Source organism: Mustela putorius, unplaced genomic scaffold (assembly GCF_011764305.1).
Source record: "Mustela putorius furo isolate JIRA1106 unplaced genomic scaffold, ASM1176430v1.1 tig00000596_pilon_pilon_pilon, whole genome shotgun sequence".
NCBI lineage: Eukaryota > Metazoa > Chordata > Mammalia > Carnivora > Mustelidae > Mustela > Mustela putorius.
This window is the reverse complement of record NW_025421428.1, coordinates 8,024,588-8,088,759: the sequence shown is the minus strand read 5'-3', so window position 1 is coordinate 8,088,759 and position 64,172 is coordinate 8,024,588. Positions and strand designations below refer to the sequence as shown.

Below are 64,172 nucleotides of genomic sequence, written 5' to 3'. Positions count from 1 at the left end.
TATTAAGATTCTCGACTGAATAGTTTATAAAAAATAAAAAATTTAAAAACAGATTCTCCATTGAAAAATATTGGCCACTTTTCTCATACTATTTCAAATTTTTAATAAACTTTCATAATTCAGTGGTTAGGGAGATTGACAAGAGATTTTCCATATTTCTGTATTGTCTGAGTAATAGTGAGCACATATTTTTGAAATAAATACAAATAATTCTTTTTAATAAAAGTAGTATATGTTTGAAGCTGATTGGTGGTTTCATGATATTTCATTACATTATCCATCCTGCTAGTCTGTCGTAAAAATGTATTTGAAAACATGAAAAAGGGCTAGTCCACATGCAGTGAAAATTTCTTCCAGACAATGCACAAAACTATAGAGAAGGAAATAAATGGCATCTAAAATTCCACTAATCAGTGATAACCACTTCCACTGTTAATTTTTGGGTCTACTTGGTTTCAGACTACTTTCCTAATTTTTTGTATATACATAAAACCATATACAAACATGAACACACATATAGGCATACGTGATTTTTATAATTATGTATATGTATATGCACCTATGATGTGTGCAAATATCCAAGATATGTATGTATATGCTCCTATGATGTGTGTATGTATCTAATACACACATATGCACACGCCTAAATGGGCTTCTATGCTCATAATTTCTAATAATGGCTTTTTTACATGATACATCATGAACATCTTTCCATTTCCAAACATACACATTATCATCATTGCTAGAACATGCTCATATTACTTTAGATGGATGCATACTATTTTCCTTAAATCCATTTTGGTTTTTCAAAAATACCGTTACTGTTAGACTTGGAGATGTAGATTTTCCATTTTCTACCATTGTAAATACCACTATGAACTTTTGCTTTCTTGTCCTTCAGCATCTGTAGGTAAATTCTCAGAAGTAATTTCTAGGATTCCCTACCTGTTCTCGAGAAACTCTACCAATAGGACAGTGGAATGGGAGAAGTGGCCAGGGGCGCTGGAAGTCTGATTAGGAAAGGTACCTTTTCTCGAATACTTAATATATCCCAGGAAGTTTATATTCATTATTTCACTTAGTCCTTATAACAGAACTTTGAGTTTGATACTACGACGAGACCCATTTCACAAAGAAAGAAATGGAGGACCAGAGAAATCAAGACATTTGCCCAAGGTCATTTCTTAGGATTATACTCAATGTTGTGCTGCCATAAATGGTCCAGTAGAACCCTTGCCTGGAGTTATGAACACAAAGTCAAGAGAGCTATTCAGGATCTCATCCAAGTGCATGAGTAACTAAGATTGAGGTACTCTGGAATCTTCCAACCCAGAGGCCCCAAAACATAGCTGGGTCCCTGCATGGGCCCCAGAGCACCCTTTCTCAGAGCTGTCCCAGGTCGGTCTGGGGCTCCTGTCCCTTGCTGCCCCCCTACACGTGCTCATTGGCATTTGCAGAACCGCTGGCCCTACCATGGGGTCCAGAAATGGGCCAAAGACAGACCTGCACCTGAGGAGCTCCCAGTCTGGTAAACTAACACTAGTCACAATTCACTGGTCTCTCTCTGGGGCCAGTGATTTGGCATGAATTGGCCAAAGAACCTGAAGTCCCTTTCAAAGTCCTGTGGGATGGCAGTGTCTGCCCCTTCCCCAGCCCCAGCCCCACGGAGTCTTGGGCAGCCATTCCTAGGAGACTCAGTGTCTGCAAGTTTTCTTCCAGGAAAGGGGACTCTGGGGGAGGGGCTGCTCAGTGATGAACCCCAACTCCTTCCCTAGTCTTCCAACCTTCTCCTGCTGCCACACCACCCAGTCCCAGGGAGGCAGCGGTCCTTTTAGTCCCTGAAGTTCTCTGCCCTATGACTGCTCCTCAGCCCCCTGGCACACAATTTTCCCTTAGTCTTGGTTGAGCCCCTCAGATAACCACAGGGAGGTGAGGAAGGCCTGGCCTTGAGTCCCCCTAGAGGGCCCTCCCCTCTGGGTGTCATCCTAGTGTTCCCTCCCTACCGTCCATACTTCCTCCAAGAACTGGCAACATCGCAGAGCTCCCATGTTCGTTTCCTAATGTTGCTATGACCAATGACAAGTTTGGTGGCTTAAACAACACAAACTTCCTATCTCACAGTTAGGGACGTAAGAGTCTGGAATGGATTTCACTGGGCAAAAATCAGAATGTGGATAGGACTGCATTCTTCCTGGAAGCTCACAGGGAGAAGTCTTTCCTTGCCTTTTCCAGCATCTACAAGTTGTCTGCATGTCTTGGCTCGAGGCTCCTTCCATCTTCAAAGCCAGCCTCACATCACTGCCCTCTGCTTCTGTCGTCCTATCTCCTTCTTGACTCTCCCGGTTCCCTGTTTCCCTACGATGATCACGGTCACAGGGGCCCCACTCTGTTCGCCTCAAGATCTCTAGCCGATCACGTGGGCAATGGTCCTTTGGCATTACCAGAAAGTAACATACCCTTGGGTTTCAGGGATTGGGACCCGCACATCTCAGAGAGACCACTATTCTGACTACCATAGCCCACAATTCCTGGCTTGTTTGCTCAGGGTAGGACTGCTTTGGTGACACTGTGACAGATCACATTTCTGGGGGCACAGCCATAGCCCATAATCTCAGGATCACAGCTCAGTTCCAGTTTCTGGGCTGAAACTAGATGGATGCCTCTTCCCCAGGGGACAGGCACCAGTTCAAGAACAGAACACTCCTGTGGGGCCCCACCGGCTGTCAGTAGAACATGTGACTCTCGATCTCGGGGATGTGAGTATGAGCCCCATGTTGGGTGTGGAGATTATTTAAAAAAAAAAAAAAAAAAAGGAACAGGACACTCCCTTAGGACAGAACAGCTCAGTGGCCGGAGCAGCAGAGAATGGGCCCACACCCAGATACTAGCACATGCAGACAGGTGGACAGTGTACATGCAGTTGGGTGTGTGCACACCCACACGTGAGTGTGTTTATTTGAATGTCAAGGTGAGGGTGCATGTCTGCAAAGAGTGTATGTGCGTAAGAGCTTTTTTAAAGAATGAACAGAAGGCAGCCAGTTTGCCGCCGTAGAGGACAAATGTAATTCATCTCAAGGGAGATGGTTCTTTGTTTCGAAAAGTACATTGCTGGCCCTCATGAGTGTTGTAAGTGGCCTGGCAAGGCCTAGAAGGCAAAGGATGGAACAAAGGGAGAGCTGGATTTCTCAGCAGAATTTCTGAGAACAGCCCAGGAGGCAGGGGATGAGGAGCACAGAAACAGGACAAAAGGAGGTGGGAGGAAAAGCCAGTGAGCAGCAAGAGGACCCAACGGGGGACAAGGCAGGGATTCCATGGAAAGTCACGGCCAAGGCAATACACTTCTAGGAATGGTGATGTCTGACACTGAGTTTTAACCTGCTTCCTGCTGTGTTCTGTCACTGTCCCCCACAGCTTCAAGTCTTTAGGAGAGTCTGTTCACACGGTCGAAGATGGAGGTCAGAGCCACAGGCAGGGGCTGGGAATAGTGGTGAGGGCGGCTACAGATCATGGCGACCTGGGAGTCTATATGGGTACCCGGACAGTGGGGGACACCTTCCACGGCACTTGGGATGTGAGCTTAAATAATCTATAATGTAAAGTACGGGGTAATCTGTCGGCGTCTGGGTTATAAAGTGCTTGTAAGGACACTGTGACTGTGTGAATGGGTTCACATCTGTGCCACCTGCAACCATGTGAGACTTCGCGTCAATCTTACCGCATCGGGTATTTCCCTCTCTTGTTCACTCAATCCCTCCGGGGCACCTGGATTGGACTGTCTTCCGTGGGGATCTCATCTGTTAGCAACGTTAGTCACTATCTGTCCCTGGATATTTGATCTGAGTTCAGAGATGTGTTTACAACTGTCTACCTAGCGTGTCTTCAGTGTCCCCAAAGCACCTCGATTCAGCATGTGTCCGACTGAAGTCTACTTTCTCCTCATGACCTAGTTCTTAGCCAGGATTCTCAATAGATGCCTCCACTGTCCATTCAAAACACACAAGCAAGACACAAGGTCTCCGTCTTTCTCAGCATCCCTATACCCCGTCCACTGCAGGTCCCACGCTTGTGTCCTCCTAAGCAAGCGTGTGTCCATCCTCTCTCCATCTCTGCTGCCACCAGCCTAGTCCGACAAACTTGTTTCTTGCCTGCCCTGCTGCAGCTTGCTCCTAACCCGTCTCCCTGTGGCCTTGACCTCCTCCAATCAGGTTTCCACTCTGCAGCCAGAGTGAAATCACAATTTAAAAAATTACATCCAAGTATTAAATGCAGTCGTGAAGGACAACAGATCTCCGCCCCGTATCAACCCCAGTCCCCTTAGCCCTCACCCCAGAGACAACTTCCAGCCCCTTTAGCTTCCATTTACAGGATCTCTGATACTTTCTGATAACACGCTTCCACTTCTGTCTCTGGACATACAGATCTTAAACGTTATTCATTGCTGGGATAGGTAAGGGCTTAGCTCACAGAAAACACTATTTAAATACTGTTCACTGAAGAGCCAAGTAGTGTATTAGGGTTCTATCTTCTTCTTGAATATCACATTCCCCTGCCCCTTTGCCCTGTGCTACTTGCCATTTTCCTATTTGTATGGTCCCCAGCCACCACCAATCCCCCTTTGTGTTCTGTATTCTGTGACACTGTCCCTTCCCAGGAGACACCGCCTCCAATGTGGACTGTTCCTCCTTCGATCTACTGCATTGTCTCCTTCCTAGAGTTTCTCTGCTGCTCTTCTGGTCCATTGTTTCTGGGACATCACATATTCCTTTCCCTTGGTTTATTCTGTTATTTTGCAGGAGCGCAGTTGTAAGCAATTTCTTTTAAAACAGATGCACTGGAGGTAAATTTTCAGAGATGATCTTTCTTCTTACATCGATCAAGTTGGGTCGGGCATATAAACTCTCACTGAAAATCATCTTCAAAATTTTGAGGACAATGAAAACATTGCATCTGCTCTTGTCAGAAGACATTTGATGCCATTTTGGCACGCAATCCTTCCCAGGTAACATGTATTTCTCTTCCTCGAATATTTTAACAGCTTCTGTTTCTGGGGTTCTGACATTTCATGTCAACGTGACTACATATGGGTTCTTAGGCATTCAATTTCTCGAGCATTCAGTGGATCTACTCTGGAGACACATGTCCTTCCACTCTGGGAAAATTTCTTGCATTATTTCTTTGTTAATTCTTCCTCCCATACCTCCCCCCTTTAAATTAGTATTTTCTGGAATGACCATGAGTCAGGTATTGAAATCCTTAAATAAATCCTTTATTCCTATTTTCTTCGTGTATTTCCTGCCTCTTTTACCTGGCTCTTATGTTCTGGGAGATCTTAAATTCATCTTTGCATTCTATTAAACTTTTTTCATTTGAGCAATTCATTGTTTAATTTCTCAGAGTTCCTTCCTTTTTTTTTTTTTTTTTTTTAAAGATTTTATTTATTTGACAGACAGAGATCACAGGTAGGCAGAGATGCAGGCAGAGAGAGAGAGGAGAAAGCAGGCTCCCCGCGGAGCAGGAAGCCCAATGCGGGGCTCGATCCCAGGACCCCAGGACCACAACCCAAGCCGAAGGCAGAGGCCTTAACCCACTGAGCCACCCGGGCACCCCTCAGAGTCCCTTCTTATTATTTGATTGTTCTTTGCAGTCTGTGTGTAGGCGTAGTGTGGGAGGGACAGAAGTCAGTGGCTTTCCTGCCAGCTTGGTTTAGGCCCCACCGGTCCCTCCCACTTTCTTTGCAAACGGTGGCATCTCTGAGATGAAGGCTCTCGTGGGTTCTGTGGGAGCGAACCGTTTCGTCAAGAGAGCCCTCAGACTGCGCGGAAGCCGAGAGTCCCTTGAGTGGCTCCATCAACACCTCTCTCCCATCCACTTTTTAGCTTCCAGAAATTCGCTGAAAGGTCTAGCCATGATATCTCCCCTCCTGGTTCTTTTCATCACTATAAGTGTATATCCTTTTTATTTTTTTTCACGGCTTTTTGGAAGCTTGAGGAGAAAAAGGAGATAAACACACACAGATCAGTCAGTCAGTCATCCATACACAAAGGTCTGGGCTGATCTGTATGAAATGCAGAACAGATCACATCACCCCCACTTCCCGCCCCCCACTCCCACCCCAACTTTCATTTAAAACCCTTTAATGGTTTCACTGTTCCATGACAGGGCCTGTGGGCACTGCTTGGTTTCCCCCCACTTACCTCTTCAGGCTCCCCCGCTGCAGCCACACTGGCCTCTTGCTTCTTCTGCCTTCATACTTGTTACTGAAGCGTAACACACACAGAGAAAAACACATGTGTCCGAGGTATACAGCTGCAAGAACTTGAACAGGTCACCCATGCGACCAGTCCCAAGAGCACAAAACAGAGAACCACAAACTCTAGAAACCAACTTTGTGTCCTGTTTCAGCCTCTCCTTCCCCAGGGAGAACCATTCTCTGACTTCCAACACCATGGGCTAGTTTTGCCTGTTTTTGTACTTGATATAGATGGAAATGGTGTCTATGCTTTTACTCTGTCTGCTTTCACTCATAAATGGATCTATGAGATTCATGCGGGATGTAACAAGCATCATTTATTTGCATTTCTGGGTAGCATCCGAATGTATGAACATACGGCAATTGCTCGATTTTGATAAATTCATCCATGTTACTAACAAGCACGTAGGCAGTTTTGAGTTCTTGGCCATTATAGGTGGTAAACGAGGAGCATTTTAGTTCATGTCTTTGGTACACATTTAAAATACGTTTAGGGGTAGGTCACTGGCTATCCGTATTTTCAGCTTTAGCAGGCAAGGACAAACAGTGCGCCAAAAAGGTCCCAAGGTACATTCCCACCTGTAGTTTGCAAGGGTCCCCACTCTTCCGATCCTCTTCAGTGTTTGATATTTTATCTTCTTAATTTTAGCTACTCTGATAGGGGGCAGTGGTGGTATCTCATTGTAATTTTCGTTTGCATGACTCTGATGACTCATAAAGTCTAGCATCTCATTATATGTTTACCGGCCTTTGGAAAAATCTTCTTTTGTAAGGTGCCTTTTTTAGAAAAAAATTGAATTGTCCATTTTTTTCCCCCTACTGATTTGTAGCCATTTAAAAAATCATATTCTGAGTCCAAGTTCTTTGTAAAATATTTGAGTCGTGAACATCTTCTCCCACTCCATTAGTTAAGATCTTCACTCTCTTGCTGGTATTTTTTAGGAACAGAATTTCTTAATTCTAGTACATTCAATTGACGAATTTTTTCCTCATTTAAAATGTTAGCCTTTTTGTGTCCTGTTAATGCAGATTTGCCTTACACCCAGGTCACACGACTGGTCTCCTATGTTTTCCTCTAAAAGCTTTACTGTTTTCCCTTTCACATTTAGCTCTACAAATTGTCTGGAATTGATTTTTGTGTCTAATGGGAGGCAGGAGTTTACAGACACTTTTTTTCACGTGGATATCCAATTACCCCAGCACCATTTATTGAAAAAGCCACCTCTTTCCCACTGGACTATGGTGTCACCTTTGTCATAAATGTGGTAATCATCTATGTGTGGGTCTTTTTCCAGATTCTCTCCTCTGTTCCACTGGTCAGTTTGTTTATTCTTGTGCCAATGGCACAATGTCTGAACAACTATAGCTTTATTAGAAATCTTGGGGGTGCCTGGGTGGCTCAGTGGGTTAGAGCCTCTGCCTTTGGCTCAGGTCATGATCTCAGGGTCCTGGGATGGAGCCCCACATCGGGCTCTCTGCTCAGCAGGGAGTCTGCTTCCCTCTTTCTCTCTCTGCCTGCCTCTCTGCCTACTTGTGATCTCTGTCTGTCAAATAAATAAATAAATAATCTAAGAACTCTTGGCCTCAGTTTTGTTTCTTTTCAATACAGTACCCTAGGCAACCTTGGCTATTCTTGGGCACTGTATTGGCCATGCCCCCTTTCCAACCCCAGGGCCTTTGCTTGTGTCCCTTCGGCTGAAACACCCTTCCCTCCTCTCATCTCTGGGTGAGAGCCCGTCTCAGGTGTCACTTCCTCACAGAAGCTTTCTCTGAACTCCCTGACCAAGTTAAGCACACGGTGAAAACCCTCATAACACCATCCACCTCACATCTGTAACACTGATCACAATTCAATTTTACACTTATTCCTGTGGTTAGTCGATCAATGCTTATTTCTTCCCTAGTCTGTCGAACTCCGTAAGGAACGGGATCTTGTATGCTTTATTTATCAATACAGTTTCCGGTCTGAGGACAACGAGCTGCAAAAGCAAACTGAACTAGTCATTTAATACTTTGGAGTAAATGAAGGAAAAAGTCCCTTACGGCAGTTGGACCATGTGCGTCGTGGGTGCCTGTGTGTGTGCTCTGCGTGCGTGAGTGTGTGGGAGTGTGGGAGCAGGAACAAAGAGGCCACAGCTTAGGAGCTGCAGGTCCGGGGAGACGGACCCGCCCTCTCCAGCTGTCCTTGCCCCTCTCTGTCCACCCCGCCCCCCACCCTGCCCTGTCCAGCGCTCCCAGCGGCCTCTCTCCTTCCTGAGTGGCTGGAGGAAGACGCTGGTCTCCAGCTGCCTCCGCTCGGCTGCCCTTGTGCAGTTGTCTGCCAGTTGTGCGCGCCGATTACCATGAATGCCACCATCTGGTACGCCACGTGGACATCATAATCTTTTCTTAATTACATTAGCAGCGCAATCAGTTACTGCATTACAAGGCCGGCGATGAGCTTTTAAATCTTGGTGGAAATCATAAATAATTGCACTAAGTACCAGGCGCCAGATGTGTGTGCCAACTTCGGTTGCACTAGATAAATAGTAACCTTACAAGAGTGTTAGACAGCAGGCGGTCCGGCCGGCCACCAGGCCACACCACACCTGGGGCCCCACCGCACGAAGGCCCCCACCAACCGTGCACCTGAGCGGAGGCTGGGGAAGGGCTCAGAGGTGCTCTGTGTGTGTGTGTGTGTGTGTGTGTGTGGGTGTGTCTGTCTGTGTGTGCTGGGGATGGGGGGTGCCAGGCAGAGAGAGGCGTTCTCAGAGCCAGCGAGGGTGCAGGAGGAACACGGAGAAAGACAAAGGGAAAGCGATGTGGGTGGAGGCGAAGGGCGAATGGGAGCCCAGCAGGAGGGAGGGGCGGAGCCGGAGACATGAGTGCGGAGAGAACAGGGGCCCAGAGAGAGACACTCCGATCGGGACAAAAAGAGACACACAGAGAGACACGGAGGAATGGCTGAGACCCACAGAGTGTGACAAAGACAGCGATCAACAGAGTGTGAGTAAAAAGTCCCAGATGAGCAAGGAGGCTGAGAGGACTAAGGGCAGGCGTCTTCCTGCTGACCTTTCGCTCCTGGCCTGCTGCTGGGAGGAAGCTCGGGCCCCAGCTCGGCTCTTAAGGCTGCTGACATATGGCCAGAAGGTAGGTGAGGCAACCGCCAGGCCTGGGGGCTTCCAGCAGGGTCCTCAAGGCTCTGAGAGGAAACTGCCTTTCCTTCCTTCTCTCCCTCTTTCTGAAAACCTCCAGCACCTATGAAGGAGGAAGGGGGCCACAGACGGTCCAGAGCAAGCAATTCTGGCCTGTGCAGAGAGAGCTACTAGAGTTGCTTTCGATGAGAGAAGTCTCAGGATTGGGGGGGTGTGGGGGGGGTCTTTCCGAGGAGGTGACTTCTAAGTTGAGATATGTACGATAAGCCACAGCCAAGTGAAGAGCAAGTGCAAGAAGGAGAGAATGTTCCAGAAGAGGGGAAAGAGCATGTGCAAAGGCCCAGTGGCAGGAAGGAATTTAACATGTTCAGGAATCAGACAGAGGGATGCCTGGGTGGCTCAGTCATTTAAATGTCTGACTCTTGGTTTTGGCTCAGGTCATGATCTCAGGGTCCTGGGATCAAGTACTGCATTGGCTCCACACTTAGCAGGAAGTCGGCTTGAGGATTCTCTCTTTCTCCCTCTGCCCCTGCCTCCATCTGCTCATGCATGCTTTCACTCTCACTTGCTCTCTCTAAAATAAATAAATCTTAAAAAAAAAAAAAAAAACCAAAACTATACATCTAAAAAAAAAAAAGAAGAAGAATCAGAGAGAGAATAGATATGGCTCAAGCAAAGAAAACAATGGAGAAAGGAAACTTGAGATAAAATGGATGATCAAAGATGTGCTTATTTCTACTCACTCCTGAAATCTTACCAAAATGGGCTTTAATGGAATTTCAAGATGTATAAACCCACAGGGTACAGAGAACAGGAGAGGAAACAAAAGCAGATGGAGTTATTAACTAAATTTTGGAACCTAGGAAAATGGATGATGGCCACTGACTTGCAGAGTAGGAAAAGCTGAAATCTGAGCCTGCAGGAAGGGAAGCCAACTAGGAGCAAACCAACTGGCCCCAGAGACCTGAAAAAGGCTCAGGGATGGAGGCTAGGTCCTTCCGAAGGGGGCTGGGAGGGAGTAACATGAGAAGTAAGGTTCAAGCCTCAGTCGGCCAGGGGACCAACCACACTTCCCACCACAGCTAGAGACACGAAGTTTACCCTCTGAGAGATTGACTGGAGGCTCCTTACTTGCAACATTAGCTAAGCACAGGGTGAGGCCCACACTTAAACTAGCATCCCTGTCCTCTCCTGGTGCTCAGAGGATGCTGGCAGATGGCTAAGCGCTATCTCTGTGCCTCCTTCTCCCTCCAGGTTTCAGGCAACTGGAAAATTTCTTTTCTGGGAAAACTGCCTGGGACAAGGGAAGAGGTCTACAGAGACCACCAGAGGCCCTCCAGTGAAACCGCCAGTGGGTCTCCGATCACCCTGGATGAGCCCCACCCACGTACACAGAGCTTCGAGTCAGGTCCATACACAATACTCTGAAATATGAATGACAGCCAATTATCTCCAGATACTTGTAGAAGTCTCTAGAATGAAAGACAGAGACCAGAGATTTAGGTACATAGGAAAAGGCAGGTAGGAGGAAAGAGAGACACTATAGGGAGCTGGGAAACATTTGACTAAACCTCTATAAATAATATCCTCTGAAAGATAAGACCCTGCAGCCATAAAATGAGATTAGAATGCGATCTATGTATTTTTTTTAAAGGAATACTGAGAGAATACAGAAAGGCTGGAAGGTAAGGTTTAGAGAATCCAGGAGTTAGAATAAAAAGATAGAGATAATTTTTTAAAATAGAAGGCAAAATATGAGAAAATTTAGGGATATTATTTAGAAATCGTAGAACACCAAGAATAAAGAAAGATCTTAGAAATTTTCAGAAATGAACAAAGTTATACACAAGGAACTGGGAACCAGAATGGTATGGAATTTCCAAAAAGCAACTCTGGAAGTTAGAAAATGTGGGGCAAAGATTTACAAATGATAAGGGGAAATTATTTCCAGCCAAGAATTCTGAGTCCCACCTAGTTATCAATTAACTGTGAAAGAAGAATAAATACATTTTTAGACATGCAAGATTTAAAAATATGTATCAGCGCCGTTGCATTCCTTTTCAGGGTGCTAAGAAGATATGCTATGGCTAAATGACAGAGAAAAGCAAGAAAGAGAAAAGCATGTAATATGGGACGTGAGATCCAACAGAAAGGCAGAGGGAATGATGGGAAGGAAATGTACAAAGAGGACAGTCGTATGCCATGGAGGCCTGCAGAAAAATCACCCTGGAGCATCACAGGAATATGGAAGGCCGCAGAAGAGCTATATCCAGTGGAGAAAAAAAAATATGATAGATTATCTGGTGAGTTTGATCATCATATCTGGAGGGGTATTTTAGTTCATTGGCAAGTCTGAAGCAGAAGTGGTCAAGAATCAGAAAACCAGGCAAATATAAAAAAGAAACAAATTGTTAACGCTGGGAAAAACAAAAGTTGTACAGGAAAAGAAAGAAATGTATTAATAGTACACTATGTGGCTCAGCTGTGACCAATCTTTGCATAGGACTAATTATATAAATATTGAGTATTTGCTTAACAAAAGTTGTGATATAATTATGTTGGAAGAATGAGAAGAAGGGAAGTGTATGATGTGATGTGAAAGAACTAAATCTTTGGGGCACCTGGGTGGCTCAGTCACTTGGCATCTGCCTTCGGCTCGGGTCATAATCCCAGGGTCCTGGGATCGAGCCCCGTGTCAGGCTCCCTGCTTGGCGGGAAGCCTGCTTTCCCTTTCCCACTTCCCCTGCTTCTGCTCCTGCTCTCACTGTCTCCCTCTCTCTGTCAAATAAATAAATAAAATCTTAAAAAATAAAAAAAAAAAAGAATTAAATCCTCATCTGATTCTCACTAGAAAGTCAACAGATATTTCTTCCAGAATGTGGAACTAGCAGCATAAACCGTTGCCTTGAAGTACAAAGGCAAATAGCAGAAGAGATCACTAAAAGCTGAAAGTTGCTGTCTCATGGGAGGGGAAAATGAAGATGCAGCAGAACACTTTGCACTCCTGGGCTCATGACCCCTCCTCCATCTTCAAAGCCAGCTTCTTCCATAGCAATCTTCTTTCATAGCATCTTCCAACCTCTCTTTCTCTCTCCCTCTGCTTCTGTTGTTTTATCAACTTTTCTTCACCTTGAACTTCCTGCCTGCTTCTTACAGGGACTCTAGGGATTACAGTTAGACCTCACCGGGATAATCCAGTCTAATGCCCCCATTTCAAGATCCTTTACTTAATACACCACCCTGTCCCTTTTACCATGTCAGGTGACATAATCACAGGTTCTGGAGACAAAATATGCACATCTTGGGAGGCCATTAAGCACCTACAATGTTAACCTTTTTGACATTAAGGGGAGGAACAAATAATTTTCCTTTTTACGGTTATTTTTGTAACATTTATACTTTGCTCAACTTCCATATATGTTACACAACGTACATGTGTGAGCCTCCACCTGTATACTCTTAGTATGAGAGTCAGGTAGACAGCACAGGTAGGCAGTCACCATTCCAGGCCCTTCTATGTTGTCTTGTGGTACATTCAGGGCCAAGGGAAACTCTGCATTTATATGACTTGCCCATAGGCTGTATGGGTCACACTCCCTACCACATGGTCTAAAGTTGGCTCTGGAATAATCATAGCCTTGGATTTTAGAGATCCAAACTCAGAATCTACGCTCAGGAGAACAGCATATTTTATTAATGTACCAATAAAAAGGAAGAGGGAATCTGTTACAAAGAGATGTGCTGTCTTCTTAGGTTCATAGAGAAATACCTCAATAAAATGACTGTAAACCCACAAACTACAGAGAGGTTAAGAAATGATGTCCGTGGAGGATTCTGCCTCTAAGAATTAAGTCGTCCAGAAAGTTGAGGTTTACACAAAAAAGTATACTTCAGACTATAGGAGCAGGAGCAGTGGAAAAAAGAAAACAATTAAAAACAGCCCCACTGAGTGGCGGAAGAGAAACACTGAGAACTTTGGAGCAGATTGGATGGCTATGAAATGTCAAATGGGACCTTGAAGCAGAAGAGACTAACAGAAAGGAAAAGTTAGATGGAGAATTAGAGAAGGGGCCCCATCTTAGCTGTCACTACGCCAGAAACGGTGCGCGAGGAAATGTGCCAAAGAGCAGAATGAGTCTCCCCAAGGGAACCACACCCAGAGAGCCCGTGTGAAACGGCTCCTTTCACACACACACATGCGCACACACATGTATAAACACACAAATGCATGTGCATGTACACGCACACATACACACAAGCACACACAGATATGCACACATATATGTGCATATGCACACACAGGTGCACACAGGCACGCACATGTGCACACAAACACACACGTACACACAGTGTATCGTATCACTGGGAGCAACTGGGAACTCTCGACTTAAGACCCCAGGGCATCTAAACCAAGGAGTTACAGAAAATCTGGACAAATTTGAGAGGAAAGAGGAAGAAGAGTGGCACAAAATAGCGGAAGCGTTACAAAGGGAGTTTCAAGGTGATGGAACCGTTATAACTGGAGATCAAGTTATTACTTGGCCCCTAGGAGAATGGGCTGATAAATCTAAGGCATTAGAACTCTCTAAGGCAGTGGTTCATAGCTCCCGCTGCACATGAGAATCACCTGGGGAACCTTTTCAACACAGTGATGCTTGAGCACCACCCCAGATCAAATAAATCAGTCGGCATCTTGGGCAAGCGTTCTCAAACTCGAGTAGGCATAAGAATCCCCTGAAGGGTCTGATAAAACACTGATTTCTGGGCTCCAGCCCCAAGTTTCTGATCAGTAACACCGGGGAGGAGCCTGAGAATTCTGACTTTCTAACCCATTCCCAGGTGACACTCAGGCCACTGCCCAGGGACCCCACGTTGAGAACCGCATTTTCTAAGGAAAGGCACTGTTAAGGGAGGACAAACGAAATGGGGACCGAGCAGGACAATGAGAGATGGAGGCGGGCCGAGGTTAGATCTCCGGGGCAAGATTATCCCATTTAGGAAGCAGCACTGGGCAATATTTGTTTGTTCAGTGGATGCTTTCTGAATGGCCAGACCATTCATTCCCTCTCACTCTGAGGGACCTCCTAAGACAGTGCCTTCCCAAAAGGTGAAACACAGGAGGACAAGAAACTGCTGAGAAAATCTCCTTGAGGCACGGAACAAAGCAAGTCTGCCCCCTTGGGGATCTTGGTCCTTGCCAGGACTCCAGGAAAACAGGTCACAGTGAGTTTCGATTGAAGCTTCAGCGCAGGCATCTGCCGAGAGCGGTTTTACAGCAAAAGCGAAGTACGGGGATGAGGACGCAGGCTTCTTTAGAACAGTGGTTCTCACACTTTGCTGCACACTGGAATTACCTGGAGAGTTTTTAATCTGCCCTGTGTAAGCTACGACCCTTCGCAATTAAATCAGAATTTCTGGGGGTGGCACTCAGGCACTCAGAGTTTATAGAACTCCCCAGGGGATGCCAAAGGGCAGACAAGTTTCAGGACAGGACCTTGCTATTCAAAGCCTGGCTGATGAACCAGCAGCCCGGGCTATTGCCTGAGAGCTTGTTAGAAACACAGAATCTCGGATCTTATCCTAGACCCACTGAATCAGAATCTGCTTTTGATCAATGTCTCCAGGGATCTGTGTGCACATAAATGTCTCAGAAGCACTGCTCTGGAAGGCCTAAGCGGTTCCAAAGCAAGATGCACTGGCGCAGCCCCAAAAACACCTACTCCAAGACACATAGCTATATCATTAGAGAGAGTTCTCTGTTCATCACTGGCATTCCAGAAACACGAGGCTCTGTGGAACAATGCTGGAGAGAAAGAAGGTGATCTCGAGCAAAATCTGCCAAGTTGTCGACAGTGGCTGCCTTCCCCAGGAGGGGTAGCGAAGCAGGAAACTTGAATTTTTGTTTTCTGTGCAATATACACTTCCTAAATCATGGGTGCAAGTGTGTGTGTGTGTGTGTGTGTGTGTGTGTGTGTGTGTGTGTGTGTGTGTTTGGGACTCGGTGAGGATTATCTGGATTGTGAGATTATGGGATATTTTTTAACATTTTCTTTATTAAAAAACCTAATAAACGGTAGCATTTTAAAAAAAGCAATCTACAAAGCAAAAGCTATTAGGAATACCAAGATGAATTTAGCAAAATCACAATCTTAATAGGATACCTTAATATTATTGCATTGCTTTGTCAAATCAAGTAGCAAAAAGAAATAAAAATACGGAAGCTATGAATAACTTCATTAATAAGGTTATTTACTAGATACATTTCAAAATCTATAATGTACAGACATAGAATACATAATCTTAAACACTGCACCTAGCATTTTTTAAAAAAATGAAACACTTTCCTAGCCCACAAAGGAAATGTAAGCCACATGAGGGCAGAGAACATGAGTCTTGTCACCACCGATTCTCAGTGCCTAACACTGTGGCTGACATAATGTCAGCACTCAAGAAATATTTATTATAGGAAGAAGGCTATATTTTCAAACCTAAATGCAATAAAATAAGAAGTTGAGGAGGAAAGTTTGAGCAAATCAAAAGATCAAAGCATTTGGAATACAAAAGAACCTCTTCCTCAAATAATCTTTAAAGTCAATATAATATTGACTGCAACTCCAGAGAACTTTTCGTGGAATTTTACAAGCTGATTCTAAAATTAATATGGAAGAGCAAATGCACACACATTTACTGAATAAACATTAAACATAACATTTGTGTTCATCTATAAGATTCATAACTTTGCAAATTAAAATGGTGAGAAATTAAAATGGTGAGAAATTAAAATGGTGTGACATTGGTACAGGAGAAATCAACAGGTAAGAGAACTGAGTCGAGTTCACATATATCCTATCCATTGATTTATTAATCTAAATAAGATGCCATATCAAATAGGCGAGGAAGTTATATACCCCTTGACATATGAAAAAATAAAAGTAAATCCTTACCTCACACTATCCATAAGGAAAATTTTCCAAGGGATAAAAGTCCTAAAGCAAAACACAAAACAATTGTGTGAGGAGAAATATAGGAGATTATATGATCAACCTGGGAAGCTTCTTAAATAATGCACGAAACCCAAAAGCCATAAATGCAACGTTTAGTAAAAGTTGACTACTCTATAAGCTATGAGTCTTGCAAATCATTAAAAGACAAACTAGAATAGGAAATGGACAAAGACTATGAACAGGCAATTCACAGAAAAGGAAATGCAAATGGGCAGTAATCATATATAAAAGATGTTTCATTTTACTAGTAATCGGGACGAAATGCAAAGTAAAATAAAGGAACAAATTTACAACCACGAGTTCAGCAAATTTTTTTCAAGATCAAGTATAACAAGTGTTGACAGGATGGGGGTAAAAGATTTATACAGTATGAGAGGAATATAAAATGTATATGAAAATGTACATAGAATGGCATTCCCACTTTGAAGGGCATTTAGGCAGCATCAAAATGAAAAAATGAATATTCTATATAACACCACAACTTTGCTTCTTACAGAAACCCTGGCATGCATTCCTAAGGCAGCTAGTACGTGATTTTTGACTGCAACATTCCCTTTAATAGCAAAATCTGGAAATAATCTTAGCGTCCAAGCAAAATGTGGTTGAATAAACTATATTAAATCCATACTATGCAATAAACTGCAATGGTGAAAATCAGTTTGATGCATAGATACTGACAGGAAAGATGCTATTACTGACAGAAAAAGAAAGATACAGAAGAGCATATACAATAGGATACTCTATATGTTAAAAAAAATCCACAGCAAAACTATTTTCTCTAAGTGCATATACATAAATGCCAAAAAATCGGAACGCCACTCAATATGGCAAAGTGAAATAATGCGGTGCCCCTTTCTGCTCTCATCTAGAATCTTCCTAGAAATCCTATATAAAATATTCCACAAAATTTTCAAAACACAGACCTATTCAATCTCTCTTTCTGTCTCATACACACACACACACACAAATACACATAAATGAAAATGTTCAGATATGAGAAATCAAGAGGGATGTTTTTAAAAACCAGAGCTGTAGATGTGCAAACTAAAGTTCACTAGCCCTGAGGTGAGAGACCAGACATTAAGTAGATAATTAATTTGGATAAGTCTTAAAACAATGCTGAATTATATTTCTAGACAAAATAACATGCATAGTGTGGGAGGGAGTGGTCATCCGATCCCTGGACAGGTTAGGAGAAGGGAGTGAATACCGACTAACCTGGACTTTGGTAATTCAAGCATGAGTTATAAGAATTTAAGCTTATCATCTGAAAGCGGAGAAATAGATGCTAGAACTTCCAAACCACTGGAGGAGAACAAAGGAAGGGAAGGAATAAAGGAATCTGATCCATCACCGACAAGGCAGAAAATAGGAGGAGGGAGAGAATAAGTAGAAAGCATAGGAAACAGCACAAGATGGTCGGAATACAAGTTAGTACTAAAAATAAATATAAGTGGACCAACTCTGCCAATTCAAAGACAAAGATGCTTAGACTGGGGAAGAAAAAAGCGAACAGCTATAAGCAGTGTAAGATTACGTCTCAGGAAGACTGAATATAAAAGAACAGAAAATGTTAAATCAGAGAAATTTAATTAAAAAATAACTTAGAAAGTGGTGTAGCTATATTAACATCCGGCAAAATAGATTTTGAGGCAAAAGTAGAGATAAACAGTGATGTTACATAATGATACAAAACAATTAAGGGAAAAGATGTAAGAATCTTGAGGCACCTGGGTGGCTCAGTCGGTTAAGTCTCCGACTCTTGATTTTGGCTTGAGTTATGATCTCAGGGTCATGATAGCAAGCCACATGTTGGGCTTATGCTGCGTATGGAGCCTGCTTAAAATTCTCTCTCTCCCTCTCTCTCCCTGCCCCCCCAAAAAACCAAAAACATTTAAGAATCTTAAATTTGTATGCACCTAACAACAACCTCAAAATTTTATACAGCCAAACATAGCTGGAATTATAAGGAAAAGCAGACACATCCACAATCACAAAGGGAGATGTTTAATGAACTCTCCCTCATTACATGTCAAGCAGATGAAAAATAAAATTAGTAAAGATAAGGAAAACTTGAACAATACAGTTAACGAGCCTGAATGTGTAAATCTGTTTAGAACCCTGTACTTAAAATTTAGAGATAAATCAATCTTTTTTTAAAAATATTTTATTTATTTATTTGACAGAGATCACAGGTAGGCAGAGAGGGGGAAGCAGGCTCCCTGCTGAGCAGAGAGCCAGATGCGGGACTCAATCTCAGGACCCTGAGATCATAATCTGAGTTGAAGGCAGAGGCTTAACCCATTGAGCCACCCAGGAGCCCCTAAATTAATCTTTTCAAGCATCTATGGAACAGTTATAAAAATAACCAAAAGCTAGACCAGACTAGTCTTTGAAAACTCCAAGACATGCAGATCATATACTCTGACAACAAATAAAATTAGAAATAAATTACAAATAGATGGCTAACACACCCCATTTAGAAAATTTAACAAAAATAAAAGTACTATATTTTAAAAACATGGAAAGCAATACTGAAAGAAGAAAGTGCTTCAAAAAGATGGAAAATCACCACGTTAAGCATCCAATCTAGTAGTTAGCAAAAAAGTAACTAAGTAAACTCAATGGACAATGATAAAAATGAGAACAAAGAAAACAGAGATCAATTATCTATCAATTAAATTAACAGGAGAGAGGAGGAACACCTGAGTGGCTCAGTCAGTTAAGCATCTACCTTCAGATCAGACCCTGATTCCAGGGTCCTGAGATCGAGCCCCACATCGGACTCCCTGCTCTGTGGGGAGCCTGTTTCTCTGCTTCTCCTTCTGCCTCTCCCTCTGTGTGGTCTTTCTCTCTAATAAATAAATAAATCTTTAAAAAAATTAATAGTAGAGAAGATTTTTTAAGTCCCTCAATCAGTTCTTTGCAAAGACTAATAAAATATACGAACCTCTACCATGATTTATCAAGAAAAAAGAGAGAGCAGGCACAAATAAACAATATTAAGAATGAACAGCAGGGGGACAGAACTTCAGACATAATAAATCGTAGGAGGACACTGCAAAAAGTTTATAACAATGAATTAGAAATGTGAACAATTTCATAGATAAGTGTAATTTATAAAAGCGATACAAGAAAGAAGAAACAACCTGAATGGAGTTTTAATCACTAATAAAATGGTATCCATATTTTAGAATTCATCCACAAAAGCAAAACAAAACAAAATCATCCAGCACTGATGATTCTATAGGTGACTTACCAAAACTTCAAGGAATAGAAAATCCTTATTCTTTACAACATGTTTTAGATTTGAATGGGGGAAAAAATGGGAAAGCTCCTTAACACATTTTATGAAGAAGGGACAACATTAATACCAAAATAGACAAGGAAGCTACAAGGACTGCCTGTTGTAAGACATGGGAACATAGACATAAAAATCTAAATATTAAACAAATTGAGCAATGAGTGAAAAATAGAGCAAGACATTATAACAAGCAGAGATTATTTGAGGAAAGCATAGATAGTTTAGAACTTAAAATATTAATGTAATTAGCCCAGTAATATATACATATTTTTAAATTTTATTTACTTTTTAAAGTAATCTCTATACCCAATGTGGGGCTCAAACCTATGACTCCAAGACCAAGTGTTGCATGCTCCACTGACTGAGCCAACCAGAAGCCCCATAGCCCAGTAATACTAAAACAAGCAAACAAACAAACAAACAAAACCATTATCATCTCAACATATGTGGGGAAAAGCACGTGATAAAATTGAATACTTATTTATGAAAAGTTACCTAGGAAATAGAAAGGAGCTTATCTGGTTTTCATAAAGGGTATGTACTGGTCAAAGGGCATAAACTTCCAGCTATAAGATGAGTAAGTTCTGGGGCAGGTACAGCATGGTGACTGAATAATTGTATTGTACATATATAAGTTGCTAAGAGCATAAATCTTAACCATTCTCACAATGACCACCACCATCACAACAAAACTGGTAATTATGTGAGGTGAGGTGAGGAGGTACTAACTAACCTTATGATAATCATTTTGTAATATATACATACCGTAATTCATCACATGGTACAACTTAAACTTGCATGATATATATGTCAATCATATCTAAATAAAGCTGGAAAAAAATAAGGTAAAAAAAAAAGTTTCAACATACATGATAGTACTGAAGAGTGAAAAGCATTTCTGTGAAATTCAGAAAGAAGCAAAAAAAGACCATCACCACCTGTATTCAATATTAGACAAATATAATTGAGGAGACCAAAGACGAAGGATATATGGATTAGAAATGACAGAACTGTCATTATTCCCAGATTTAAAAATCATTGCGTATGTTTGAAAAAATTCCAGGAAAATCTACCAACACACTATCAGAAGAATAGAGTTCCTCAAGCCTGCTAAATACAAATCATATATATAAAAATTGACTGCATTCCTATCCAGTAGGAACAGTTAAAAAGTGTAATTCAAAAAGAAGACACCATTCGCCATGACAACATCCGGAAGATGCGTAAGAACTTTGAAAATCATCAAACTTCCCTGAAGGGCATAAAAGGGCTGAATGCAGGGATAACTAATTCATGTTAGTGGATGCAAAGACTTGGTATCACAAAGATGGCAATTGTGTCTAAACTGAAGGACAGATTTGACACAATGTCATTCCAAAACATCAAGGGAATTCTCCATGGAACTTGATAAGCAGATCCCAAAGTATTTATGGAATTATAAAGGGTCAAAAAGAGCTTTTTTTCCCAGTGTGTGTGTAATCTGCGATGTATTCTTCTGCCGGATATGAAGACTTACTATGAAGCTAGAGTAACTAAAGTAACATGGCATTAGTGCCAAGACAGACAAATAGGTCAAAAGAACAGTAGAGAGAGCCTGGAAACTGAGCCACATGTATATGGAACCAGCACAAATGAGTGACAAAAGAATGGACTGTTCAATAAATGATGCCAAAATACAGGATAATGGAATGATGGAATTAGAATATTGCCATTTTCCAAGATCTGATGAAGCAATGGATCTAGGCACATCAATGGTTGTTAATATCCCAAATATGTGATGTTAGACATTATATACCTAACGGAAATGCACAGAATCTTGGACGAAGTATTCTTGCCAAACGTCATACCTGAATGTCACCAGGTCTCTAAACTAACTGTTTATAGGAAACATCGAGACAGAGGAACATGTTGAATGGTACCACCACAAATATACACTTAGGAAAACTTAGAATGTGGGAGTCTGTACAGAACCAACAGTCTAGTTTCTCAACAAATAAATTTTAAGGTGTGGGGGGGAAGAGGAAGGAGATATCCATGTATTGAAATAGACTTAAGAAAATTCAATCAACTGCAACATATGGAATTTATTTGGATTCTGACTCAAACCAATTGCAAAAAGAAAATTATGGTTTGTAGAAATCTGTTTATTGGTATTAAGGAATTAATGTTTTTTAGACATAATAATGTTATTATGGCTCAAAAGAGACCTGATCTTTTAAAGATTCATGCTGAAATATTTACAGATGAAATTATATGATGTCTGACTTTGCTTTAAAATAATTCGTGAGAGGGAATGATTGGTGCTATGGATGAAACAAGATTGGCAATGAAATGAGCATTCATGGATGATTAAGGATATGAGGTTTATTATCCTGTTTTCTGTATATGTTTGAAATTTTTTCAAGTAAGAGTTCAAAAAGGGGAAAATAATGCTGGAATTACTACTGTCCATATGAGGAAAAGACAAAGTAAAATTCCTAATAATTCCATATACAAATTATACATCATATAAAAAATTAATTCCAGGTGTATTAAAGACAAATTATAAATTGAAACTATCTTGAAACTTTTAGAAGAAAATACAGGAACATGTGTATATGACACGAGAGTGTAAAGGATTTCTTAAGCAAGACAGAAAAAGTTCAAACCATAAAGGCAAACATGAATAAACTTGAGTACATAAAAATAAAGTATTTGCACGCAATAAATGATACTATAAACAAAGTGAAAACAGAGCATAGGCTGGGAGAAGTTATCTGCAACAAAATATTAGTGTCCACAATATATAATGAACTTCTACAAATCAATGAGGGGGGGAAGGGGACTAAGGCTATGTACAGGGACTCTGAAGAGAAAACCTCAACAGTAAATAGATAAATGAAAAGCTCTGCAACCTCACAGGTAATCAAGAAAATCAACTAAAGCGACAAGATAGGTTTTGTATCCATCCACTGGCAAAATTTAAAAATCAGATGGTACCTAATGATGGAGGGTGCAAGGAAACAAGCACTTTTACAGAACATGCTGCTGGTGGGAAAGTATGATCACACTGGAGAGCTTTTGATAATACTGGACCTAGTATGGTGGAAAGTGCCATTTCCACAACCAAATATCTAACCTAGATAAATCTTCCCTGGTGTACCTAAGAAGGCATGGATATGAATGTTTATCCAGTGCTATATGTTATTGTTTAAAAATGGAAACAACTGCACCTTGGAAGGGAAACAGGCAAAAAAGGCATACAATGGAATACTAGTAAGCAGATAAAATGAAAACTCACCTATGTGTATCAACCTGAGTAAATTGCAAAATCTTTTAAAAAGTTATAGATGGTATGCTACGGTTCATGTACACTGAAGAACACACAGAATACTTCTGTGTATTGTTTGTGGATATATGTTTATGTCGTGAACATATATGGATGGGTGGTATCCTTGGGGGGAGAAGGAGAAGGAAGAGATTGGATAGGAGGACTCCCAAACTCTGACAATGGTAAAATGAATACGTTACATCCTTTTCTGGACCTTTCTGTAGGTTTAAGATATTTCATAATTAAGATTCTTTTTTAAAGAAAATGCATTGGCTTAATATCCTCCAAACATTATCCTTGTCACACATTAATTAAAGATGATACAATTTTTCTATCTGGGAAGCCCCAGCTAATTAACTGAAAAATACTTACAACTAATAAGAAACAGTGGCTATCTCTAGGGGCAGAATAATCGATATACTTTCACTTTCTAATCTTTTAAATGGTTTGAATTTTAAAATGATGAACATATATGACTTTTATATTCAGAAACAATAATGATTGTTGCATTTTCAAAATTAAATAAGATGGAAGGGCAAAATGTCAAAAAACGAGCATTTGGGAAGGCGGCCATTAGTAAAATACATGCGGCAGCAATAAAAATTTGAAGTAATATTGGAATAAAAATACAATTCAAGAGAGCAACACAAATTATTAAATAGTAAAAAAAGAAGTACAGATACATGAAGAGAACCACACAACTTGACATAAAGGAAGATGTGAATGACAAACATACAAGAGTAAGTGAGAAATGTTCCAGAAATGGAACATGTTCCAGAAATGTTCTAAATATTTTGCAGAAGTTCTTGGGCTCAACTGCATGGCCTCCTAGGGAATCTGGGGGTCCCTAAACTCACTGAATTAAATGCAAACTTCTCTGCATGTACAAATCCTTCTGGAGAGTATTCACAGCTTCTGAGAGATACTAAAGTAGGCCATTCCAAAGAAATCCAAGAGCTACTACTACTGGTTATTTTTTTGGTAACCGCTTTATTGGATGTAATTCACATTATCAAACAATTCACCCACAATGTGTACACTTTGGTGCCTTTTAGTATATTCGGAGTTGTGTGACCACCACCACAATCAATTCTAGAACATTTCAACTGGACCCTTTGCAACCACTCTTCCAAATACCCCATCACCCCCAACCCTAAGCAACCAACCACTTTCTCTGCAGATTTGCCTTTTCTAGACATTTCATATAAATAAAATCACACAATGTGTGCTCTATTGTGACTGGCTTCTCTCACTTATCATGGTGCTGTCCAAATTCATCCAAGAAGGAGCAGGTGACAACACTTTCTTACTTAGAGCCCAGTAACATTCCACTGCCTGGATCTATCACATTTTCTTTATTCATTCATCAGTTGATGGGCACTTGGGCTGTTCCCACCATTTGGCTACTATGAATAATGCTGCCGTGGATATTTCCATAAAGCTTTTATAGGAGCATTACTTTCGTATGATCAACAGCCATCTGTATGTTTTCTGTCAACCATTTTTTTTTAGATTTGTATTTCTCAACACTTTCTCAGTATCAACCCTGAAAAGTTGAAAATTTTGCTCTCATTAATTACTACAATTATTTTCTTATAGTTTAGATTATTATAATGAGTTTGTTTAATCAACCAATTAAAAATTTAATTTCATTTCTTCCTATCAACAGGAATTAAATACTAAGGAATAAGACTAATTCCTCAGAGATGAGCTCTGGATGGTCACAAACCATTGTAATAGCTGAGATACTCTGCTCCCCAAGAAACAATTTTTTGCCCTCTTGAGGACCATAGGACATATATTGAGAATGTGTGTTTTAGAGCCTGTGCACATTTTTCCTCTATGGGGCAGTCTTTCTATTCTTTTCCTTTTTTTAGGAATGCTTCATATGTTGGAGAACCTGACTCTTTGTGGTGAGTTCCAAATCATTTCCTCCAATCTGTAGTTTCTAAGAATTTAGCTTCTGATGATTTTTGTCTTACAGATTTTTTTTAAAATGTAGTTGAATCTATCAATCATTTTATTTATGGCTTCTAGAAAGGCATTTGCCAGTCCAAGATCAATTCTGCCCAGATTATGAAAAACATTCTCCTATGATTCTCCTCTGATCTACCTGAAATTATTGTGTAAGGCACAAACCAGGGATCCAACTTTTCCCCCAAGATGACTATCCAGTTATCTCAAGACATATTACTGAATGATCAGTCTTCCTCCCACTGATCTGAAATGCCACCTCTATTATACACTAAGCTACAGTGCATATTTGGGAAAATTCTGAACTTCTATCTGTATGGAACTTATGAACTTCTATCAGTGGATCTGTCTATACAAATAAGTAACCGTCCTACACTGTTCCAATATCTGGTGCCCTATTTCTCCCTAATTTCTTGACATTTAAAAAATTGGTTTCCTATTTTGATTTGTTCATTTTTATGTGAATTTTAGAATCAGCTGGTTTCATTAAGTAATACTGTTGGCATTTTAGTGGGAACCCATTACACTGTAAATTTATTTTAAAAGAACAGTCATCTTTGAGTCTTCCTACCCAAGAACATGAGATAACTTTCCATGTTTAAAGTCATCATTTATGAGCCTCTGTATTTCAAAGTTTTAGTCACATATATATCACGTATTTCTCATTATGATAAAATACTCAATATTTTAAGTATCAAGAAAGTGGTATATAAATGCTCTTGATTCTTCTTTTAATTTTGTACCCAACAATATTATTAAACTATCTTATTTTTGTAAGTTTTTCAACTGAGTCTCTTGGGTTATAGCTATACAATCACATCATCCCACCATATCATCTGCAAATAAAGATAATTTAATATCTCGGTTTCTTATTTTCATACCTCTAATATCTTTCTTTAATTACACTGGTTATTTCTGACACAACAATGCTAAATAATAATCCTATATTATATATAGTATTTACATATATATAAATATTATTATATTGGACATTTCTGTTTTACCCTGACTTTAATGGGAATGCTTTTAGTGTTTTCCCCATTAAGCAAAACGCTGGCTTATGGGTTGAGATGAATCTATTTTTATGTTAAACAAGTAGCTATCTCTTCCTATTTTATTAAATGCTTTATAATCAAGAATAGATACTGAACTTTGTCAAATGCCTTTCAGTGTTTATGGAGATGATCTTGTGATCTTTCTCCTTAGACCTATTAATATGATAAATTCTATTATTAGATATTTTACCAACATTTTATTATGAAATTTTTCAAACCTACACCAAATTTGCGAGAATGTTGCACTGAAAAAGCATGTTGTCTACTCCCTACATTCTGCCATTAACTTTACTGTTCTTGCTTCATTGCACAAATAGATGTTTTACAATATTGATTTTCACCAATTTTAACTAATTCTATTAGAACCTAGAATATTGAACCATTCTGGTATGCTGTATTAAACACTTGGTCATAGTGTATTAGTTTTGTTTTGTTTTTAAGCATGGTTGTATTTTGTTTGCTATTATTTTAATTTGGACTTTTGTATCAATATTCACAAATGTATGCATATGTGATACGCATGGGCATCTCTGTGTCTCTGGTGCTTCACAAAACATCTGGACATTCAAAAAAAATTTCAGGGGGTGCCTGGGTGGCTCAGTGGGTTAAGCCGCTGCCTTCGGCTCAGGTCATGATCTCAGGGTCCTGGGATCGAGTCCCGCATCGGGCTCTCTGCTCAGCAGGGAGCCTGCTTCCTCCTCTCTCTCTCTCTGCCTGCCTCTCTGCTTACTTGTGATCTCTCTCTGTCAAATAAATAAATAAAATCTTTAAAAAAAAAAATTTCAGGCCCCAGGACACTTTAAATGGCGTTGGAATTATCCGGCACTTAAAAAAATTGGTAATTTCCCCTGGAAAACTCTCTGGGACAGCTTATTTTTCCAAGAAGGTGTGTAAATCTTTGGTGGCATTTTCTGTTTCTTTTATGGAAATTTGTGGGTTTATTATTTCTTTCTCCTCTGGAGTCAATTTTGACCAATCATGTTTTTTCTAAGAAAAATATCATTTCTTCTAGTTTCCAAGCTTATTTGCATTAAGTTGAACAAAGTATGTCTTACAATATTCTATTTGTATTACTTCCCAACTGTCATGATTGTTCTGTGTAGTTTTATTTTCTCTCAGTTATCAAACCACAGATACATTCTTGGTTTTTTCCCAAAGGACTAGGACCTGGATTTAGCAACGCTATTTTTTCCCCTCTTTTCTAATTCCTTGATGTCCCCTTTTTTCTTTTCGATTTCTTCCTCCTGACTTTTTAAGGTTTAACTTTTTAATTTCTTGATGCACTTTTGTTCATTCTTTCTTTATCACTAATATACATATTCAAAAGCTATCAGTATTCCTCTGGGCACTGTTTTACCTCTCATAGACCTGACAGATAGGATTTTCACTATCCCTATTTTCTGAACACTTCGAAGTTTGAGGTTTGATTTCTTCTAGACCTAAGAATTGTTTGCAAGTTCTGCCTAAATTTCATAGGCAGAAGAAAATTTGTATGTGCATATTGTAATTTTTAGTTTTGCTGCATTCTGATCAGAGAATGTTATCTCACTATTCCTACCTTTGTTTTCTTTTTGAATTAACACACAGCCCACTTCGTGAGTCAACAGAAGCACCTGAAAGTAATGCACAATCACTGTTTTTAATGGTTAGTCAGTGTAATTACATATCAGACTTATCTCAATAGTTACATTTTTAGGTGTTTTATATTATTACTTTTTATGTATATGTCATGAACTCAGAGAAGTTAATTAAAGCTTCTTATTACCAATTTGTCTCTGTTTCTTCTTGCATCTCCGTGGTGCTAGATACATAGATATGTGTAACTGTTTTCATTATGAGTTGTAGAATTTGACATTACAAATGTCTCATCTTTGTATATTCATCTTTTTATATGGCTGATTTCATGTGTGTTTGTGTATACATGTATATATATCTGATACATATATATCAGACTATTGATGGACCCAGGGCCCCCAAATCTCTAGAACATTTGCATACCCCAAGGAAGAATACCTCACCCTTAGTGGGCTCTGGACAAGCAGATTAGATTAGAGAATTATCTTAAAGAGCAAGACCCACAGACAGAGCTCTAGGAAACTCAGCAATAGAGGCAGAAAGCCTTTCTGACAAAGGCTTCATTCTGAGAAATGAAAAAACAAAACAAAACAAAACGAAAACCAGTTACACAGACAGACTGCTATGTAAGCCTTTCATGGTAACAACTAAAAATGTAGGGAAAGCCACATGGCCCATCTGTGCTCCATTCTACAGAAATCTTCTCCTATGAATCTAGGAAATGACATTTTTTTTTCATTTAAGAAACAAAAGAGAAATATAACTCCAAACAGAGGCTTTTACAGGGGGAAAAAAGACAGAAATAAATGAAATACTATCTTGTAGACAAAGAGAAGACATGTGGACATAAAGTTAAATGGATTGAGAGCAATTAAGAACTTGGGATTAGCTCTGAAAGAGCAGCATGGGCCAGAAATAGAAGAGCTCAGATACAGGATGGCCAGACAACAGGGAGATTAACAAAAATCTGGTGCAACTGGAGAACAAAGACAAGAAAATCACAATTCTGAAATGAGGATTAAATTAGAAGGAACAAAGGGGCCCTTGGATGGTTTAGTTGATTAAGTGTCCAACTCCTGATCTTAACTCAGGTCATGATCTCAGGGTTGTAAGATTGAGTCCTGTGTTGGGCTCCACATTGGACATGAACCCTACTTTAAAAGAGAGAGATACAGGAAGAATAAATTGGAAGGACCACAAGGGAGAATAAACACTGAGACAGGTACAGTTAAGGAGACAGAGGACATAAAATAGACTAGTGAAGAAAATCAAACAGAAACAAAGAAAGAGATAAAAGGGATCTGAGAGAAAGTGGTCTAGAAGTCAGGCAAAGGAGATCCAACTTATGTATAATTGAAGGCTCTAAAGAATAAAGCCTAAACAATTAACAGAGAAAGTACTCACTTAGAAACTGAATTAAAAAAATATATTTTGGACCAGAATTAGATTTGAATCTAAAAATTTAAAGCATGCGCGCGCACACACACACACACACACACAGTCCCATGAAAATTATCTAGAATGGTCAATGCTGACAGTTAGCTTAGTGATATTATTGTTCCTTAAGGATGAAATAAAAACCTTTAGGCACCCACCTAAAAAGTCCAAGTGACTTCTATGCAAAAGAAAAGGATAGCATCAAGATTTGATACAGTAACATTTTATGTTTTCAAAATGGAGCAATATTTTATAAATATTTAAGGGAGACAAAGGGACACAGATTTTATATCCAAGCAAGCTTTTCTTCAAATGTAAAGGCTACCAAATAGTTATGAACACGCAAGATCCATGCACTGTGGGTCCACTTGAATTCTGTGCTCACAGGGCATCACAAATGCTGTACTCAAATGCGGCAGCAAGGAACTGGCAGATGTATATTGTGTATTTCTCCTCTGCCCATATATGTGATCCCCTGCTCATTGGACTTGACTCACAAAACAGAGATAAAATTATTAACAGAATCTCAAAACAGCAAAAGCAGAGCATGAAGCAGAGCCCTGTGTACAGGTTACACACTCATGAATCCATCTCTGGGTGACGCATAGTGTCCAGTAAGCCAGATCCCTTCCAACTTGTCTCCCTCCTCTGTTCTCTTCCTACAACCTTTCTCTATACCAGAGCCAGTGGTATTTCTAAGACAGAATTCATGTCCAGCTCCTGCTCATCACACCCCTTCCCACTGCTCTCTTTGCCTTCGTGGTAATATTCATTCAAAGTGGACCTGCCCCCTTTTCTCCTCTCCTCCCTTGCTCTCCTGCCCCACAGCCACACTCCAGGGCCTGCTCAAACCAAACCCAGCATCACATATCCAGAACTGAATCCCAGTTCTGCACTTCACCTCCCAGATTACTCCTTCTCCAGTTTCCCCAGCTCGGGAACCAACACTTCTATCTAGTTGTAGAAACCCTGAAGTCATACTTGACCCTTCTTCTCCCTCAAGCCCCACATTTATCAAGCCCCACATTTAATCTACGCTGCCTTTCAGGAATCATCTCTTGAACATTTTCATGTCTATGCCCCTGACATTCTGGCCCATTTGTCCTTCCTTTTCATCTACATTGCAGCTGTCTCTCCTGGAAGCAACCCATTCTCCTCACTCACACCTAGCATGGAAGCCTCCAGGAAAGAATGTCATAGTCACAAAGACTGGTGACTCTAATAAATCAAGGTCTCCAAATTCATATGGGCTCACAGTCTCTCCCTTCTGCCTTTCCAGAGGACACAGGGAATCTTCCCCTAAGATTACTATCTCACTAGAAACTAACACTTCAAAGCAATTAAAAGAGAGTTAAGGTATCCGATATGCTTGGAAACTGTAATAGCTAACATTTACATAGCACTTGCTTTATGCAGCCATGTTCTGTGGTGGTCTTTACATGAGCTGATATTCATTTCAATGTTGACTGCCAGTTATAGAAGTAAAAAAAGTGAGGAACATAGGGCTTAAGTGACATGCCCAAGGTCAAACAGCTAGTGAATAGCTCAGCAAGGATTCAAATCCAGGCAGACAGGCTCTAGGGCTCCTAGACTTTACTATGGTACTTAAGAGATCAAAGAAGTATTTAGAAACAGATGCTAATAAAAACGTACTTGTCAAAACTATGGACATAGCTAAGAAACAGTTAATGGGACTTTACGGCATCAGTATCAAGAAACAGGAAAATGGAAAGGGACAAAACAGCACAAACTGAATATGGAAAGAATTAATATAAAGATACTCATCAATGAAAGAGTGAAGAAAAAAAGCAGGGATGAACCAAAGCAAACATTTTTCTTGAAAAAAAAAAAAAAACATTAAATAGCAAGATAGTGCTATCTACCTAATAAGAATAAAAGAGTGGGGCACCTGGGTGGCTCAGTGGGTTAAGCCTCTGCCTTCGGTTCAGGTCATGATCCCAGGGTCCTGGGATCGAGCCCCACATCAGGCCCTCTGCTCAGCAGGGAGCCTGCTTCCTCCTCTGTCTGCCTGTCTCTCTGCCTACTTGTGATCTCTGTCCGTCAAATAAATAAATAAAATCTTTTTTTAAAAAAAGTATTGTGACTCTGTTCTAACAAATTCAATAACCTATATGAGATACTTGAACATATAAGAAAATATAAAATGCTGAAATTTGTGCAAGAGACAACGAGCTTGAATAGATATGTAAATAGACTCGAACAAATAAATACTAAGAAAAATAAAACTGGTCATCAGGTATCTCTTTCTCCACCCCACCTCACCCCACAATAATCCAAGGCCCAGATGGTTTTTTGAGAGAGTGCAGATGGTTTTATACAGGTGCTGCATGTGAATCCCACGAAACTTCTAAGGGACAGTTATTTTCCATTTTATTCAAGTTGTTCCAGAAAACAGAGAAATAGCAAACTCTGCCCAGCTAATCCACTGGGGCTAATATAATCCTGCTTCTAAAACCAGATAGGAACTAGGCAAAAAGGAAAATTGTAGGCCTATATTACTCACAAGCAGATGCAAAAATCCTAAACAAAACATTGCTAACTGGGGGCGCCTGGGTGGCTCTGTCAGTTAAGCGTCCAACTCTTTGATTTCGGCTCAGGGTTGTGAGATTGAGCCTGGCATCTGGCTCTGTGTTGGGCCTGGAACCTACTTAAGATTCTTTTTCTCCCTCTGTCCTTCCCCCACACCACTCTCACTCACTCTCTCAATAAATAAATAAATAAATAAATAAAATTAAATCACTACCTGAATCCAAAGTATTAAAAATACATTAAAAATGTATTAGAAATAATACATAATATTCAAGGAATTCATGGATAGTTCAGCATCAGAAAACTCTTCCATTTAATTCAAAGTTAACAGAGGGAAAGAAATAATGTATGATAATCTAAATTGGTCATTTTATAAGAATCAGAACATTTTTATGATTAAAAAAATTGCTCAAAACTTGAAGTGGCAAAAAATTTATTTAATTTGATAAACTCTCTACATCCCCAAAAAAGTAATATACACAACAGAAAAATTTTAGGCATATATATCTTCATATCCCAGACAAAAACAAGATGGCCCTAATAATATCTCACACTGTTTAACAAAGTATTAGAAATTCTAATTAACACTATAAGGAAATAAGATTGTAAAGTTTGGAAGGAAAGACCTAAAACTGTCATTATTTATAGATATGACTAACTTATCTAGATAGGCACCAACAGAATTAACAGACCAATTATTAGAACAAGAAAATTCAGCTAAAATTGCTCAGACATGAGATTCACTTACAAAAATCAATATTTTCCTACACCAGCAACAGCCAACTAGAAAATGTAATAAGAAAATGAAATACCAAGATGTAATAAATATAGTATGTAATAAAAGAAATCATAAATAGAACAAAGTACAATTAAAAAATCACATCACAATTGCAACAAAAATTACTTATCAGAGAATTAAACCAAGAATTTAAAAGGACCTCCATGAACTGAACTTTAAAACTTGAATCAACTGATAAACTAAACTTTGGAGAGAGTGACTTAATATTAAAACCAAGTCAACTCTCCCCAGTCTAATGAAGAAATTCTCTGCAATCCCTTTCATAAGTACAATTCTATGTATAAGAGTAAGTATATGTGTATGTTCTTTGAAAAGGAAACTTGGTAAATCTACACTGAAAATTATGTGGACTAATGGAAGATACATGCAGAACAAAGTCAACTTTCCAAAACAAAACAGCAAAGAGGGGATGACTTTCCCTACCAAACAGTACTTTAAAAAAGCCTCCTGCAGAGCTGGCACAAGAACAGAAAACACATCAATGCAAAAACACAGAGAACCCCAAGACCTACCCACATAAGCGTGCGAACTTAACAGAGGTAAAGGAGATAGGAAGAGGATGGATGATTTTAGACTAGTGAAAAATGGCTCTCTCTACTAAGCAAATTATAACCAAATCCCTGTTCATCCTCATGCATGAGGGGAGGGCGTGCTTTAAGTAAACTAAAGATCTAAATGTGGAAGCTAAAAATCATAGGGCTAACAGAAACAAATGGGGGAGGATCTCTCTGGGCTCAGAGAAAAGCAAGGAGGCTTACTTATCAACCCTTGAAAAGCACAAACCATCATGCACAAATTTGCTGGATTTGATTACATCAAAATTAAGAAGTAGTGTTTAATAAAAAAAATAACATGGGCCAATTAAGAGTCAGATGATAGGATTGAGATTTTTTTTCAAAGCCTAAAACTGACAAGGGATTAACATCTAGAATATACAAGGAACTCTGTAAAGCAATACTAAGAGGGCATCAAGTCCAATAGAAAAATGGGCAAATGATATGACAGGCAATTTACAGAAAAAGAAACCCCCAAAGCTAATAAGCACATGAAGTGATGCTCAAACTCATTAGCGGTCAAAGAAATGCAAATTAAAACAAGATAGCACTTTACACCTTTAGACTGGCAAAAACTAGAAAGCTGGGTAATACCAATTAATGGCAGAAATGAGGAAGATCGGATCCCTCACACATGGCCAATGGGAGTGTAAATTGGTAAAGCCTCTTTGGAGAGTCGTCCCATAGTACTTATGCAAATTAAGCACACACACACTCCAGGATCCACGGGAATTCTAACATATGTGCACAATGAGAAATCTACAAGGATGCTTGCTGCAGGTTTGTGGGAGGGACAGCGGTCCTCTGGGTTGGCCCTCACTGTTATTATGAAGCAAATGATCGTAAGGACACATAGTGACATGGATAGATCTTAAAAACAGTATTACACAATACATACAACTTACATAAACTGTAAATACATACACGCCCCTCCCCCAGTGAGCACGTGTCTTTCTAAAACCTGCAGCAGACGAGCCACATTTGTCTTGTCCGTCCATATCAGTACAAAGTCACTGATGTGATGATCTCTTATTATACATTGACCTAATGGGATCTTTTGTATAATGTGGAAGCAATCCAGATCAACTCGGACTATTTTATGGCAGAGGATGGGAGAGTTAAGATAGCCTTGGAACAAAACGACGAAACTACAAACAACTACGGCTGTCCTGTTTTGGACCATCTTTTCTGATAGGACCAGAAAAGAATGTGTTCCCCAAATCAGTGGCTGCACCCTAGGTATCTGAGGATCTAGCAATGAATCTGCTTCAGGCACGATACCACACCCAAGAGGGTAGCTGCCGTCCGCACCGTGGTGAATGAAAAGTGGAACAATGCTTTTTCGGGCAAGAGGGGAGGCCTCCATGACGAGCAGGGGCAGCCCCTCCGTTCAACCCTTTAGGCGGGAAGACAGCACAGGCCAGGCAAGTCCGGGGCTGCCCGCTGACGGAGTGTTCACCTAATGGCTTCTCTTTTATTTGTGAAGAACTGCCTTTTACACATATCATTATTTGGGGGAGAATTTTCCCAAATCTTTGTTCCTTAAAGATGCCATTTTCGAAGGCCACGCCATATTCCATCCTCTGGAAATGTACAATTCATTTGGCCAATCCCCTGCTGTTGGCCGGTGGGCACCCCCTGGAGCAAAGGGCATCAGCCCCATCCACGGGGGGCCAATGGCTTTCAGCACTCTGCTCCATGGAAGCCTGGCTCCCCCTGCTCTGGGGTCCTCTTTTGGGAGCTTCTCCAACACAGCTCTGTCTATGTGAACCCCAGCTCCACCTCGCCCACCCGAGACAAGCCTGGCAGCGGGGTGGGGGTTGGGACTCCCCAGCACTGTCCCTGCATGGCTGTGCATATCCAGCCAACCCGCAAACCCAGAAAGTCACTACACACTCATACAGACACACACACACAGTGCAAATACCCACTCAGCACTTCTTAAAGACACAAATGTTTATCCACAGACACATCAGAGTACACAAACCATTGTGAACCCAGAGACCATCCAAATATACAAACAGACACTTGCACAGATGTACACACACTCACATAATACATACATGTATATGATGACACACAGGTACACAGATACCCCAATCCACCCCCACCCCAAACCCACTATTCCCAGAACCTTCCCCATCCTGGCTAAGGGTGATTCTCTCTTTCTGGTTTCTCAAGCCAGAAATCTCGGGAGCCATCCCCGACTACACTCTCTAACCATACATCCCAATCCGTCAGGACATCTGGTTTCCAGGACTTTCCCCAAATAGCCATAATAAACCACTTCTCACCACCTCCAGCCTTACCATGGACCCCTGGACTACCTGGGCTAGGCTCCTAACTGGCTTCCCTACTCTGCCTTTGCCCCAGAGACTACTCTGAAAGCACCACTGTGATCCTTTTAAAAAGCTGGTTAGAAAACACCACACTCAGAACCCTGAAAAGAGCCCACAATTCACCCACAACTAAAAGCCAAGTCCCTAGGAGAGAGCCAAGGATTCTGTGAACTGACCCCCATCGCCTGACTCACAGAGAGTCCCTTATAATTCTCTCTTACTCACTCCACCTCTTTACTCATCCTTGAACTTGGCCCTGCATTCCCACTGTAGGGCCCTTACGCTGGCTGACCCCCCCCTTCCCTGGCCCATGTGATGTAATACATAATTTTCAAGAACTGTTTAGGTCTATCATCTATTGTCTGTCTCTGTTAGAATGAAAGCTGCATGAAGATACCACCTTTATTTTGTTCCCTGAAGGACAAAGAGAGAGTAGCACGACAGGTGCTTGGTCCATATCTGCTGAATGAGAATGAACGCGTCATGCGGACATACTCACACACACCGTCCCCACAAACACACGCCCACGTGTGCACGCTGCCAAACACACATGCTCAGACTCTCAGGCCCTGACCTGGGAACCACGTATATTCTGAGACCCCCGGATACATAGGCAGACATTCAGTACACATACTTGCATACACACACACATTCACACGGGCATCAAGCACACACAGAAAACACATGCTGTTCCAGCCACCTACTGCCGCCTAGAAAACTACCCCAAACTTGGTGGCATGAAGCAACGACAGCTGACCATGCTCCTGGCCTCTGTGGGGGTGGCTCGTGACTGCTCCGCCGTGACAAGAGCCTCAGCTGGAAAGAATCAAAAGGCTGGAGACACCTTTTCTCCCATGTCTGGCCCCTGGCCTGAGATGACCCCCATGGCTGGTGTCCTGGGCCATCTCTCTCCCTCCTGGTCTCCAGGTCTCTCTATGAGGCCTCTCTAGCACGGGGGTCCAGGAGCCAGTGGTTTCTGAGATGGCAGCTCAGGACTCCAAGAGTGACTGTTCTTAGGGGCAAGGTGGGCGCTGCAAGGCCTCGTATGACTTCGCCTTGGAAATCACACCATGTCCCCTCTGCCACGTTCATGTAGTTGAAGCAGTCACAGGCCTTCCCAGATTCAGGTGGCAGAGGACAGAGACCCCCACCTCTTGATGGGAGAAATGTGAAGAAATGTGACCCTATATTAAAATCGCCACACAGGTGCACATATAGGGACGATTACACACACACACACACACACACACACCTATGCACACACATACACACAATACACACCTATACACAGACATAACCATGCATACAGTCTTAGGTCTTGTCCTCAGAGCCTCTGCTTTGAGAACAAACTTTGAAAAATATATATGTGTTTGAACACGCATGTAATATGGACCCAGTCACACAAATACACCCACATCCAGGTACACATGTGTGCACTCACATGCCTATGTACACATGCTCATGGTCACGGGCCCTGCCCTGGCGGTGTCCACCCCCGTAACTGTAGCCGCACCTGCTTGCTCCTTGCCCCGTGCAGGGGGCCAGGATGGGCCGGAGAGCCTTGGCTGGTTATGGGGTGCGCCTTCTCTCCTCATCACCCTCTCCTCGTGGCTGGGGCCTGGCAAGAAGGAAAACAAATAACCTTGCAGTGTTTAAATAAGCAAAGTTTTGTGCAAAGCAGAGGTTAATGTCCTTTATTGTTCAATGTCATGTTTATGGTGGATTGGTGGAGGGAAAAATGTGATTAATTGCCCCGAAGCCCACGGATCTACAATTATTTGGTTGTTGTGAACAAATAAAGGACTACAGTATTCATCATATTCAAATGAGGCAGCAGAATAAATGATGGCGGGCCGGGTAGGAACAAAACCTAGGCGTGTTCCCGCACAATCGGAAGGCGACTGGCACCTTGTCAACCAGACGCAGGGTGGTGGCGGGAGCCGAACCCGTTTGTCTCTGTACCGCCAGCAAGGGCTGGACTGACCCTGCAGGTGCCGGCGTTAATTCATGTCACACCTCGCGCCTCCATCCTTCGTGGTATGAAAACCAGGCGCCAATTTTGTAATAAAGACTTGTTTCCGACGAGGCCCAGTTTGGGGCGGGGGCACAGATCTTCATTAAAGCCCCTTTTCCCGGGCCACGCTCGTTACAGAGCACAGGTACTGGCTAAATGTGTCCGATCATTCATCATGATTTTGCCCTCCACTTTGTCACAGCGTGGGGATTTAAGGAAGATAGATGGTACAAGATGTTGTCTCCTCCACAGACGCTTTCTGCTCTGGTAAGTGTGTCCGATGCAGAATTATTTTGCCACTTTATTATTTCCTAGTGAGTGTTTGTCAGAGCTTCGCCTCTTGGAAGGAGCGAGTTGTTTCCTGTCACTCAGGGATGTCTCGGGAGCCGTGATGCTTGGCTGGGCTTGCCAGCCAGCTGGAACCTGGGCAGGGTCCCCAGGCAAGGCTGGTGGGGGGGTGGTCCTGGGAGTCTGGGCCACAGGGCGAACGTCAAATCCAACAGAAATGGGGGGGGCAGGCTTTAGGAGAAGCTGGTCACGGGGGCTTTGGATATGCTGGGTTGGGGGAGTCAAGGGGGCATATTTCAGGATCTGGCCTGGCTGTAGGCCAGCCCGCTGGACAGGGAGCTGTTCGAACTAGTGTCCAAAGGGCTGTAAGAGCTTGGCCTTGAGCTGAGCCAGCTGGAGAGGGTATGGGCAAGGCTGGGGCCCTGCGGGGCTGCTGATGGCCTTAGAGCAGTGTGGCCAATTCTGGTACCCACTGCTGGCACCAGATGAGCTTCCTGCCCCAATCAGGATGGCTGAGGGGCCGTGATGTGACCAGGAGGGGTGCCAGGTGGGTGAAGATCACAGCGTGAAGCCCCAAGTCTAGCCCAGAGCCCAGGGAACTCTTGGGAATATGAAACTTCATTCAGGGCAGTGCTGAGCTTCAGAGGGGAGGGCCCTGGAATCTGAGAGCGAATCTGGCCCTAGGGAGAAAATAGGGAATCTGGGGACCATCAGTCCGTCCTGTGGTCCTTCCTCAGTTGTGTTTGCTTTGCAAGGGTCTCTCCACTGACCCCATCTTCCCGGGTACCCGCTTCCCAGTGACTTCCCACGACTCTTGCCTGGGCCAAGGATGCTCATCTGTCTCAGCCTCTCCAGCACACAAGAGTGAAATCTACTTTGTCTTTGCTCCCAAACCCCCTCCCCTGATCTGATTGGTGAATCTAGGAGGAATGTACCCCAGAGGTTTTGGGGCAACACAGAACCAAGCCAAGAAGAGCCCAAGCAGAGGTACCTGGGGCCCAGGAACCTATGTGAGGGCGCCCACCTTTCTCTGGCACCCAGATATCACTGCCAGAGTCCACCTTGCTAATGTGTAGATATCTCTCCCTCCTCAAACTGTCTCCAGAGGCCGCATGATGTAGGATAAAGAGCTCAGCCTGAGAATCCGGCAAGCCTGGGCCCAAAGCACTAACTTGCCATGATATTATTTTTAAGCCTCTGTTTTCCCAACTGTAAAATAGGGACAATGAAGGTCTTGCCATGGCTCCTGGCACGTTCTGTCAACCCAGATGTTTCCCCCCCCCCTTCTCTCTCTGGTTGCTGGCTGCTGGGAGTCCCACTCCCCCCTGACCTGTCTCACTGGGCCTGGGCTTCCTGGCTGGCATCCAGGGTGTCCGCAGGTGAGGCAGCCGACCTCATCCGCCGGGGGCTGCTCTTCTGTCCTCGGCACTCCGCCGTCCACCCATAGTCAACAGCCTCAGAGGGAATCTGTTTGCAGCCACTAACTCCCCGGCCCTTGCCCACCCTTCCTCCAGGCCCTGGCTGAGCCCTGGGACACAGTGCCTGCCCTGGGAGGAGGAGATAAAGAGGGTAGGGGGTTGGATGTGAGCAGACGCTACTCCAAACACACGTCGCCGCCGCCAGGGGCCTCTGCCGGCGCGGGTCTCAGGCCGAAAGTCCCAGGTGATGGGTCTTCACTTACCGAGCCCCGACTTCGGTTGGACCCGCTGCGCCTCGCCGGGCGGGAAGCGCCGTCCTCACCCCCACTTTGCAGCTGAGCAAACTGAGTCCGCAGACGCAGGGACGTGCTCGAGATCTCGCTGGGAGAGATTCGAACCCGCGAGGCTTCTGGCGTCTTAATCCCGTGACTGCGGCCCGCAGATAGGCTCGCCGACCAGCGGCCGCGACTGACAGGCACTGCATCCAATCAGAACCCAGCCCCGCCCCGGCTTTGGTTTTTCCTACTCCGCCCACTTACAAACCCCTGGCTCCCCATTCCGGCGGGGTTTTCCCGTTAGGAGCCCCACATCTGCGTTTCTGTGCAGTTTTTACGTTTAGGGTCTAGTTGCCTTTTTTCTCCCTCGTTTATTAGGATGTTGTCTTTTGTGTCTTGTCTCCCACCCCTTCATTCATTCAGCAAACACTGAGGACTCATTCTGCGCAGTGAGATCGAAGCAGCCCTCGGTGAAAGCCAGCGCGAGGGGCCGGCGGGGAAGGGCTGGCCGAGGCCCCTGCACGCGACCTCGAGGCCCCTGTTGGAGGAACCAAGGGCGCACGGAGTTCCGCTGGTCCTGGAAGGGTGCGGCGGGCACTGCCCCCCGCCCCCCCAACCCCTAGGCCCTTGTGTTGGGGAGCAGCGATGGCCGAGCCCTTCCCTCAACCCCCAAGCGCTGCCCTGGCTTGGGCTTGCATCCACTCTCCGCAGGACTGTGGCCGCAGCCACCTAATGGCTTTCGTGCTTTCCTTTTCCACGTCTCCTCGCCTCTTTCCATTCTGCGGCCTGATTGTCCTTAAACAATGATCTATTGATGTGGCCTCCTGCTTCAGAAACCTCAGGGGTTCCCCACTGCCTACCTACTTTAAACCAAAACCCTGCACTGGGCATTCAAGGCCTTTCAGGGCCCAGCACCAACCTACCCAATGCCACGACCCACACGCTTGGTTTTAGCCAGTCACTGAAATTCTTTCTCTACATGGATTTCCTCTGCTATAAAGGGGGGTAATCCTAATACATACTAGAGCAGCCAGCATTTTTCAAAGATGTCAGCCACAAGGTAGATCCCCTTCCACAAGCTCTGTTCTCCTAAGAAACGTGACTCTTTCCAGGGGATGGTGGGAACGGTGTTCCCTCCCCTTGAACTTGGGTGGACCTTTCCCACTGCCTTAACAGATAGGGCAAAAGCGATGTCATGTGTCTCCTGAGGTCATGAAAACACCAGGTACACTGCACTGTTCTGGGAGGTTCACTCTTGGCATCTGGCTGCTGTGCTGCAAAGAAGCTAAGCAGCCCGGTGGAGAGGCTGTTGTAGGTTCTGGTTGGCGGTGGGCACCGACTGGCCAGCCATGAGTGTGAGCCATCCCAAAAGCCATCTGCCCCAACCCATACCACGTGGAGCTGAGAGGAGCTGACCCTGCCAAGCCCTAGAGCAAAATAAATGATAATTGTTTTTCTAAGCCACTGTTTTAGGACAGCCTGTCACAGAGCAAAGCAGGACCAAAATGCCTACCCCGAGGGTTGCCACTGTAGGGTAAACAAGTGTATTCGTTTGCTTAAGGCCACCTTCACAAAACACCACAGGCTGGGTGACCTTAAACAACAGAAATGTATTCTCACAATTCTGAAGGCTGGAAGTGTGAGATCAAGATGTCGGTAGGGTTGGGTTCTTCCTAGACCTCTCTTCTTGGCGTGCAGATGAATGCCTTCTCCCTGTATCTTCCCGTGGTCTTCCCTCTCTATGTCTGCATCATAATCTCCCCTTCTCCTAAGGACACCAGTCACACTGGCTTAGGGCCCACCCTGACCTCTCTCTAACTTAATTATCTCTCTAAAGGCCCTATCTCTTATGTCAATTATATCTCAATAAATCTAGAAGAAAACAAAGGCCCTGTCTCCAAATACAGTCATACCCTGGGTACAGAGGTCTAGGATATCAACATATGAAGCTGAGGAAATACCATTCAGCCCATAACAATGAGTAAGAACCTGTGACAAACTTAGAACAGCACCTGGCACAGAGTCAACACTCAGTAAATGATGGCTGTGTTGTTTTCTAACTACCACCACTTACCACCACCATGGTCTCAAGTCACACCATCCGCCTGCAGGCCTGGGGACAGCTCCAGATCCCCACGCCTCCTCTGAGGTGGTCTCTTGAGCCTACTTAGGGTGCCCAAACCTGTTTTCCATCTACCCAAATCCTTCCTGTCTTAGGAGGCCCGGGTCCTTCAACATCACCTCCATGGGACTTTCCTGACTCCTCTCTCCTTCCTCTGAGTCCCTACAGCTTGTGTTGGGGGCTCTGATTAGCCATGATTCTGGTCTCCAAGGTATGAGAAGCTTTGCTTTTTGGAACCACGCCTTTGTTTTGTTTTTGAATATAGAAATAGAGAATAGAAATAAGGTAAGGTCAGTTTATAAAAATTCGGACAGTACAGACAGGCTTAAAAAGAAAGTGAAAATCACCTCGAATTAACGACTTCTAACACTTTGGTTTATATTCTTCTGGAGTTTTCCATATGTGTGTGTGTCTGCGTGTGTGTATTTCTTGATTCCAGGACAACACTGATTATAGAACGCATCACTGATTTAATTACATAGCTTTTAGGGAGAAAAGAACTACTGCATTAAGCATACCCTGATTTCAGAAATGCAAAAATGTGAAAACATGTACATCTTAGCAGCAAGAAAATATGATATAAGCCATATCTGTTTTTCAAAATGGGAATCTCTATAAATATTATTTTACGGCCTACTTAAAAAAAAAATCTGAACTCCAAAGCTTGGCCATCTTTCCGCATCAATAAATAAATACCCACACCATCGATTTTAATGGCTGCATAGTATTCCATTAAATTGATGTACGATAATGCATTTATTCCCCACTGAAAGGCATGAATGTTTTTATTATCCTTCTGATACAAATACATTTATAGACCTTTGATCTTATTTTCCTTAAGATAAATTCCTCCAATCAGCATGGCAGGGCAGGACAATAGACACTCTTTGTCCAGCAGGTGGCTGCCACCCGCCCACGTGCCCCCCAAGGACAGGAACTGTCCCTGAACCACCTGTGGGTCCTCTGGCATGAGCCTGGTACAGGATGAGGCACTGAAAAGAGTTGGCACATACTAATTTCTTAAAAATAACAAGTCAGGAGACAGACCTCCCAGGAATACCCCACCTGAAACTGAGATGTAGGATAAACTCAACTTTCTGCACCTGAGATTGAAAAAAAATAAAAAGCATAGTTATGGGGGTCAGCAGTGGCTTCAGAGCCAGTGTAGCTCAGTGTGTGACTTACTCTCCCAGGACCTCAGTGTCTCCCATCTGTATAAGGGAGATCATTGCAACTCTTTGGCAAGCTTACATGGCCAGGGGTCTGTCCTGGCTCTGCATATCCAAGAGGATATGAAGCCTGTCCTCCCAGGGTGGGTCCTCCCAGGGGAGCCCACCTCTGAAGAGATCTAGGGCACATCAGAGAGCTCCATGACCTCTGACACCAGAGCAAGAACATATGTGCTTCAGTGGGCTCTGGGCTCCGGGCTCTATCAGTGAGCTTGCCCTCTTGATACAGATCATGGTAAATTGCAGGAGTTGGGGGGGTTCCTTTGGGTTCCAAAGAAGAAGAAGATGGATGGATAGAGATAGAGATAGAGATAGAGATAGAGTTAGAGATATATAGATATAGATTTTAAGTAGGCTCCATGCCCAACCCAGGGCTTGAACTCACAACTCTGAGATCCAGACCTGAGCTATCATCAAGAGTTGGATGCCTAACAGACTGAGCCACCCAGGCATCTCAAGAAAATGTCATTTTCTGACTGTTCATTATGTGCCAAGCAACTACTAAGTATATCTGCTATTCATTTCCTAGTTTCATCCTTCTTGCAAAGAGGAAATTACATTCCAGATGACTGAGGACAAAACTTGGGCTCAGAAAGTGACTGGACCAAGGAATCCTCTCTGCCCCCTCTCCCATCACCATCTCACCCTTTCGCTCTCTGTCCCACTGCCCAGCCCTTCTCCACTCAGCGGCCAGAGTGAGCTTTCCAAAACAATGAGTACTTGTGACATTCCTCTGTTAGTGACCTTGTTCAGTAAAGGTATTCCCAGGGCCCTTGGGGAAAAGTCCAAAGTCCTAAACATGACGTGATTGGGGTCTTGCATGGAAAGCCTGGTTCCTGGAAACTTCACTTCCACCCCTCTCCTCCTGGTTCTCTGACCTTAATCTCCTGGTTTCCACAAAATGCCAGCTCCCTCCTGCCTCAGGGCCTTTCCATAGCCCTTCTAACACCATTAGCCACTTAATCTCTCCTCATCTGAGTTCAGCTTAGATTCATCTTCTCAAGAAAGCCTTCCATGACATTTTACCTCCCCAGGTTGAACTCTATTTTGTAACACTGAGATTTTTAACATCATTAGGGTAGAACACAGGAAGTTGACAATAGTTGACCATTTTGGACCTCTATCAAATTTTGGCAATTTCCTATGGTTCAATCTAATATTTACAGTGTTATTTCTTCAATGTCAGGCCCCCCTGACATTTACTGAATGCTCACCATTGATACAATGTTCATCATTCTATCACCCCACCCATCATACCTGGACACAAAACAGAATCTCAACACATTTTGGTGAAAGAATAAATAACGAAGTTGCAGGTTGAACCCCAGTCTCTCTGGGGAAGTTTAAGCAACCTGGCATCCAGTCTACACTGTCATGGGGCCTGCCCGCCTACCACTTGGCACCAGCCACAGGTTGCAGAGACAGAGGCCAAGGGAAGCGGCCCAGGCCCTGCTGGGTGGACGGCACTGGTCCACAGTAGCTCCAGCTGCCACGCAATCTGACCCCGTCTCCCCAGGCCCGTGTCTGGTTTCACTGGGAAGTGGCCAAAAGGGCTCATCTAGATAAAGAGGCCCAAGTCTGGGGGTGAGACTTCAGGGCCGTCCCTCCCCTGTCCTTAACGCGCGCGGGCGGGCATTCCAGCCTTACGGCATGCGTGGTGCCGCGCCCCTGAAGCCACACGGTGGCAGTGTTGGCACCAACTGGGCTCCAGAGGAACGGAAGCCTCAGCCTGGCTCCTGCAAGATGCCCTTAGAGGCTGCGCGGGCAGGGAACGCACACTGTGTGCACAAAGGGCGCTTGTACAGGATGGGCCACGAGTGTGCGAGGCTCGTGTGGGCGGGGGGAACGTAGGGAGGGGTCTGCGTGCACAGATACAAACATGCATTAGGAGCACTGTCAGTGGGTGTGTTTGTGTGCCCTCCTGCACCTGTGTTTATGAGTGTGTCTTTGTGTCTCTGGCTGTGTATAGATGTCCCTATGTGTGTATGTGTGTGTGTGTGTGTGTGTGCACCTACATCTTTGTGACTAACAGAGTGTGTGTCTGTGTATAGTCACTTTCTGCCTCCGTGCATTTCTGTTTCTTAGCATGTCTTTGCTTTGTGATTGTGTTGATCTGTTGGATGTGTGTGTGTGTGTGTGTGTGTGTGTGTGTGTGTGTGTGATGGGGCCTCTGGGCCTCTCTCTGAGGAGAGCCAGTAGCTGAGGGATGAGTGTGTCTGGGTACTCTGTCCCTCTCCTTGCCCTTCAGCTTTCTCTCCGGGGCCTCCTCTGCCCACACCAGCTCCCACGGGCTCAGATCCTCATCCAGAGGTAGTCCCAGGGTTCAAGGGTCCTCCCGACCCCGTCGCCCTGACGGACCCAAACCCCCTCCCCAACACCCTGCCTCTGACAGTGTGGAGTCCGCCTGCGGCCTGGGGGGATGAGGTCCTGCCACTGCCTCCTGCCCTGGGGAAGCTTCTCCGCATATCTAGGGTCCCAAGTGGTTCCTGAAGGAGCAGACTTCAGAGCACAGCATGTCTCCATCCTCAGACCAGAGGCGCCTAGAGATGGGACTCCGCCTCTCCCCTCCGACCTCAGAGTGGAACCACATCTCTGATTCTATCATCCAGGCCTGGAGAGAGTGTGGGTCTCCTGGTTCCTTCTCCAGGCCCCAGCTCTGGCCCTGAACAGACATTTCGCAGCAGGAGTGCCGGCTCCCTCCCAGTCCTCCCCTCCCCCCATCAGGCGAGGGCCCAGAGGGCCACATCTGGCCACATCCGGCCACCCTTCCCCCATGGTTATTAATAATTGGGTATTAGGCGGGAGGCGACTATTGATTCTGGCGCAGGCAGCTCTGGGTCGGGGTAATTTATGGAAACACTGGCGTCCCCGGTGATAAATAATGAGGTGATCGCAGAGACAGGTCACTAGTGAGTGGCCTCCAGCCCGCTGCCCTGTCCACTAGCACACAAGCTCATAAATGGAGGGAGAGAGGAAGAGAGACCCGGGCTGGCCATAAAGACAAAGGACCGGTGGTGGTGAGAGGCACCGCGAAGACAGGGAAAGCAGAAACACACAGCCCAGGGGGCCATGCGGGGACTGGTGGGAAAGGGGCCGGATTTCACAGAGAGGCAGACGGAATGACAGACAAGGACAGGGACACGGAGCGAGAGGCGGGGCAGAGGATGGAGAAGGCAGATGTGAGGAGAGACAGACAGGACAGGGAGAGAGGGGGAAAGACCGACAAAGCCCGGGAGCCTGAGAAATGAAGAGCAACAGAGCTGGATAGGGCGGGCATACTGATGGGGAGACACGGGGACAAAGACAGAGAGAGGTGAGGCCGTGCTACGGAAGGCCAGCTGTGCCGAGGGCCTACTACATGCTGGCTCTCCGCTGTGTCCTTATTTCCTCATCCTGGCAGCCCAGAGCGTGGCCCTCCAGAACCAGCCTGCCTGGGTTCAAATCCCAGCTCCACCTCTGGCCCCAAGTGCATGACCTTGGGCAGGTCGCTTCACTCCCGGGGCCCAGGGCCCCCCCTCTGGAATGTGGAGCCAACATACCTATGCCAATGGCAGTGAAGAGGATTAAACAAATGGGCATCTGTGCCTGGGGACCAGTGCCTGGCACCAGTGGATGCTCTAAAAGCAGGTTTATCCTCGCTCTAGACAATTTCATACAATTCCATTTGATTTAATCCTCTTCCATTTGAGAGAGTGTCTAGTGTACAACAAACAAATCAAGAAAAATGAGATGTGATCTGATTGGGCAGCTTTGGGGAGACTCCCTGCAAGAAGGAGGGGTTGATATGAGCCTTGAAGTAGAATTAAAAGGAAAGACATTCCAGAAGGCAGTCACAATTTACGCAAAAGCATCACAGATTTCAAGGCTGGAAGGACCTTTGAAAGCCTAGTGCATCTCTAATGCCTGGACTCCCCCTACAGTAGCTCTGGCCAGCACCACCCAGCTTTGACTTGGTCACCTCCAGGGATGGAGAACTCATTACCATTCTTGGGAAACTGACTCTGAGAAGGTCCTTCCTCAAAATCAGGCTTCACATGCTGCCGTCAGATCCCCCACCCCTTGCCCAGCCCAGTGGGGGTGCACTGTGCCCCACTTTTTTGGGGGGAAAGATTTACTTTATTATTCATTTTGAGAAAGAGAGAAAACAAGAAAGAGAGAGTATGTGCGCAAGTGGGGAGGGGGAGAGGGAGAGAAACTCCAAGCAGACTCCCCACTGAGCACAGAGCCCGATGTGGGGCACGATCCCACAATCCATGAGATCACCACCTGAGCTGAAACCAAAGTCCCACATTCAATGGACTGAGCCACTCAGGAGCCCCTTGCCACCCCACTTTCTGATCATCAGGTGCAACCACTCTCAAGTGCTCCCTGCCTGGCCTGGCTGCTCTCCTGGGCAGCTCCAGTGGGGTGAGCCTCCAGGGGCAGAGCCGAGGACCTGCTATGTGCTAAGCAGGGTGGACTACTCCCTTTGACACCAGAGCCCTGAGGTTTCTTAGAGATGTACTAGGTCTGCCCTAGAGTTGAGGGGGCAACCCCTCCCCCTTTCGTCTCCTTTGTCATTAGTTCCGCATAATAAAGAGTAAAAAGACCCTAGTCTACAGGCTGTTGAGGCTACCACCCCAACAGGAAGCAGCTTCCGGCAGTAGGCCCTAACGCAGTGTGTCCTACGTTGATGTCCTGGCTTTGCCACCCAATGACCAGGCGACCTTGTACAGGTCCTCTGACCAGCTGGAGCCCCAGCTCCCTCCAGTGTAATAGAGTTTGTGTGTGAGGGGCTTAATGCCAGAGGAAAGCCTTTCCAGTGGTCACTGCTATCATTATCATGCCTCCTTCCCCCCTCCCACCGCTTCCCACCACACACTGGGTAGCCTAGGACCCTCTACTTTAAGTCATTTCCAAATAAAAGAGCATCTATGTGTCCCTGGGACGTGTGTCGTGTCATGACTGAGCTTCTCTCTCCTCGTCCTGGTTATGCAGACAGCACAGCTTCCCCCAGCCTCCAAAACCCAGCAAAACTACCTCTACCTACATGCACGAGGGGCTGAGACCAGAGCCAAACAGCTCTGAGCTCTGCAGCACTCCACGAGACGCCCCCCTCAATGTGGGCATAGGCTGCCATATTGATATTCACTTGGCTCTTTGTCTATTCCTTCCCCCCATCTCCCCTACAAACATGTTCCAAGAGATCTTACTGCCCACCTTCTAGGAATCTAAAGGACTTCTCTCAGCCTCACTGCTCTGACCTACGGGTCCAGCCACCCTATAGACAAGAACATGGGACAGTTGGATCTCATCTTTTCTTGGCAAATCTATCCCTCTCTGGGGTTTACACACTTCCTCTTGTTAGAGGCTCATCAATCATCCCTTTATATTCCTTTCTAGAATCTTCACTGAGATACTGAAACTCACACCGGACTACTGTTACTGATAATAGCAGCTAATTAATTTTTTTTTGTTTTCCCATTTTATAGTTGAGGAAGCTCAGAAAGGTTATATTGCTCACTCCCAGAAACGCAGCTTGTTGGTCTGTGTTCTTTAAAATCTCCCTTCTTCGGCCTTAAAACAGTAATAAACAAGGGACAGAGCTGAAGATGGGTGACTGGGCCAGCATGTGTGTGTTGGGGGGGTGTTGGGGGCTATAGAGGAAACTATGTTTAGAATAATGTGTCAGAACCAGCTGTTAGGTGGAGAAGGCATTGAATGTCAGCTTCTGAGCCTGAATTTCATTCTGTGGGCAGTGATGAGCCATGGGAGCCATCTGAGGTTATACCTGAGTGCCTGCCCGAATAATCCAATAGCGGATGAGAGATGAATGGGGTTGGGGCGGGGGGAGAAGCAGGGAGACCTGTGTAGGAAACAGGCCAAGTGACAGAGAGGAGATGCCCATGCCAAGGCGGTAGGAGCAGACAGAGGAGAGGAAAGGTTTGAAGACCAGCTCAGAGGCAGGACTGGCTGAATTTCAGCTGATTGGATGGAGTTGGGGGTGGGAGAACGGAAGTCACACAACCTGACCTCATCAATGGAGGGTGATGCTTCCTTTCATAAGGAGAAAGCAATCTGGCCAAGAGTGAACACCGAGGGGCATGTGGGGTATTCAGCATGGACCCCATAGATTCAGAAGGGCCTGGGAGATGTCAGATGGAGATAGGGTCTGATGCTCAGGAGAGTGGTCTGGGCTGAAAAGAGCCAGGTTTGGCAACACAGGACTGGTAGTTGGAGCTGCTAGAAGGAATTAGATGCTGGCAGGGCAGGTGCCTGCCCAGCTCTGCCTGTGTCCCCTGCAAGGTGAAGCTGGGCCTTTGTGGCTGCCTCCTCCACCAGACTAGGAAGACTGGGGGCTCCTCAGGGCAGCGATCCTGGTCTCCACCTAGACCAGAGCCCTTTTGCTCAGCACAGAACCCAGCACCAGGTGGGGTCGGCCCCTGAGGACGTTAGGAGGATGCAGCAATGGAGCTGAGGAGGAGCGACAGCGGTGCCCCCAGTGCAATGGAGGTGGGATTTTGTTCCCAGAGACCACCTACTGGAGCCTGTAGAGGAGTGGCAGGGCTGCGGAGAAGGCTGTGGCTCCAAGGGGAAGTGATGGGAATGGATAATGATCAGGCAGGCACCCACTGTGTGTCTTGATCTCAGATCGTTACCTTAACAGCCCTACAAGTTGCTGGAGACCTGTGGACACCCTCCAATCTGCTTGTAAAGATCAGTGGTGGGGTCAGACTTTGAACCCAGAGCCTTGATAAAAACAAATCCCTGGGTGAGAAAAAAGCATGGACACAGTTAGACCCCTACCCTGGGCCTCTGGTTCTGCAGGGTCTCCCCCTTCTGCTCCTAAAGGAGCCCTGCTCCTGGTTTCTTGCACAGCAAGTGTGGGAACTACTCTCAGGGCTTGTCCCTCATCCTCCCTGGATGCAGAGACTGCATCAAGGTCACGTGGCTGGTGGCAGAGGCAGGGTTTACCCCAGCTGAATCACCCTGCGGCTTCCCTACGTCTGCAGTTCTTTCTACCTGGAAGGGCTTCTTGCTCATCCCGGGGGGGGGGGGGGGGGGGATATGGGGTCTCCCCTGCCATGAAGCCTTCAGCCCTTTGTGCATTACTTTGTCCCTGCACTAGTCACTCCCAAGGACAGTGGTTTGGTTAGGGTCTGTCTTCCTTTTCTGTGCCCAGGGGCCCGTTGGGGCCAGAATGGAGTCCCACTCAGCTTCAGTCCCAGTATACAGGGCCTGGCACAGAGGAGGAACCTGTCAACCTGTGCTAAATGCATGAGCAAAAGTGATGGACCGATGGAGCAGTCCCCCTCCAGGCCCTTTTGGAGGGGGTGGGCTGAGCTCCTACCCGGGGTCCACCCCCGCCCCCAGGCCCGTTCCCGCCTGCAGGCTGGGGTGAGAAGGGGGGCTTTGTCCCCGACCTCCAACCACAGGGAGAATAAAAGTTTGTGAAATATTAGTTTAATAAGACATGCGACTACTATTAAGGATCCGAGCGGTCCTTATTTATTATTCATGCGGCCGCGTGATTTAGGGGCAAGCAGGTCCGCGGAGGCTCCAGCTCTGCCGCCTTCCCCCTCTCCCTACCCTCCCCTTTCCACACTCCCACCCAGTGCCCCCTCTCTCCCTCCTGCTCTCCCCCTCCGCCCCCATCAGCATTGCGCAGGCACATTCTCCAGCCTGGTGCTTGATGGTTCGGTGGGGAGGGCTGCGACCCAACGCCCTCGGGGCCCCACTGGACCGTGGTAACATGTGACTCTCTTTAAAACTAGGGGAAGGCCCGAGCTGCCCAGTCCTGTGCGCCGAGAGGGTTCTACAGCTTTGTGGACAGCCACAGGAGCGGGCCTAGGGTTCCCTCTTTTATTCCATCCGTTCTCTCGGCTTCCGTCCCTCTTCTCTTTCCCAGGTCAGGGACTTCCGAGAGTAGAACCGTTGGAAAGACTGGGGGAGAACTCCATTCCTTACTCCAGTCCGGTCCCAACTTGCTGTGTGACCTTAGTTAGATCCCTTGCCTTCTCTGGGCCTCAGGAATCCCTCTAAAACTAAAGGTTGGAGTGAATGACCCAGATATTTCCCAGATATTTTGGGGGGGGGGAGGGGGAAGAGATTACATACAATGCAATGCACACATCTTTAAGTATCCAATCCTTAAATATTGATAGATGTAATATACCGATGAAATCACCACCCCAAGATACAGAACAGCTCCATTACCACCTAAAATTTTTTCTTACCCCTTTGCAGTCCACTCCCTCCCCTACTCCTAAAGGTAACCAGTGTTTTATGTGAGTTATGTTTGTTCTGGAACTTTGTATCAACAAGATCATATAGTACACACTCTTGGGATCTGTGTCAGTAGTTCCTGCCTTTTTATAGCAAATACTCAAATACCACATGACTATGCCATAGCTTTTTGGCTCAGCCCCCTGTTGATGATCATTTGCACTGTTTCCAATGTCTGACTCTTATGAATAATAGCTTCTTTCAACATTTATCTACAAATCTTTTTGCAGAAATACAAATTATAGACATTTAAAAATGTCTCTTAATACTTAGGAGTCAAACTGCTAAGCAGAATATGTGTATGTTCACTTTTTCTAAAAAAAAGAAAAAAGATTTCATTTTTTAAGTAATCTCTACACACAACCTGGGGCTTGAACCTACAACCCTAAGATCAAGAGTTGCACACTCCTCACCTAAGCCAGCCAGGCACCCTGTATGTTTACCTTTTTAGGTAAACTTTCAAATTGTCTTCCAAAAAGTGATACTATTTTACACCCCTCCAGCAAAGTTAGAGATTTCTCGTTGCTCCACATCCTTGTCAATATTTGATATTAACAGTCATCTTTTTATTTTAAGTAGGCCCCATGCCCAGCATGGAGCCCAATGCAGGGCTCAAACTCATGACCCTATCAAGACCTGAACCAAGACTGAGTGGGACACTTAACTGACTGAGCCACCCAGACTTCCCAGTATTGTCAGTCTTAATTCTCACCATTCTGTGGAGTGGAGTAGTATCTCGTTTTAATATGCATTTCCTTGTGACTAATGCTATTGGTCACCTTTTCAAGTTATTATTGGCCATTTATGTATTTTCCTTTGTGAAGGGTTTAAGTATTTTGCTCAGTTCCATTTAGGTTGTTTGCCTTTCGGTTTTTAATTTATAGGATTATTAGGACTACATGTCCTCTGCTAGATGTATGTATTATTTATGTTGTCTTCCAATCTGCTTTACCTATTGATTTGATCATTTTAAATTTTGACGTCTAATTTGTCAACTTTTTCATGCTTTTTGTGTCCTCGAATAAATCTTTGCCTATCCTAAAGTCATCAATATATTTTCCCCTTATTTTCTTTGTAGCTATAGATTTTTAAAATCTATTTTGGATTAAATCTATGTGGTGTGAGGTAGGGGTTGAAGGGGGTTTTACCCCCATACATTTCTTCAGTTGTTCCATCACTATTTGTTGAAAATATTTTTCCTATTCACATTGAATATCTTTGCTGCCTTTGTCAAACAACAACAAAATCAATGGACTCTGTATTTGTAGGTCTGTTTCTAACTGATTTGTTGATCCATTTGATCTCTTATGCCAGATCTCCCTGTCTTGATAACTATACTTTTACAGTAAGTTTAGAAACCAGGTAGAATAAACCTCCAACTTTATTTTCCTTTTATAAGATTGTTCTGGCTATTGTAGGTTCTTTACTTTGCAATAAATATTTTAGAATCCACTTGTCAATATCTACTAGAAAAAGCCTGTTGGGAATGTCACTGGGATCTGAGTTTTTCTGTTAAGTCACTCTGGGAAGGGTCTTGGGAGGCTCCCTGACTTCTGTGCCCTACCCTGTCAGTTTGGCCCAGGGAACAGACATGGAACTCTGAAAGTCTCTGCCACTGAGCAGCTGCTCTCCACTGCCCTCTCCACCAAAATCGTATACTGAAAGATCAGCACCCTGCTCAAGACACTGTCCTTCACAGGAAACCCAGTCCACAGGGTGAAGACTACAGTGTCCAAAGCCTCAGAACCCCAAGCCCAGTCTGGAGCCTGGACTCAGAGCCTGGAGTCTGGAGCTTAGAGTCCATCTGGTTCTGAGAGGAAAGGAATAAGAGTCCAGCCCCAGCCCATGGAGGCAGCTCTGGATGAAAATGCAAACCTCATATGTAAGATATTTAAGGTTAAGGTATTTAAGGTTAAAATATTATTAAGTATGAGAATTGCTTCAAAAATGATTGAGGGTGAGTGAATGGTCATAGAGAGGAAATCAAAATGGGTCATGAGTTGATACTTATTGAAACCGGGTGATAGGTACAGAGTGTTCACCAGACTTTGTGATTTTGAATGCTTTGTTTGCAATTTTTTAGGATAAAAATTTAAAAAATTCACCCTCTCCAGTGAGGCAAACACCCTCCTCCATCATCTTCCCCACACCAGGGCCCTGGGCCCTGCTGCTCTCTGGCTAATGACAGCCCCTACACCATCTGCAGCGTCCCCAGTGGCTGCCCCCATCCCCCGTGGCCTGTGCATCACGGAGCAGACGCTGACCTGGTGGGAGCATGACCTGGCTGTGCAGTTGGCTGTATCCAGACATCTCGTGGTGTGGTGTTGGCAGGTGGGTTTCCACATCACCTCAAATGAGTTTTAAGATGATTGAACTACAACAGCTGCCACCCACAACCCAAAGCAGGGCCCCAGGCCAGCCCAGAGCAGGGACAGGCAGGATGGCTGGGCAGAGCAAGCAGGGAGAGGGCAGTCAGAGATGATGTCTCCAGTGGTGGTGAAGTGGTCAAAAGTGGTCCAGTCCCCGAGAGCTTTTGAAAGCATTGTTGACAAGTTTCCTTATGGATTGGAGGTGCATTGGAGAAGAAAAGCAGGTGTTAAGAATGACTCCACGGGTTTCAGCCTGAGTAACCCGGTCCATGGAGGGGCCCGGGGGAAGCGGGTTCAAGGAAGCTACGGAGGGCTGTGATTGTGGGTATGTCTGGTTGGTGGGTCCAGACCTGCAACCACATGGAGCTGTTGCAACACAGTGCCGGGAGCGCTCAGGGCTGGAGACGTTTCAGGGAACCCACGGAATGATGGGATTTAAAGCTGTAAGACCAGAAGAGGTCACGTGTTGAGGAGTGCGTGTCGCTAGAGAAGATGTCCGAGGCCCAAGCCCTAAGCATACAAATGTTTTAGGATGAGAAGAAGAGGAATCAGCAAAAGAAGCTAAGGACGAGCAGTCAAGGAGGTAGAAGAGCCAAGCACACCTTGGAAGCCACAAGAAGACAGTGTTTTAAGGAGGAAAGCATCTGAGGGCATTGAGAACTGACCCTGGACTGGGCAACACAGAGGGCAGAGCTGCTTTAGGGCCATGGTGGAGTGAGAGCCTGGTAAGAGGGGGTGTGAGAGAGGATGTCGGGCTCCTCTCCCCATGACCCCCTCACTCATTCCAGCTGTTTACCGCCGTCCCACACTCCTTCCTCCTCATCCCTCCCCTTGCTCTTGGGTATCCATGTGGCCTCACAATTAATGGAAAGAAGCTTCCCTCTCCCAAACACACTCCGTCACTAGTACTCACATCCTCCGCGCTTGGTCCCCTCTCAAGACCGCAAAAGACACAGCTCTGTCCTGCCCAGGTGGTGCCTCCATCCAGACCCCATTCCAACTCGGCTCCCCAGAGGCCCCCCTCTGCCCACAAACCGCCTTTCCTGGTGTCCCCCTCCCCCTCCCCCACTCACTGGCATACGCCGTCATTAAACAGTAGGCTGAAGTCTGTACCATCTTCAAAAATTTTCCCTTGAGCATATTTTTCTTTCCATCAAAGCTCTCAATTTCCTTTTTCTGCCAGTTTTCTTAAAATAGCCTACATCTGATACCCTCATGGGCTTACCACCTGGTCAGGAGCAGGCGGGGGAGGGCGGCCGGGGGTGCGGGCGCTGCCTCTGAGCACATTCTCACCAAGTGGCACTTTGACAGGTAAGACAGGCTTAGAAAAAGTGCCAAAGGGTGATGTCCGGCTTAGGGGTCTGCTCCCTCAATCGTGGGTCCTGGCATTCTGCTGTGTCCTTCGCCTTCTGCAATTTGACTTTGATTTCGGATCCCTCCTTGCTCCCTCCTTTGAACCCCTTCCAGAAATGGCCAGAAATGGAGGGACACACTGCACCAGAGAAAGCTGGACAAGACAGGGCGGGTGTCTACCCAGGATGCCCCGACAGAGACCAGAAGCCCACCACGGTCACAGAGTCACAGCCGAAACCTGGCTGGGTCTAGCTGCTGTAGACTGAAAAAAGGCACTGGTCAAGGTGAGAGGTTCAGAAATAAGGCTGTCGTGAGACAAAGGAGGTAGAGGCCTTTTACAAGGTGCCAGCGGCACAGATGGGGCTGAACGTCTGGCTTTAACTGAGACACACGCAGGAACGTCCATCTGCACCCAAGGAAGAAGCTGAGTGTCACCGCTGGGCCAGGCTCAAGGATTCAGAACCAAGACTTGTCCCTGAGCCCCAGAGTCCCCATTCCAAAATGTGCCATGGAGGAATCAGCTGGAGCTGTAAGTCCCAAGGCCCTGGCCCCCAAGCCCCCCCCCCGCCCACACATACCGCATCGGCCACATCGGCCTCCTTCCCCTGCTCTTTCCCTCCCATGAAAGAGGTCCAGGCTGCAAGACACTGTCCCCGCACCCCCGGCTCCACATCCCACATCGGAGAGGGGAGCTGAATATTCAGTATCTGGGGAGACAATAAAAATCCCAGGAAGAACCTGGCTAAGGCAATTACCTCTGCATAAATGCATATATTATTCATCCGTGGCTTTGAATATATAAATAATACTGATACAATTTGCATGCGTTAAAAGGAGATGTAATTACCCACTGATGCCTGTGAGTGCCTGGTACCCGCTGGCCACATCCCGGGTCTGCTGCCCCGCCCCCAGGAGCCCACCTTTGCCCTTTCCAGAGGCAGAATATATCACATGTGGGTTTTGTGCAGTTGTTAGGAAGCCGGTCTTTGATGTCCTTGGGGCTTTGGTTGGAGTGGGCTTTTCTTTTAAGATCCCGTGGGCTGTGGCAGCTACTCTGTTCTTAAAACTTTGGGCTATTTTAGTATTATAACAGCTGCTTTTAAAATCATATTTTTGGTAACAAAAAACATCGCACGTTCATTGTATAAAATTTGAAAGATATGCAAAAGCTTGAAAAAAGAAGAGCTCATTCATTATCTTGCTGCCCAGATGTAAGCACGGTCCCTATTTGTCTGATTTCCTGCCAGTCTTCTTTTTTGATGCAGAGATAAACTTTAATTTTCCAAACTCGGGATCGTATTATACATAATGTTTTGTAACCTGCTTTTATCTTTTACAATATGTCATGAACAGATGAAGAAATATAAAAGGCTAATAAATAAGAAAAGATGCTCAACCTCATAGTAATTAAGGAAGATACAAATTAAGGAAGATACAAAAAAGAAGAGATAAATTTTCACCCATCACACTGTTAAAGATTTCAAGGAATAATACCCACTGCTAGTGTCTGCATGTAGAAACAGGCTCCCTCCAACAATTCTTGCTGGCAGGAGTGTAAATTGGAACCCTTTCTGGAAGGGTAATTGAGCAATATGTACCAGAAGGCTTAGAAATATGCATGCCTTTGCCCTCTGAAAATCCATTCCTTAGAATTTAAATAATCACAGAGATAGAAGAAGATATAACAATGTGAACTGTAGTGTTTTATCATAACAAAAAATTAGAAACAGCTTTAATAGTCCAGCATTGGGAATTACTGTAATAAGTTATGGTCTATCTACAAAGCAAAATCCCATGCAGCCAATTATAATGAAAACACACACACACACACACACCCCTTATACAATCAAGAGTAAAAAGGTGTTCCTAAAGTATTTATGTTGGGACTTCTGGCTAAATGTGGTAGGTTGAGGAAATGTTTTTATTTCCGCTTCCTCCTGCCACGCTACTAGAAGGAATGAAAATGACATAGACCCATGAGGACCAAGTGAACATGAGAGGAGATGAGAAGCATCAGTACCTTTTTGGGAAGTGGAAGGAGGATGAGGAGTTTAGAAAAGCTGGAAAGGATGAGCCTTGAGCACAGAACCAGCAGAGCACAGCACTCCAGAAAGATATAAGGGCCGGAGCACCAGTATCAGGCAAGTCCCAGGCCTCAGCTCTGGAGAGCGGCACTGGTCAGAGGTGGGGCAGAGAAGGAGGGACCAGCAAAGGGGACTGGGAAGGGGCATCAGGGGGAAGGGGGGGGACCAGGAAGGGGACCAGGAGAGTTCAAGGAAAAGAAAGGGTCTCAAGGAGCAGAAAGCGACCAATTGTGGCAACTGTGGCTGCTGAAACGTCCCATGACAGCAGGTCTGCAAATGGAGGGTTAGCCACGTGGCGGTTGTCAGTGAACGTGAAGAGAATCATTTCAGTGGAATGGCCGAGGTGGAGGCCATATGAAAGTGAGTTCAAGGCAGAGCAAGAGGAGAGGAACTAGAGCATGCATTCAGACCAGCCCTGCCCAATACGGGCAGAATGCAAAGCTACAGATGTAATTTTAAACTTCTTAGTAGCCACAAGTAAAAAAAGGAGAAAGAAATGGGTGAGATTAATTTTCTTAATAGATTTTTATCTAAGCAATAGATAGAAAATATTATCACTTCCACATATAATCAATATACAAATTACTAAATGAGATATTTTGTATTCTTTTTCAAACATTTTTTTTTAAGATTTTATTTATTTATTTGACAGAGAGAGATCACAAGTAGGCAGAGAGGCAGGCAGAGAGAGAGAGAGGAGGAAGCAGGCTCCCTGCTGATCAGAGAGCCTGATGCGGGACTCGATCCCAGGACCCCAAGATCATGACCTGAGCCGAAGGCAGCGGCTTATCCCACTGAGCCACCCAGGCGCCCCTTGTATTCTTTTTCAAATGGAGTCTTTGAAATCTGTTGTATATTTTACCTTTAGGGGCGCCTGGGTGGCTCAGTGGGTTAAAGCCTCTGCCTTCGGCTCAGGTCATGGTCTCAGGGTCCTGGGATCGAGCCCCGCATCGGGCTCTCTGCTCAGCAGGGAGCCTGCCTCCCCCCCCCCTCTGCCTGCCTCTCTGCCTACTTGTGATTTCTGTCTGTCAAATAAATAAATTAAAAAAAAAAAAAAAAACCTTTAAAATACATCTCAGTTTAGGGACACCTGGGTGGCTCAGTTGGTTAAACAGCTGCTCAGGTCATGATCCCAGGGTCCTGGGATCGAGTCCCACATCGGGCTCCTTGCTCGGCAGGGAGCCTGCTTCTCCCTCTGCCTCTGCCTGCCTCTTTGTCTGCCTGTGCTCACTCGCTCTCTCCCTCTGTCTCTGGCAAATAAATAAATAAAATCTTAAAAAAAAAAATACATCTCAGTTTAGCTGGCCACACTGCCAGTATGCGCTAGCCTAGAGGAGGGTGAGAGAGAGGCCCAGGCTGCAATCAGGTAAAACCAAAGCTTGTGCAACAGGTGTGAGGGCCTGCACCCATTCAGCTCCTTCCACTGCTTACCTCCAAGAGCTCTAACAGCCAGAGTCCAACCCAAAAGGAAGAGCGGAACATTTTTTTTTAGTTTGTTTGGGTTTGGTTTTGGTTTGCCTTTTTTTTTTGCTTCTGAGAAGTGGTAAGGTCTTTTTTTTTTTTTTTTTTAACATTTTACTTATTTATTTGACAGACAGCGAGAGCAGGAACAAAGCAGGGGGAGTGGGAGAGGGAGAGCAGGCTTCCTGCTGAGCAGAGAGCCCGATGTGGGGCTCGATCCCAGGACCCTGGGATCATGACCTGAGCTTAAGGTAAATGCTTAAGGACTGAGCCACTCAGGTGCCCCAAAGTGCTAAGGTCTTAAAGAAAAGATTTATGGATTTATGGATACTAACATTTGGGAGTGGGGTCAGTTAAATGGCCAAAGCCCCATCTGGCCACTGCCTGGTGAAACTGACCAGTTGACAGATTACATCTATGCACACAGGCCTTCTCAACTGCTTTTTAAAGCCCTACGTTTTTTTTTTCTTTAAAGATTTTATTTATTTATTTGACAGAGAGAGAGAGAGAGATATCACAAGCAGGCAGAGAGAGAGGAGGGAGCAGGCTCCCCGCTGAGCAGAGAGCCCAATGCGGGACTTAATCCCAGGACCCTGAGATCACGACCCAAGCTGAAGGCAGAGGCCCAACCCACTGAGCCACCCAGGCACCCTAAAGCCCTACTCTTAAATATGAAAGATTAAAAGGCACCAAACATCACCTTCTGGTACTTAATACGGTAGACAGTCCTTGAAACACAGAGGCCCAAAATAATAGAAACAGAGGAATCAAGGCAATGCAGGAAGTAGAAGGAAACTTAGAAAAACAATCATTAAACTCCTCAGATGGATGAGAGAAGACATTGCAGCCATGAATTATATACCTGCAAGAGAAATAAAGGAAAAGACAAAGCTCTGCCACATGCAGAATTGAAAACACGGTAACAAATGTAAAAATTAAATAGAAGAATTCAAAGAAAACATTGAAGAAATGTCCCAGGTAGGCACTCCTCTCCCCTAAGAGGCAGGGAGTAAAAAAAAAGAAGGGAAAAAAGATTCAAAACTTGAGGATCAATTGAGGAAATTCAACATCTCACTAACAGGAGCTCTAAGAAAGGAAAACAGAGCACACAGTGGGGAGGAAATTATGAAAGAAACAACAGAAGACAAGTTCTTGGAATTAAGGATGTGAGTTCCCAAACTGAAAGACCCCCTGAGGATGCGGGGCAGTGACTGAAAAAGCCCCACCCCCAACACTGCAACATTTCAGAGCATGAGGCCCCAGAAAATCAATCCAAACTTCCAAAAAGGGAAAGAAACCAGTCACACACAAAGAATGGCGCCAAAGTTCTCAACAGTAACAGTGAAAATGGAAGACAATGGAGTCAATGTGGTGATAGTTCTGAGAGAAGAAGATTTTTAATCCAGAAGCCAAGATGCAGCCCAAAGAGAGCGTAACTGTGAGAGGAATGGAGCACATTCAGAAGGGGGCAGTCTTCTCGTACATCATTTTCAGGGAGTTCCTGAGGGAGGCCTGTTGGTCACTTTCTGGTCACTTTCAGGCCAACTGGTCACTTTCTGCTCCTCGAGACCCTTTCTTTTCCCTGAACTCTCCTGGTCCCCTTCCTACTGAAATGCAGTAGGGAAGGAGGGAGTCCCAGGGTCTGAGAACAGAAAGACCAAGGAACTCCAGCTGAAGAGTGGGCCCCCAAACACAGGAATTCCAACACAAAGAGCTGGCAGAACACCTGCTGTGTCCACCCATGTGAAAAAGAATGTCCAACAGGTCTCAGATCTTTTGAATAGTGACAATGACATAAAACTCTAAGCAAATAAAAACAAAAACAAAAACAAAAAGCAGCTCAGCAGCTATCTCCTGCCAGTTGCCTGAGAAAGGAAATACAAGTATACATAGTACACTCCCTGGCCCTGCAGCGAGGGCCAAACCTGACTGCGAGAACTTGAGCAGAGAACCCAACTGGATCCACCCAGATGTCTCACCGAAGGAACTGTGAGCAAACACACGGGCAATGTTGTAAGCAACTAAGTCCGTGGTGACAGGTCACACGGCAATAGGAAAGCAAGATAGCTTACAGCCATAAGCATTTGTTTGGTTCATCCGTATTCAGGTCTGCTGGATGGTTCTTCCAGTTTTAGCTGGGCTCACTCAGTGGTCCCTAGCCAGCTGTGGGTTGGGGAGGCAGCTCTGCAGACCCGAGCTGGTCTCTCTCTAAGCTTTGGGGTCTGCAGTTTGTAGACCTATGTTGGATGGCCTAAGCTGAGATAACCAGGCTTCACATCATGGCCTCTTTCAGCCTCCAGGAGGCCAGCACATTTGTTCCTACAACCGCTGGACTCGGTTCTGAGACAGAGCAGGAGCTGCCAGGCCTCTTGAGCAACCAGCACACCACTGTTTCTGCTGCCTTCTGTTGGCTAAAGCAAGTCAAAAGCCCAGCCCACATTCAAGGGTGACAAACAGACTTGCCCTCTTGATAGGAGTTTCTGCAAAGTCACGCATCAGGGGGAAGGGGGGACCAGGAAGAGGACCAGGAGAGTTCAAGGAAAAGAAAGGGTCTTTCTTTTCAAATTGCCACAATTGTCACAGAGGGTGTAGACACAGGAAGGTGGAAAAACTGGGGCCACAATCGATCTCCCTCACTGTCTCATCCCTAAAAAATCCCTGTTTTGAATCTCAAGTCATCCCACGAATTTGCTCTCTGCCCCAGACTGTTGCTGCAATCTACAGATTCCGTGCCACTTCCCATTCTCATCTTTGATGCTTTCAATACCCTCCCAGATGATCCTTCTAACCTTCTGGGCTCTCAGTGTCCAAGTTCTTTTCCTCCTAAGACCCCTTCCGCTCTATCTCAGGCACTGTACCCTATGATCACACTCCAGACTTCTGTGTTACCAGCAGCCTACCCCCGATCACCGCCATAATTTCCACCCTACTCTCCAAACATCACCTCTCTCTCCAGCCCACGCCTTCTCTAGGGCCTCATTCTCAACTATCCTTTGCCCCCGAAGAGATTTACAAGCCCTGGTATCCCCTTTTCACTGTTCCTACCTGCTCTCTTCCTTACTCAGCTTCAAGTTCACAGCCAATCATTAAATTCTTTCTTGTCTTCACCCTCATCTTATTCCTCTCTCACATTGGGATCCACATGTGGCAAAACCACTGCCAAGTTCCATCCAATTTCTTCCCTGCTTCCAATCAGCTCAATGGAACTGGAGAAAAGCATGCAACCGTGAGACATGGAGAAAAGCATACGACTGCTCTCACTTTAAAATTATGACCAGGAGTCTCCATGGCCTTGATGTGGCCCAGCAACTGTTCTGCATTTCCCCCATGCATTCCTTCTCCCACCCTGTAGACCCTTGCAAAATCTTCTCTGCTTGACTTTTCCCTCTGGCACCTCACCTGCCATCCTCTCCACAGGAATCCACCACTGCACACCTCCACCCACCAGCACATGGACCCATGTACTCTCTGGCTTCCTTCCTGTCACTCTAGACCATCACTTCAACCCTCCATTTGAGCATGAGGTTCTGCCTTTCTTGTCACACAAGGGCACTGCCCAGTAATCCCCCCCCACCTCTCCTCTGTCACCAAAGTTCCCTCCCAATGGGAAGGAACTTTGAACGTGCTCCCATTTCTCCCTTACAAAAAACAACTTTGGATTCCATCTGCCTTTCAACTACGGCCCTATTTCTCAACTCCCTTTTGCAGCAAAATCCTCAAAAATGTTATCATTTATATCAATTTTCTCGACTTTTCTTCCTTACGTTCCCCTAAACCTACCATCCCTTGGAAGCCACTGACATCCAACCCATCAGCTACTTCCATGCTGCTAATTCTGGGGGTCAGCTCTTGGTCCCCCACTTTTCCTGGCATCCCAGGAGCATCTGTCACAGTAGCTCAGCCTCCTGGAAACATTTCCTTCTCTTGGCTTCCAGAACAGCGCACGCTCCTGGTTTTCCTCTGCCTCACAGCCGTTCACCTTTTTTACTGAGCGTCCTCGCAACTGCTCCCGTTCCCACCTAGCTCCGTAATCCATCCTCCTTAAACCTCTAGGATGATCCTCCCGAAGTCCAAATCTCATCCTCACAGATCCTGTGAGAGCAGACTTTCCTTTTTTTAAGGTTTTATTTATTAATTTGACAGAGAGACAGAGAGAGAACACAAGTAAGCAGAGCAACAGGCAGAGGGAGAGAGAGAAGCAGATGCTCCTCAGAGCAGGGAGCCTGACGCGGGGCTCGATCCCAGGACCCTGGAATCATGACCCAAGCCAAAGGCAGGTGCGTAACCAACTGAGCCACCCAGATGCCCCTGAGAGCAGACTTTCTTAAACCAGTGTATGTGACAAACTATTTTTGTGCCATCACACGGAAAAGGTTAGTAAGAACTGAGCTGGAAAATTTCTTAAAGTGTTTTTTTTTTGCAGGATGAGCCTAGGGGTATAGCCTGATATCAGCTGCTTTCACGCCAGACAACAAAGGCATAAAATGCTTAAGTCACAAAATCTTTCCTTCATAACTTGCCTCATTGTTGTCTAGTACTCACTGGTTTAGACAAGTCTGGGCAAGTCAAATTTTGCTTCTTCAGAGACAACTTTTTCGTCTGTCTATATCTCTATGGGGCTTTATTCTTATAATTAAACATGTCTATGCATATATCTCTTAAAACTAATTTATATATTTTAACCTGTGAGTTTACTAATTTCTTCATTTTTGAAGTATTCTTCCCCTATATCTTTAATTATATATCTGGTTCATTTTCTTTTCTTATTCAAGGATATTAATGCAGCAATATTTATTAAATACTTATTGATTATTAATTAATTGGGTCTCCCTCTTTTTTGTCATTTCTATCAATCATTTTGAAAAATCTCTTTTCCTCCCCTTGGCTTTCAAAAGAGCTTGTCAAGTTTTCTTCTACAAGACAGCTTCGGTTTTCTGCAGTGAGGATTTTAAAATCATTGTTTCTAAGAATGTTGATTTTTAACTATGTGATTTTATTTTTACTTCTGTTTATAGTTCTAGATCAGATGCCACTCTTGTTTTTATTTCTGCTAACCTCATCGCTTTTCAACTCTATCCTTGGTCTTATCATATTCTGTTTTTCTAATGCTCTTGCTTTCCTGACTTTTATTGAGAGAACAAAGCAAATACTTTCTAAAATTTACTTTGGTTTCCTGCGGCAAAATTTCTCTAAATATTTGTTCTTCCCAGACAGTGTACATTTCACAGAGTCTTTTTACAACCAATGCTGCCCCCACCTTCCCCGGTTACTCGTCTTTACTCTTTACCACAGAACATGCTGGAGGCTCCTCTTTGCTTCTGCTCCTACCTCACCCAGGAAGGCTGTTCCCTATGAACAGGCCTCAGGCATCGTTCTGATGGGTTCTTGTTTCTCAGTTTGATCATCTGGCATGGATGTGGTGACTTGATAAGGAATGTCCTAGTGGAACTGCCAGGTTATAAGGAACACAATATTCCTGGACACTGAATGCTCTGTAGTTATTTCCTGGTAGGAAACAATCAATGAACAACTATAATTCCCAGGAATCACCCCTCCTCTCCTGGTTCTGTTTCCTCAAGCTCCTCAATCCGCTGGGGGTGGCACAAGCAGCTCTTCAGAGAGGTCTTAATTTGGACATGGGAGAATAATGCAGGGGTGGGAGGGGGTCCCTGGACTGGCTACTGAAAATCTTGCCCCTGGGCTGGCAGATTTTTGAATAAGAGCCCTGGTCCCAAGCACTACTGAAATTCTCTCTCCTTTTTTGTCTGACTTTTTTGTCTGATGATAGGAGACTTAAAGGCCCATCTAGAAAGTACTTTGGCTTATTTTACAAACTGGCAGAGTCCCTGTTATATTCTAGGCACTCAAATCCATCTCGTCATTTTATCCAGAATAATAAATTAGGTAAGTACTAATATTATCCCATTTTACAGATGAGGACGGTTATAAACACATTTCCAAGGTCATTTGGCTGGTGAGTGACAGAGCTAGGATTCAAGAGCAGGAGTA

At 44.5% G+C, this 64,172-nt stretch overlaps 1 long non-coding RNA gene across 1 annotated transcript; it reads right to left on the bottom strand.

The window, feature by feature from the left end:
* Window positions 1-5,549: 5,549 nt before the first annotated feature.
* Window positions 5,550-39,433, bottom strand: LOC101687712. The gene is made up of 5 exons (XR_199794.3): window positions 39,269-39,433; window positions 36,799-36,903; window positions 16,329-16,370; window positions 6,195-6,257; window positions 5,550-5,982 (listed from the first exon to the last, which is right to left on the bottom strand). It is a non-coding gene; the product is annotated as an uncharacterized LOC101687712 (long non-coding RNA).
* Between the last annotated feature and the right edge of the window lie 24,739 nt (window positions 39,434-64,172).